The sequence below is a fragment of the Camelus ferus genome, chromosome 8 (assembly GCF_009834535.1).
Source record: "Camelus ferus isolate YT-003-E chromosome 8, BCGSAC_Cfer_1.0, whole genome shotgun sequence".
NCBI lineage: Eukaryota > Metazoa > Chordata > Mammalia > Artiodactyla > Camelidae > Camelus > Camelus ferus.
This window is the reverse complement of record NC_045703.1, coordinates 22,039,364-22,111,452: the sequence shown is the minus strand read 5'-3', so window position 1 is coordinate 22,111,452 and position 72,089 is coordinate 22,039,364. Positions and strand designations below refer to the sequence as shown.

Here is a 72,089-nt window from a genome sequence, read left to right as displayed (position 1 = left end):
GAAGGAGCCTCCCTTCCAAGATGGTCCCTCCATGGTATGCTTCTTGGCCCTAGGGGTCCCTTTGGAGTTCCTTTCTACATCCTTATAGTTACTCCTCTATATGGTTTAATAATTGTTTATATAAAAAAATCTCCTGTTCCTATTACACTGTAGTTTCTGTTTCCTGATTAGACCCAGACTGATACAAGTATTCAGAATGTTTATCAAGCTATCTGGAATATAAGATTAAATGAACAAACATTTATTGGCTTGGGGGCACTTTCTCCAAGCCAATATATTTATATTTGCTATCTTGGTAAAAACCCCAGGTGATGCAGCAAACTCATGGCTAGAGTACCTCTTAGATGCTTCAAAAAAGCTATGGCCAATACTGAGAGAAATGGAAATGCTTGAATTGCCCTGGCTGGTGGTAGAGGAAGAAATAAAGAGGCTAAGGGAAGTTGGCATGCTGAACTGAACCTATTAAAAGGCCAGAAGACCCCCCACAGTGGTCATTTCGTTAGTTCCCTACCTTATATTTGGAATTAACACATTAGGTAGTTAGAATAACCCCTGCATTGGGTCCTCAGCACTTTAAGGAGTAAGAGCTATCAAAGTGGGGAAAACCAAGTGGAACCTTTGAAACTGCTCTTGTGTCATAGACCAAGATAGTAAATCAGTGCCACATACTAGGAGGTATGACAGAGATTAGTGCCATCACTAAAACTCAAAAGATGCAGAGATGGTGTTCCCAGTTATATTCCTATTGAATTTGGCAGTTTGGTCTCTGCAGAAACTAGATGGATCCCACCAAGCCTTAGGCATAAACAGCACGTTATTTTGTTGTAATGATTATTGGGCACTCAAATTTCATAATTTGAATTCTGATTTATTATTCAAGTTATTGATACCTATAGATCACACCAAATTAGAACTTCAGAGAGCAATAGGGCTATGATTTAAGACAAAGAAGATTACCTTCTGGACATATTATAATCATTCTAATTGTGCTCCATCAACAATAAACTATGATGTTCACCTAGAAGGCACGTTTCTGCTTGGTGCTTTACTGCGCCAAGCCCCTCTACATGGACTGCTAGTCTCCCTATATTTTGCCAGGTATACTACAGCGTCCATTCAAAGACTCAACACAAGAGCTACCTTTTCAAGAAGCCTTTCTGAAACCCCATCCACACACCAGGTTAGTTTGGAGGTCCTTTCTTTGTGTCCTTACTAGTAATATTATCTCTTGCAACTTTATACTTGCCTATCATATCTTACCTTTTAAAATAATTGTCCAGTAATATATCTGTCTCCCCATTTGGTTCTGAGATCTTTGGGGGTAGGGATTGTATCTCATTCATCTTTGCACTCAAATTTAGAATAGTGCCTGGCACAGGGTTGGCAGCCCATAAACACTTGTTGAATGAAAGAATAAATTTAAATATTCTGTGTTGATGCTTGGGTTGTGTACTGGTTCCTCAGAATGCAGCTCTCTCTGAGTGATTTCTTCCAGAACACATTAGACTGCTTCATGAATGTGTACGTAGGCGAATTTCCAGTTTATTCTTTTGAACTGAAACAACACCCTGTTCCAGACCACCCAGCAAGGATCAGACTCTGCGGTCACTGCTCTGTAACCAGACTGAAACATCGGCTTTCAGTCTGTTCTGGATGGGATTCTTGGCACAGTCATCTCCACAGAAGGTCAGCTGAGTTATCAACAGCAGAATGACTGACTGTGGGTATAGCTGGAGCCTCACACCTGGCTCAGTCGTCACAGAGGTGCTGAGTCTCCCAAAGTTCCCTTTAGATAACGCAGTTCTTCACTTTCAGCTTAAAGCATCACTTTACCAGGTTCTACAGAATTATGTCTGCCACACGCCAGAGAGAAGGCTCTAATACAGCAGCCCGGTCGGTCACAGCTCAACCTGATCAGAAACTACCTTAGGTCAGATCTTGTACAACTTCCCAAGCCACACAAGCTTGGTCTCACCATCTGGAAGAAGGAGCTGCTGCAAACAAAGCTACAAGCAGGGTTTGAGGGTACCACTCACAGAAAGTCACAGCACAGCACAATTAACAAAGTGAGTGAACCTTCAAGCATCTGTACACAGCAACTAATATGTTGGTTACTCTTTTGTACCTGCTTCCACTGTATAATTTATTCTTCCCAGGTTCGAAGTGTAAAAATACAAGACATCAGTAAATCCAGATATATGTCTTGACCAGTGCAGAAAGGATCCAACTATACATTAGGACCAAACAACACAGTTCCACCCTTTATTGTTGTTCAGGGGTGGTGAGAAAGAAGTGGGAATGTTATAAGCTTTTGAATTGTATTAACTTGTATTCTCATCCAGGCTTTACTACCTCACAGCAGTATGACTGGGGACAAGTTACTTCATCTTATTAATCCTCAGTTTCATTGTCCTTAAAGTAGGACAGTCTGTTTAACTGCAAAACTTGAGTTCCTTTCATCGTATCATGCTGCTTCTTACTATCTGAAACATGATCTTTGCCCTTGAATAGCTAAAAAAGGTGGTGGTGGGACAGAAAAACAAAGAATTAAGTCTAAACACCTTCCAGTTGCTCATGGAAGGCTTGGCCCAGGCTTCCAGGAAAACATCACTGGTATAAGAATTAGAAACAACATAAGCCAATGTCTATCCCGGTGTCTGGTGTAGAATGGGTACTACAGAATAACAATATCATGACCAATTAAGTTCAGCTGGAGCAAAGCTGCCCACTTACTCACCCTTCTGGCCCCAGACGAGTGTCCATATCAGACAGGCTTCTCTATGTACTGTGCCCTTTTATATGTGAATAAAGCCAGTCAAGCCAATGCCATATACCTGAGCCACAACACAGTTGTCCTCCAGTATCCACAGGGAAGTGGTTCCAGGAGCCCATACAGATACCCAAATCCCCAGACGTGCAAGTCCGTTACATAAAATGATCATTCTGCAATGAATACAGTCGGCCTTCCAGACATCTCAGGATAAGGGATGCCAAAATGAATCTTAGTTCTGCTTACTGGCCACTTGACTGCTGCTTCTCATCTGCAAAATTGAGTTTATAATACATATCTCACAGGGTCAGTGTGAGGACAAAATATGAGAGCATATCCACTCAAAAACACTCCGCAAATAATTATCCAGCTCTTACTTGTGTCCTCAGCACTGTGGATGCCGTGATGAATAAGGAACAGTAACCCTTCTTAAGGAGCCCTACGTGAATGTTCACAGCAGAGGCCTGCCACAACCCACTGCTCTATAAATAGAAGTTGATAAAAATACAATTCTGATAGCCAGAAGGATGTTCAGCTGCACAAAATCCTAAGGGAGACACACCCTGAGCCCCTTGTCTACAACAAAATGCTGTGCCTTTGCGCCCCCTTCTAGTCTTTATTACACAATTTTGTGGCCATGGGCACACTCGTAAAGATTATTGCAAAGCATTTTAGTTCTAGAGGACTCCAAGGATAATTTATACCAACTTATAATAAAAAGCTCTCACTGATATATACTTTTATTGCCTCCTATGTATGTATCATTTCTTTAAACTTAATAAAAAGAATAACATTTAGTTCCAAAACACATTCCCCCAAGTTGGATGACACTACTTATTACCTATGCATGGTTTTAGGTAGATCGACCTAAACTGCATTTTATAGAATTTCTTCTAGCTGAGCGTCTGTTTTTCTCATTCCACGTTGAGTAAGTTATCAGGTCTAATTTTGAAATATGAAAGCTATTATCCAAAATGCACCAATATTTCCAGGTGTGCTTTATGGAAGTGTAGAACTATTTCTCAGAGGCATAAAACAGTTGTTGAAAAATGCTTTAAAGTGCCAACAAGTTAGAAGTCTTATGAGTTGAGCAGGGTCAAGCTCAAAGGAGTTGAACCCCGAGGTCCATCGGCCCCAGTCCCACAGTCATTATGGGTCTCATATTCAGACCTCTGAAGGCCTACTGTAAAAAGGAAATATAGTACATTCGGTTTTGAGGGTTAAAAGCTCTATTTTACTTCATGTAAACATTTAAAATATACCACCCTATTTTAGCTCCATTTGGCACTTCTTTATTGTTTAATACACTGCAAGTCTCGAAAACAGTCCAGGCTCTCTCACATTCAGAGACGACTGGAGAAGAAAGACCTTCAGGCAGCCTTTATATTGTAATACATTTGACCTGCAGAGCTTTGAGTGGGAACATCAGTGATCTTCTATAGTGACCAGACTTTTGGAAGACTCATTCATGTAACTGAAAGTCATAAGACTGATTTATGGCGAAAAAAATCCCAATTTAATGACTTACTGTTAGAAGCCACAGCTTATGCACAGGTAATCGGTGTATTTATGTGAGAGACAGGAAAGATTTTAGGAAAGCCTACTTAGGGAACCCATCATGAACAGAAAGCAGGTTTTTTCTTTTCTTTTTTTTTTTTTTTTTTTTTGGTATCTTTTATTTCTTTAACCAGCATTTATTGAATACCTAAATATTCTGGGTTACATCCCAGGTGCTGTTCAGAAAAAAAATAAAATAAAACAATTGTTTCAATGTATGGAGCATTTATACAATGTCAAATATTTTGCAAAAATGAGCTCATCATCTCATTTAACTACTACAAAAGCATGCAACTTTACAAAGCCTACTCTAACACATGAGAAGATTGACACTCAGGGAAATCAACTAGCACAATTCCACAGCAGTAAGCGGTAGGACTAGAAATCAAATTCAGATCTGTTTTTCGGCAAAACTCGAGCTCTTTCCATCACATCATGAGGCTTTTAATTTAACACAGGGGTCAGCAAATTAAGGCTTGTGTTCAAAATCGAGCCTATAGCTTGCTTTTGTAAATAAAGTTTTATTAGACTACAGCCACACTCATTTATGTATGTTTTACTGTGCCTGCTTTCTCTCTACAGCGACAGAGTTGAGCAGTTGCAACAGAGACCGTATGGCGTACAAAGTCAAAAAATATTTTATTATTTTTCACAGAAACCTGATTTAAGACCTGATCTTTACTCATGGAACTATCAGTCTAAAATGGAAGAGAGACAGTAAAACCAATAATTAAAATACAATTTAAAAGCCTTCCTATTACACATGGCTATCTTAGCCTGGTTCCCAGGAAGACAAAAGCTGAGGCCGGTTATGTGCCAAAACTCTGTCAGCAAGTGCAACTCCAGGCACGAAGCGGGAAACAAGGCAGGGAAAAAGAGGAAACAAATACTGAGTAGTGCATTACCCAGGCTGGCCAGTTTCTGAAGAAAACATAGCTGGTTGTCAGCCATATGGGATGTTTCCAAAGAGGCTGTTTGGAACAACTGGAACAGTCCTCCCCCCTCAGGGGAAGCTGAGATGCCGTCAGCGGTATTAGAAGATGAAGTGAATCGCAGACCTGGTGGGAGCCATCAGTATGGCTGCTCAGGCTGGGGAGCCAGGCGACACCTGAGACCTGGGGGATAGAAAATGTCCAGCAAATAGGGACTGGTGCATAAACGGGTCTGGCACAATTCACCACGTGCACCTCTCAGATCTGTTTACCGTACTACCCTTTGCCATAACTAAATCTCATACAAGAACAAGATGTCTTTACTTCTACCCTGAGAGGAAAGGTGTCTGTCTCATCCTTGAAATTAACAGCCAGTTGCAATCTCATAAATGGACTTCAACAGGATTATCAGTCCAAGCTACAGTCACTGATGCTGCAGTGGCTGCTCCTGAAGCCACAGTTAATAGCAATCATCTCCCTCCTCTGCCTCATTCTGGACTTCCTTCATCCTTGGCCAACTTTGTACTAACTTGGTGAAATCAGGCTGACCATCACTCCTAAGGGGTCCAAGCCCTAAACTGTCTTCCCATGGATGATGGGATTGTCCACCCACACTAATCGCTAGCCGCAGAAGTACCAGTAGATAATCAAGTGATTTCCTTCGGTATTAGACATAATTTTTCTATACCCTCAATTTTGCAGTTCTAATACGAGCTCCTCATGTTAATCAGGGTTAATCACCCCAGGCTTTTTTGGTTCATCTTGTTGGTTTATGCTTAACACAAAACGGCCAAGTCGTAATCAGTTTCCAGTTCAGTGGGTCTTACTCTGTCTTCTGGAGAAAGTACTCAACCAATCATGACTAATGAACTATGTGACTCAGAGGAGCCTAAGGAGGCAGGAAGGGGAACCAGAAATTCCATAAAAGGATAACTCGGAATAATGGCAAATAAGATCATTCTTACTTCCACCTTATGTTAGTTTGGATCATTCAAGCAATTTAACAGCCTAAGAGGCATTGAAAAAATTAGCCCCTCTATCACACACTTAAAAGATGCAAAGTGCTCTCTCATCAGGTCTCCACTGATTTACCTACTAGACCTCTGTAAAAACCAGATGGACTGCAGTTGGTGAATAAGGGCTACTGTAAATTTAATGTGCGCGTGTGGTAGCGGTGAGGGCGCTGGGAGACTCGCTCTCAGCTGCCATGGCATCAGTGAAACTCTGACACTTAGTATGCAGCTATAATTTGCAGGGATGCTTTCTTTTGATCTGCAGCAGTAGGACGAATCAAAAGCCTTTTTTTTTTTTCGTTAGTATAACAAGGATAGCATTATGCCTCCTCTATTTCCTTCCACAGATATCAGACCTGCATCGTACTTTCTCACTGCCTAGTCCTTCCTGTTCCTTTTCCTTTTATCCATTACAGACATTTCTCCCAATAAATAACTTGTACAAATAACCCCATTTTGGAGAGGTATATGTCTTGGCTGCTCCATGCTGGAGGACCAGCATAGTATTTCAGGTCTCCCAGTATCAATATCGGCTGAGCCCTCATATTTTACGGTACTAAGAAGTCTGGGTATTCCACAGAGCACAATCACCTAGACCACAGGGCCATTAAGGGAAGGACCTGTTCCACTGGTGTATACGTCTGTTTTTGCCACTACAATACTGTACTTGAAATGGCATTTCTGGTTCTTTTTCAAGAGGACTGATCTCCTTTTTAATATACTCTAGTTTTGTGAACTATCCTATATCTGAAAATGAGGTAAGGTCCCACGATTTTCCCATTGCTATAACTGATGTTCATCTTCTGTTCGCGGAGTACCAACTGCTTTTCTTACGCAAATCAAGACCCAAGTCAACTTCCCCTTTATACTGGCCCCGAGAAATCAGCACTCTACTAGCCATTACCATAGATGTGTGAATCAGGGCTCATTTGTTGCCACTCTTATCTTGCTATTCATTACAGTAATTATGCCCCCTTATCTCTGGTGATTAGTGTTGTCATCAACATCTGTTATTATAAAATCCCACCATCCCCAGTGATACCGGGAGTCCAAGTTCCATAGCCAAGATTCTCAAAGATATTTGGAGTCCCCTTCACCAATGCATCTCTTGTTTTAGAGCAAGGTTTTTCTCTCTGTTGTCTCTCAGGGAATAGTAAGGTGTCCCACCCAGGAAATCCATCTATTCTAAGATTTCCACTACACTGAGCCCTCTGATTATTTTTTTCAATCATCTTCCAAGAAAGTTCCATTTAATCTAGACCATTATTGCTATGTCCAAGTTCCAAGGAGACATCTCAGCAAATTATTAAGACCAGAAACAGACATACTTCCAGAACACTGAATTCTGAGTCATGTGTGAGACCCCCGTGACCATGACTTCTCTCTTACTTACTCATGTACTGTACCTTCCCCTAGTCAGCTCCCTGGGTATCCTAATGTGTCCCCATGCTCCTGCTGACATGTGTGCGCATCCTGGTACTACGATTCTTCTTGTATGTGACTGCTGCTTCTTGAAACAGTCTTGTACTTCCCTGCTCAGGCTGTGCTGAAACCTGACCCAGGTTATTGTTTGGAGGCAATTAAATATGGTGAGGGGCAGATCATGATGACAACAAGCATCATCTTCTGAGGCTCCTGCTAAAGGTGAGGTAATTGAATACTCTCCAGGTAAGGGGAAGCTCCTGGCCTCCGAATGAAGTAAGGACTTGATTTGATGGCCAGGGAATTCAGAGAAATTGTGGGTTAATGGTTCTCAGGCTCATTCACATAAATGTTCTTATCCAAATTTTCAGGATTCCAACTCTTTCCCTATGAGTTTAGACACAGAAGAACTACTGAAGCCCCATATTTAGTTTTCTTTGCAGACTTATCACCCTAACACTCAGATCAAAGATTTAAATTTCAACCTAGTCAGTCTTGCAGCTGCAGGAGATGAAAGTTTTTCTAAAGATGCCATAAGGCCCTCTGCCTCTTACAGCATGACACAGGCTAACAATTGTCTAGAGCCTATAAATTTTTTTTTGGCAAGGCTTTGGATGATGTCAAAAGCAGTTACCCAACAACACAATCCTTATAATTATCATTGTTCCAACAATGCTCAAGTATAGAAGACACAAAGTTCTAAAACCATGTCATTCACCAGCACCTTAGCCTAAGTAAGAGGTGGAAGCTTTAACAACTGTAGTGCCACAGCATACCAGGGGTGGTTACTACAACCCTTCTCATGCCAGTTACCTTATTGTATATATTCTACAGCAATGTGACTCAAGGAGTCCGTGTACCAGCAGCACTGGCATTACCTGGGAGCTGGTTAGAAATGCATCATCTGAAGTCCAACCCAAGAGTATTGAAATTAAAATTGCATTTTACTGAACCCCCCAGGTAATTCTTATGATCATCAACATATGAGGAGTTTTTCTCTGCACTAAAACAGATCCTGAAGCAAAGGTAACATGCTGCTACTTTTTTTGGAGAGTACAATTCCAGTGAAACAAGAGAAGGGGGAGATGGAAACAGGCAGAGAGAAAAAAGGAAAGCAAATGCAAGAAGGTGCATCACCAATCCATAACTTCTCAAAAAAGCACAGGTTGGAAATTGGTTCACACAGTTATTTCTCCAGAGAAGTCCACATGGAACCATAACAATTTGGAACAATCTGTTGTTTGGAGGTTGGAAAGACAAAAGCGAGCAATTTATTTGCTGGTTCATTTCTATTTCCTGTCTTCCACTGGTTGAAGACTGCACCAAGAGGCATTAACTTCCCAGCACTTCTGGATATATTACCAGGCCCTTCCTATTAGACCATATCTGGGTGGAGCAGGCAAGAATTTTAAAGATGCGGCTCTTTTGTCTTCTGTTTTTCATAGTTTCTGGTAAGAAATCTGCTGTTATTCTTAGATTCTTAGACAATTTTTTTTTTCTGTTTCTCTGGTTGCCTACAAGATTTCTTCTTTGTCCTTGGCTTCCTGTAATTTGAATATAAATAGTTTATAATTCAATATTTTGTGTGTTTGTTTTTATCCTGCTTGATATCTGTGAGCTTCTTGGATCTGTTGATTGGAAACTGGTTAATTTGGGAAAATTCTTGACCATTATTTCTTTGAATACTTTTTCTGTCCCATTCACTCTCTCTTCTTCTGGTATTCCAATTAAACATCTGTTAGATTTCTGATATTGTCCCATAGATCTTGGATGCTCTGTTCTGTTTCTCTCTCCCCTCTTCTTTCTCCTTTTTCAGTTTGGGTAATTTATTTTTTATCAACTTATCTTCAGATACACTGATTCCTCCCTTGGCTGTATTGGTTCTACGGATACCTCAAGTAGGCATTGTAGTAGGCATTCTTCATCTCTCTAAAAGTGATTTTTCTCTAGAATTTGATTCTTTCCTGCAGTTTTTATCTCTCTCCGGATATTACTCATCTAATCATATATACTGTCCACCTTTTCCATTAGACCCTTTGATGTATTAGTAATAGATGTTTTAAATTTTCTGGCTGACAGTTCCAACACATGTGCTATATCTGAGTCTAGTCTATTAATTGCTTTGTCTCTTGACATTGTGTTATTTTTTTTCTTGTTTCCGTGTATGCCTTGTAAATTTTGTTGAAAGTTGGATGTCTTGTGCAGGACAGTAGAGACCAAGGTAAACAGATTTTATGTATGAAAATAGGTATACTGTTCCTTCTGCTACTATGCCTTTGGTATGGGGGGGGGTGGCTCAGTCTAGTCAGAAATTTAAATGGGTCTGGGGGGGTGTTGATGCTACGGTTATTCTCAGTGCACCATGTTTCACATTCCCATAGAATTACTTTGGTTTATTGTTGTGGTTGGTTTGTCAGAGGGTTTTCCTCAGTATCTGCTCCTGTTGTTACTGTCTAGAAATGCAACTGATTTTTGTATGGCTTTTTTCACTTAGCATAATGTTGTTAAGGTTCATTCATGTTGGAGCATGTATCAGTACTTCATTCCTTTTTATGACCCAATAACATTTCATTGTATGGATATACCACATTCTATTCATCAGTTGATGAATGTTTGGGTTGTTTCCACATTTTGGCTGTTATCAATAATGCTGCTATAAACATTCATATACAAGTTTCTGGATGGGCAAACATTTTCATTTCTCTTGGGTATATATCTAGGAGTGGATATGCTGAGTCATGTGTTAACGCTACATTTACTCACTTAAGGAACTGTCAGGCTGTTTTCCAAAGTGGCTGCACACTATTTTTCATTCCAGCAGTGTATGAGTGTTCCAGTTTCTCCACATCCTCACCATCACTTGTTACTACCTGACTTTTTAAATTCTAGCCATCCTAGTAGGTGTGAAATGGTATCTGTGTTTTTGATTTGCATTTTCCTGATGGCTAATGATATCAAGCATCTTTTCTTGTGCTTACTGGCCATTTATATACCTTCTCTGATGAAATGTCTATTCTGATTCTTTGTCCAGTTATTAATTGGGTTATCTATCTTTTTAGTATTGAGTTGAAGGAGTTCTTTATTCTAGATTCAAGCCCCTTATCAGATACATGATTTGCTAAATGTGCACAGAATTTTATTTGGCATGTTTGGTAACACTCTGCATGATCACAGTCTCCTTTTGGACATATTTCCTGTATTCAGGTTAACTTTAAGCATGCTTTATAATTAAATCCTTCAAATTAAAAGCATCGGATATACATTCAGTATGATGCATTGCCTAATCAATATTTCTATTAGGTTTATAATACAGTACACAAGAGCACGTGGAGTTGTTATATTGCAGTGGTTTGTGTGTGGATGTTGGGGAGGAGAGCTGTGGAACTAGAGAGCCTGGGTCCTAACACTGGATCCACTATTTACTAGCTACAGTACTTAGGCTGTTACCTCACCTCACTAAGGCTTAATTTCCTTACCTGTAAAATGGGGCTCATGATAATATATACTACGTAATGATGCAATAATGATTAAACTAGGCTTATGTAGTAACAGCTTGACCATAATTTCAGGCAATAACAGTGATAGCTATTATATATATTATTGTTATTATTATGTTTACTCTGTTCCAAATAATCAAAAGATTTTATGCTTATTATTTAATTTAATCCTCAGAAAGTTATATAAAGTTAATGTTATCATAAAAATATCTTCCCTTTCCTAATATGCAGACACAATCTTAAAATATTATTATATAATCATAAAATACCACATTCAATAACTACTGCCTACATAAGTATAATTACTGGATTAGAATATTTGTAAGACATTTGAATTTTATTTCTCAAAACCCTGGTTTGTTTATCTAGTCTTTTGGATTCACTGTTTAAACATAGTGTGACTTAAAGGAATACTTCATTTATTAAATACTTATTAAATTCTTTAGCAAACATTCACATTTTTATTTGAATAGATTTTTGTAGTCTTTCCTCAAACATGTTTTAGTGATTTATATTCACTCATCACATTAATGAAAGAAATGTTGAATGATTAATTTAAATGTTTATTTTTAAAAGTGACCAGAGGAAAACATTTCAGGAGATGGAAATTTTGGAACAGTACATATTTAAACAGAAAGAAGAAAAAGGCTTTGTGTGTATGGTATTAAAATCTACTGTCCCTGAAAACAGTCATCAAGTCTTTATATTTGCTCAATTTATAATTTATAGATGGCACTGGAGTGCCAATTATGAAAACATATTTGGGGGTGAGGCTGCTAGAATTTTGCATAGGCAGTTTTACTGTTGCCAGAAACATTAATTTACGTACAGGCTATTTTGCCTTTGATAAATAGTGTATATGCTCAGATTCAACATGATTTATCTGAGCACTAAACACAGAGGTGAATGCTATCACGTCATCAGTACATTATTTATTCCTGAGAACAATGCACAGAGGCAGGTTTTATTACTGCTCCTACTTACACAGAATAGGAAACAGAAGTTCAAAGAGACTGCATGTCTTGACAAAAATTCTTCAGCTTCAAATATTAAAGAAAAATCTATCCTATTGATTCTCCACCAGGGGTTGATGAAGTCTTAATTAGTGAGTAGAGTGGAAGTTTGGGTTTTTTGTTTTGTTTTGTTTTTGTTTTTGTCTTTCCAGATAGGAAACTCTCTCTCTTTCATCCACAAATAAATCTGATTATTTTCTCTTTCTGAAGTACTATGGTAGTAGTTCTGCAAGATTGGTCCTGGACCAGCAGTAGTACAGAATTACCTAGGAAGCTGTTAAGGATGCAAATGTCCCAGACCTACTGAATAAGCCCTGCAGATGACCCTGATGCGCACTGAGTTCTGAGAATCATCACTCTATAGAAACTGCTAAAAGGCCTCTGTCACTCTTAATCCCAAATCCACCACTGACCTGAGTCCTCATGAAACTTTCCTCTGTGGTGACATTTAATAGAATTCACCACTATTTCAATCTTAAAACCGTCTTATGTTGTTTTCTAGAACTTGTTTTTATCTGCTCACCCATTCTGAGACATCCTCACTACCTCTCCTCTTTATTCCTAAGTGAGAGGTCCTAAGTTCCTAAATTCTCTTTTCACCTCTGTTCATGCCTTTGATGGTTCATTTCATCATCTCCCAGAGACCCAAGCATCACGCATATACTGCTGACTATCAAAGTCCTATCTTCTCCTTGATCTTTCTATTAGTTGAATTATTTAGTCCCTTATGCAACATATATATTTGTCACTATGCAGTGGGCAAATGCAAGCACCATCTGTTGGGATACCACAGGAAAAAAAAAAGATAAACATGGTCCCAAGATAATTAAAATTTGTAAATGACTGTAGAACATTAAACCTTGATGTTCTACAGGCCTTATCTCAATATGACCTGATTTATTAAAATCACCTTTCTCTGTAAACTTAATTTTCCTTTTGAATCAGATATCAGTTAAAAATATCATCAGTCTCATTGAAACTATCTAACTCCCTTTCCTTCCTCCTACATATACAACAAACCCTCCCTCCTCCTGTCTTCTCATTTCTTTAAAACCATGTCTCACAAGCATCACCCTCCCTCATGGCCAATGTCGTGGGTCCTATTCTGATCTATAATGTAGTAGATTGTAGTATATATTATGCTCCAGTACATTACTACCTTTTTTCTAGTATTTTTCCCATTCAATTTTTTTTCATAATGTTGTCTGACTTATTTCTCTAATATTAGAGCTTTTTGTCACATCCTTGTTCTCCTTAAAAACACACAAACTAAAGTGGCTCCCAATTGCCCACAAAGGCCAAACTCTTAAATAAAATATTCAAATCCCTTCTAAATGTGCCTTCAGTTTCCCTTTCCAGCTACATGTTCCCAGCCTCCCTAGGCTACTTCCCCAACATGCCATCCACTGTCACTCTGCCATGGCTCTCCTGAGCTATGTCCCTATGCAGAGTGATTTTATCAACACTTCTTCTGGTAGTATTCCACATCAGGACCCAGCTCCAGTGTCATCTTTTCTATGAACCTTTCCTGCCATTCCTAACAATCTTGCTCTAAAACCAGACAAAATTAATAGCGCCCTTCTTTAAAACTCCTAAAATATTTTGTTGATGACACTAACATTGCCCTACTGGATTTTAAACAACTTGAGATCAAGGATTGTATTAGTTCATCTCTGGATGCTTGACATCCAGCTCAGTGCTTGGTACATTAGTAGGTGTTTAATAAACAGAGATGGAATTGAGCTAACCTAATTTTAATACTTTTGGCTTCCATGTTGCAGCCATCTGGAAGCAGAAAAATTTGAAGGAAAATTGTCCTACCTTCTAGATGCAGGCACACTGAATGCAGGAACAGGCAGAGCTGACAAGGAAAACAATCTTACAAGCACAGCCCTCATAAGCAGGGGGTTGTGGTCTCCTGGACGATGGCACACACAATCACAGCGCTTTGTGGTGATGCTTGCTCATCACAGAAGATTAAACCACATTTTAAACTCTCCACTTAAGGACTAGGGAAATAAGTGTTTTGTTAAATGTTTTAATAAAACTTATACTGCTAACTTTGGAGCCCAGCAAACAAATAAAACACCATTTAAAATGATGGAAACTTCCTTCCTTCCCCCATGTGCGTCTGGTACTGCAGCTGGGGCTGATGTGGCCCGCTGAGCCCGTGAGAGAGAGGGACCGAGGCTCCGTCTGCCCTGCTGCTGTGCCTTACGGGGCCTGCCCTCCCAAGGCAGCCGACACACCAGCACCTAGCAATTATGTCCACATGCCAGGTCTTTTCCTTTCAGTCTTCCCAGAAGTGGTCACACCACCTCTGCTTATATTTCATTGTCCAGAACTTAGCAAATGACCACACCTTGCTGCAAGGAGGCTGAGAAGTGTAGTTTCTATTCCAAGGATCATGAGTCCAGCCAAAGACTGTGGGTTCTAATACTAAGGAACAATGAGAAACGGAGGTTGCAAGACAATCAGTATCCTCTTAAACAGTATTTTAGGCTTCTATTTTCTGAAGGATTCTCATATATGCGGTTTTACATTTTCATTCTCCAACAATGACCCATAAAGGAAGTCATCACTCTATGTGGAAGATTAGTGCCCCTCCCACATCTGTATGGCATTTACAAAGTGTCAAAGTAGAAAACAACTTTGAGACCATCCACTCCATTGAAAGTCTGTCCATTGTTTTCAGGTCATAAAGAGAGAAGATCAAAAATTGAGAATAAACACTTAAAAACTTGCAGTCACTTGGTATTTCTGTAACATACAAGCCCATGATCAGCAGCATACTCATCTCATTGAACAGAGTGTAAACCAGTTCGGGTGTCACCTAATTCACTTGGTAAGTCACATGTGGCACAAGCTGAGTGTCTGCCATGAACAGGACCATGTGTTAATCCAAAATGGGCTGACATTTAAAAAATAACCCTTCACAGAGAGTTTGAAGCACTGGTCTGTATCAGTTTAAGGTAAATGCTGGGGCCAGAACTTGGGATTCCTGACTTCTGGTTCAGCATTGGCTGCCTTGGTCCTTCACTGCTTTCAGAAGCTAACACTGATGTCCTCAGCCCACATCTCTGAGCACCTGAAGGACTCCAGGGCCATTCCCTAACCAGAGCTCCAAACCCACTGCGGGTGCTTCTAAAATCTGATTGGGTTCTCTGTGTCTGAACTCTGGTGTTCACAAGATGGGTTCTAAAGGTTGTTTCACCCCCAGCACTCGCCTCCACTGCCACCTTACCCACAACACCATTCGGGATCCTGCTCCAAACTGAATGAACTACAGAAAACCATGAGCCTAACTCTCATCCAGCTCTGAAAATCTCCACTGGCTAAGTGCCACGGCTGCCATGCTCCCCCCTTCCTTCACAAACACCACACACACACACACACACGGATGGCAAAAGCAATTTCGATGCAACCCACTCTCATTTGAATCAATGGTCACCCTTTACTGATCTGACTAGGTTGCTGAATGACTGATTCACTGAGTTATTGTTGAAGTTTTTCAAAAGATTAGTTATGGTGATTGTTCATACCAACAGTTTTCACAGATGATTGGATAGGGCAGTTCACTTATCAATTTCCCATGTGATTCACATTTCAGATGCTGAAGCATCTGGGACTGAGCATTTAAGATGTGGCTGGATGAGCTTTCCTTTAAACACACTTCACAGCCTTCTCTATTTCTGCAGGGGTATGCCCTGCCCCTGCCCCTGCCCCTGCCCCTACTTCTGCTGGTGAAAAGGCTCTTTACAAACCTTCTCCACCTAGTAAAAGATATATACCTGATGGCTTCCTGCTATTGGTAATTTGGCAAATTGATGTTCAGAGAACTCACCTGGAGCCTCCACCAAGTGTCACATCCTACTGTACTTAAATTATCTTTCCATTCACATAGTAGATGATTTTAGCAGCTGGAAGTGAACTTTTCGGGGAAAAATGGTCGTCACCAAAATTACTGTTTTTACATATACTTATGGTGCCAAATAGCATGCCAAGAAACAATCACCGCCACGCCACCTCCACAAGTGCTGTTTCCTGTGGGATTCTTTCCTTGTGCTGCAGCGAAGAGTCACAACAGTTTGTGCCTGGATGTGGGGCTGGGAAGATACCTGTATGTGGCCTTTTACTATTTTTAAGCACTTTCAAATACACTGTCTCATCTAATCCACACAATCCGTTAATGTGTTTGCCAGGGTCCACATTAACTTTATTTTTTGGTTGAGGAAACGGAGGCTCATAAAAGTTAAAGAACTTCCCTCAAAGTCGTACAGGCAGTAAGTTAAAGGGTCTGCACCAGAAACAACCTCTCAACCCTTATTCCTTCACTTACCCTTGACTCCTATGGACATTTTGAAATATTTATGTGTAAAAGAATATCAGCCAGATATTTTCACCTTCATTTCTTTTAGGTATTATCATTGGTTTGCCTCTGACTATGCTTTCCTGGCCCTACTAATATAATTAACTTACTTTTGATTTTTCACACAGTTCGTTAAGCTATAAACTCTTGAAGGTGCAGGCCAGGTCTTCCCCATGGTCAGTATAGTTCATGGCGTATGTCCCCTGGCACTCCATGGGTCCTCATTTAGTTCCTCTCTTTGGCCAGAGCCTTTCTTGGGAGCTTCGAATATGGCCAGGGAACATTAACCAATCAAGCAGTTTCTAAGGTTCTCGCAGGACTTCTAAGACCTCCTCACAAACCAACTCGGGAGTGAGAATAATAAGTCAGGCTATTTTAAATAATAAATGCAACTATATTTCTGAGAACAGACTATGCAAAGGTTTCTCTGGTCTCTTTGAGAACTAGAACTGCAGATCAATGTGCAATGTCCATCATCTCTCCTAAAAACAGGAGATTTTGCATTTTCTTCTCTTAGCTATTTGTCTCATCTGGAAAATGTGAGCATACTGGTGTTGAACCAACAATCCTAAATGGTATTACAATATACTGTTCAGTGAGAAAGTAAAATGCAAGAGTGCGTTGGGAAAAGAACTTAACAAGAAGGCTGCAGCCACTCTAGAAGTGTAAAACTCCATCCACGGGGGAGTTGGGACACTAAAACTTCCATCAAAGCACATGAAAATGACATCAGTGGTCTCTTATCCCCCCATAAACAAACCAGATCTGCGCAAGGATGTTCGAGCAGCATCGGCCCTTGTCAAACCCATAACAAAGTTTGACATCTGTTAAATCATTAAAGGTACAAATAAAATGCTCACCAAGACAGAGGAGGAAGGGAGAGTGCTGATAGCATGTATTAAGACTGCAAGTAAAAGGCCAGAAAAGACATGATTAATTCCTGGATTTTGGAATATCACTATAGCTTATTGGCTAAACCGTCCCAGGTTCCAAGTCACTGGAAACTACTCTGGCAATAAAAACACTATGGAGATCTGTAATAGATGGATTTAGGGCTTTTAACACTGATACAGCTGTTTCCACAATATATGGAGATCCTTTGGCTCTTCACATCCTCATCTTCCTCCAGACACCTTGTTTCAATTCCATGGAATGTGATTCTCCCTGACCTCAAAGGGAACTTTGTCCTTGAATCAGCTCTGTAAGAGCAAAAACCAATTATTGGCTTATAGTACTCATCTTAATTTCCATAGCTGATTAAACAGTGCGTTCTATTTTCTCTGTCCTTTGAGTCTGGGGCATACTAGCTTTGCAAGTTCCCTTGAACAGAGAAGAGTGGAGCTTCCCTTCAAAACTTGTGAAAGAGAAAAAGCTAGGTAATCATCAAATTGTTCTATTTCCATCTTCCTGGGAAAAAAAGAAATATTATATGCCCTAGATTCCTTTGTAGGTATGTGAGGCTTTGGGATTGATTTCTCATCAACAGAACGTGAACAGAAGTCATCAGCGTCACTTCCATGCTGAGTTATTTAAGAACAGGTGTGCTTTCCCCATACACTCTCTCTTCCTTTTCCACAGCAGACTTGGAAGTCAAGTTCCAAAGGGCATAGCTACAAGGAGGAGTCATCCTGGGTCCTTGAGTCACCAACTGGAGAAAAGATGCCACCTGACCCACATGGGGTTCTTAAGTGAGAAGCAAATTAGTACTGGGTGATTCCACTGTTATTCAATGATTGTTTGATACTGCAGCTAGCATTAATTTTCATGACAAATGAATAACTTAGAAAGTTGAAACTTTCTAAAACAAATAAACTTGAGACTTAGAAATGCACCATAAATGGACAGGGGTGAATGTGCATCCAACTCAAGGAAACCCAACTGGCCTGAAGGGGACAGTGACCAGCCTACCTATGTGGGCACATGGGGAAGTCCTGCAGCTGCCAGGAGAGGTACATAGGAAGTACCATTCCACACCCTTGGATCGGCCAGAAGAGGGGGCCTTTAGGAGGAATGGCCAGAGTGCATAAGCTCACGTTTATGGCTGTGTGGGGTGAAACTGGGGAAGGAAGAAGCAGGAGAACCCACAGCAGGAGGAAAGGCAAGCAATCTGGACCATCCCAGCCCAACTCCACACACGCAAGAAGGAAGCACTTTAGCAGGGCCTCCAACGCATAAGACCCACGCGTGTATGCAGGCCCAGCAATGGGAAGCTGGGGAGACACTGGAGATAGTATCCATAACCAAGGCAACAGGCAAGTTCAGCAAATTGGTGGCAGCCAGCAACAGCGGCCAAAGCTCCAGAAGCACGAGTCTTCCCGGGAGGAAGCGCAGGAAAGCTGCAGCAGCCGGCCCTGGCTGAGGTTCTGGCTGGGCCACAGCGTGAAGGGCTGCTTGGAGGAGCTCCAGGTTGAGGTGAGCACACAGGACTGCGGGAAGGGCAGGGCTGCAGACCCTATGAGTCAACTGATAGAGGAAGCAAGGGAATGCCTTTTTGTGAGAATTCACTATATCCTTCTCCCACCAGGACTATTCTAGAAAAGTCTACTGGTTCTGCCTGCAGCTTTATTCTGGAATCCATTAAAACCAGGAGAGGAATTCAGACGCATACACTACAACAGAGTACAGCTGTCCTCTCATTCCTTCTTTCCTTTCCTCTGAGAGAGTCTCAGGGAGCTGGCAAATGTGGCCATGAAAACCATGCAGGTAGGCCTCTCTGAACCCATCTCAGGACCAGATGGACCCCACTGCTGGCTGCACACCACATGGCTCCATAGCCACCATCTACCTTATCAGGTGGAAAAATTCCATCACAAAAAGCCATCATAAAGCGTGCTTCCCTTCCGCCATATTCCCTAAGTGCATTCACTAAGGAAAGGAACCGGATGTTTATTCTGGATAGCTTGGCCTGTACTCCACAGACAAGCACAAGCCTGCCTGGGTGCACCCTGGATGACTTGGAGACAAGACAGCAGGACTTGAGAGAGAAAGAGGCCTACATGTGCCAGTTCCCTCAAAGCTTAGTGGCCTCCACCACACACGGAAGAGTGCTAGCCTGCCCTCTTTTACACCAAAATTAGTGGAGGTTATGAATGAAAGGTCAGATTTTATTCACTCGAAATTATACGTTGAGTACAGCTGTGCGAAAACACTCGGTGAGCCCCTCTGGGGCCACATTGCAGATACTGTTCCTGCACTCATGAGGCTAGTGCTCTAACAGAGAAGAAAAGAAATGGCTTCCCATCATTTTAATGTAAGGTAGGATGTTACATGCCTAAAAGAGGGAGAAATAAAATGAAATGCGGGATAATTCAAAGGAGGATGTGGCTATTCTCAGCTGGAAAGTGCATGTGGGACCATAAAATGTTGGTGCTGCATGGCACCACGGAGCTCACCTCATCTGAACACTTCAGGTGGGAGCCAAAGGGGCTAGATGGTTACATGCAGCCAGTGACAGAGCCAACAGGGCCGGCATCGGCTCTCTTCTGACCGCGGGCCTTTGCCCGTCCTGCTGCGTCATGCTGCTTCTTGGCATCTTAGTCATGGGGCTACTTCAACCTGAAACAAATTCTCTGCCATTCTAAGTCCAGGCAATCAGTGCATAAACACCATGATGTTTATGACCTTGGGATGCTTATAATCTAGGAGAATAGGTCAAACATGCATATATACATCTCTATTCTTTTCTAAGATACAACTAACCTTGGAAAATACAATACAGATATTTAAGACACACTAGGTTTGTATTTAACCCATTACTAACCTGCAGGCTTTAGCAGGAGAAAGGTGAGAGTGTAGTGAGTACTGAGCAGGTGAGAGAGGGAAGAAGGAAGAGGGACAAAAAGAGAGGACCTCTTGGAGGCCAACTGCCTGGACAGTCTTAAGTGGTGGGTCCAGACCAGAGAACCTGTCTCCATAAAACCTAGAACCACTGATGGATTCTTAGCAAGTGCTCAGTTTAGAAGCTCTACACAGTAAGAGGCAGGAGGAGGGAAGATGAGGGAAAGAAGAATGTCACCTTGTATTTAGCTCCTGCCCCAACCCTCAATACTTGAGTTTACTGACTTTCTCTAGTGACCTGTAAAACCACTGTTCTCCCGTCCCCTCCAAAATAATACTCAGAGATATATCTACCTTCTCTTGGAACTCACTCATGCCATGACTTACCTCATCATCAGGGTGATCCAGACAGCTGCTACCCTTGCTAGTGACTAGGAGTGGACCTGCAACCTCAGGGATTGACCCACTTTTAAATATCTGCTGGTTTAAGACAAGGTTCATCTTACCAATACTATCTTCTCTCTCCAGAAACGTAACTACCTCGGGCTAGGAGGGAGGGCAAAGGAGCTCAAAGACCTTACCCATCTAACTGCACTGACAGGTCTTCCTGTCCAGACTTTGGCACTCTCACTTGGTCTAAGGCCCAAAAGTAGAAGTGCCATTGAATGCTGTGTAGCTGTGGAAAAGGAGAAAGGAAACTAACATTTATGTTATGCTAATGACAATTAAAAACAGCAATTACAGCCTAACACTTACAAAAAGTCCCTTAGAGTGAGGCTCTGGAATATCCTCTCTATAAGCCTATGGGATAGATGGTGTCTGCCTTGTAAAGAAAACTGAGTCTCAGAGAGAGAGATTAAGTGCCTTGTGAAGGGTTAGAACAGAACCCTAAGTCAGAAACTAGCACTGAATTGAGATCTCTCTGATTCCAAAGTTCTTTTCAGACAGAAAACTGCCTCTGTGAAGAGAAACAACTTTAGCCTAACTGTAATAAAGTAAAAATAACCCAAGAAGAGTATCTGAGTGTTTTGGGCTGTTGGGGGTGGGGAGGGCAGTTAATCTCCCAAATCGAGCAGCACATAAAACACACCATTGCTGCTGCTAATAACATCCCCATCACCATCATCATCACCACTTTAGGTAATGTGTTGCTTACTATACGGAACTGATTAATTTTCTTCTTGTGCACCATGAGGATCTTGCTTTGCTTTTTACTCTTGTTGCTAGGAAGCTCAGAGACAAATTTAAAGTTCCTCTTTAATAACTGTCTAGTACTCCACATGCATGTCAGAGTTCTTATTTTCTTCTCATCTTGACCCTGGATTGTGATTTCTATTTTACCTGGTTCAAATTTTTGCTCACCATTTATATATTTATTCATTATAAATAATCTCATGAGACTCCTCGAAACTTTAGTGGAATAAGATAAGGTATGCATGCCATTAATTACAAAAATAATTTACCTGGGTAAAGCTTTCATCTGTAGCATCACACAGATTCTTTAGTCCTTTGAATTCTATTGCTAAAATATCTTAAAAAAAAAATCAAGACACCATCTGGTGCCTTTGGAAAGACAGAAGTAATCAGGTCTTTGATCTGCTCTGCACATGTACTGAGGGAGAGAGGACCAAATCTCCCTGACACAGACAATCATTTGCTTTATTAAACAAGTGTCTTGTATTACACACAGAGAGCAGTGCATCATGTGGATGCACAAGGAGAAATTATGATGAAAAGTAGATACTGAGCATACTGAGTACTCTGGGTTTTGAAACATTAACATCACAGCTGTTTCTAATAATTTTTCTCTAACTGCAAGCTTTTTTTCCATAACATGTACTAATGTAACTGTAACTGCCCCAAAATGTTTTTCATTTTTTCAAATGAAGTCTTCTTAGAAATAACCATGCAACTGAGCGCCCATGACCACGTTAGTTCACTACCCCCTACACAGGTTATTTTGTATTCATTTTTTGGGTCTGCTGTGATTGAGGACGGGACAGTTTGCAACAGCTGACCTACTTATAAACTTGTGAAACGCGCCTTCCTAAACAACAAAACAGAACAAACAACAGAAACCAAAGAGAACCTCACTAACGAGAAGTCACGAAAGCTGATCGGACGAGTGCCCTGTGGTTTTAAGTGGAAATGACAACGGGGAAGAAACTCATTCCTTGGCCATTATCTGGGGCATTGATAATGGCAGCGGCTCACGGGAACTGGCTAGGAACTATTCGCCAGCAGGCCCAGGGCTTGGGTAAATTTAAGTCTGTTTTTGTTTTTGTTTTTTAAGTTTTGTTTGTTTTTGAGGGTTCTTTGGTTTATACCATGAAAACTCAGGTTAACCTGAACTCAAGTGCAAAAAACAAACAAAAAAACACAAAAAACCAAAACCAAACCAAACAAAAAACCCAAACCATGTATCAGTATTTCTTTCAGGATCCTCCTTTTAATTACCTTTTAATTTTCGATTGTTTCCCTCTCTCCACGTGCATGCTTCCTTTTCTAGGTGGTTTTATAGTTTTGTAAAGATTGAGAGACTTCTTCCTTTGAGACTCTTCGCGGAGTTTGACCGTCAGAGGTCAATGCCTTCTCTGGGGTGGGTTTTCCTGCGAGACTCAAGGTCGCCTCCACCGCATCTGCAGATCAGGACAACCTACAGGACTTTCCTTTCAGCCTGGGTTCTGTCGGTGCTCAGCTCCTGCTGGGGCCTGGGGTTCCGGAATCTCCCAAGGCTGCTGTCCTCGGGGAGGTGGAGGGGTTGGCGTGGAGCTGAGGGCAGGGGGACAAGTACAGGCCTACCTCTGGGCCGTGCAGCCGACAGTCACAAGGGCACCACGTGCCCCCGCCTGAAGGGTAGCGGCTCCGCGGAGACTAAAGGACCACGAGACCCCTTCTTCTGGGAGGTCGCAAGCCGGGGCCTGAACTACTCAAACCCACCACCCCGAATCGGGGCGCGCTGTGAACAGCCACCCAGCGGGATAGCTGACAGTCTCTGCCAACTCCCATCACTTCACCACCTCCCGGCGGGAGATCCTGGCAACGATGATGATCTCCCTTGTAACACCAAAGAGGTTTAAGGCAAGGCCGTGGCCAGGTTCCCGAAACAAATACGTGCGGAATCGCGACAGAAGCGGAGCTCAGCCTACTTCTCCCATCTCCGAATATGGGCGAAGGCTGAGGCCAGAGGCCGGGGTGGATTCGGGTTTACGCCCTCGAGGGAGGAAGCGGTGGGCGGCAGGGATGCCGAGGTCAGCGAGGGCCCCTGGACCAATGGGCCAAACGCGAGAGGGCCTGCGCCACGGGGCATCGGAGCCACAAGGAGACCGGGCTCTCCGGGATGCGGCCGCCGGACCTCAGCAGCGGACGCGGTGGGCGCCCAACTCCCGGGCAGAGAAGCGGGCCCGCGCCACCCAGGAAGTAGAGCTCCCCGCGGGAGTCCTTAGGTTTTCACTCACTTTGCTTTTTAAGACATTTTTACAAGGACAGTCTTCATTCGGAGTTACAGAAAACAAATATTGCTCCCCCTGGCCACTCCAGGCCCGCCCCATCTCCCGCGGCTACCGGGACCGCCGGGCCGCGGCGCTCCCGCAGGCTCACGCACGCCCACGCACGCACACATGCGCACGCTCCGCGCACGCTGTGTCCGGGCTGTGTCGCCGCTCCGGCGGTCCTGGCAGGGTTGTGCGATCCCAGGGGCCTGGGGATGTTTCCTGAGGGTTTTGATGATCCTTATTATTAGTTCCCCTTGGAGGAGGCAGGCGCCGCGCCAAGCGAGTGGCGCGCGTGGGCCAGGACAGCGCTGCTAGCGGAGGCGCAGGCGCGGCGCGGGCGCCCACGCTGATCAATAACCCTCAGCGGGCTCTGAACTGCAGGGGGCTGAGAGGCCTTTTCGAGCGAGCGGCCCCGGGAGATGATGTATTTATTCTTAGCACTTACTGTGCACTTAGCACCGAGAGGGCTGCTCCTTGCCCTTAGCAACCAAAACCCGCGGCTCCGCAGCCCTGACTCCCTGTAGCCGCAGAGCGCGAGTCCGCCCGGCGGGGCGAGATCTTAGTCTTGCTCTTTCCAACAGGTGGCGGGAGCCGGCGGCGACCTACCGGGACACCTTTTGCCCTGCCTGACCCACGTCTTCTGGGTGTTGCGGCCGTCCACCTGGCTACGGAGGAGGAGGCGAGGAGGAGGCTTGGGCACTGGGGAGTGAATATGCAGGCGGGCTCTGGACTTAAAGCAGTTCAGCGCCGACGCAGAGAGCTTTCCAGGGCGCCTTTTTTTGATTTTCCGTAAAAAAAGGAGTTTAATTAATAACTGAAACGAATCTTCCTTTCAAGTGATTTGAGCAATCAGAGAAACTCCTCCGGGATCCAGGGATGGTAAGGGGTTGTTACCCGTTGCCTTCTCCCCCCCCCCCCCCCCCCCCGTTTGCCTTCCTAGTCCTCTTGATTTCATTCACACACAACCCACTGGAGAAGTCTCAGTGATAAATTAGGGAGTCGCTTAGGCGTGGCCATGCCTTTCTTCCCAAACATGCCCTTTCCTCGGATGACTCTGAACTCGGATTCGAATCCGATTCCTGCTCGGATTCCCGTGGCCAAGCCCCACTCACTCCAGCCAGGCGAGCCCAGAGGCGGCTGGAAAATCGCGGCTGCAGCGGGCGCGGGGTTTCGGAGCGCGATGCTTCTTGAAGCCCGCCGTGATGCTGATTTATGCTCCAGCGGCTCACGAGAACCCCAACGCTTTGGCTGGGTTAATTTTTGTCAATTGTTCCTCATCGCAACGAGATACTTTGCAGCTTGAGGCGAGTTTTATTTATCACCCTGCGCATTTGAAATACAGTCAGACATAAAAATAACTGACTCTGGGACTCTGGCGCAATATTGGAGCCGTCGGGGAATAATTTGGCTAACTGACTTGGACATTTCACCTTCTAAACAGAAATGCAACTCTCAGTCAAACTGTAAATCAGATTGTCTTCGGCAATGGAAAAAAAAAAAAAACAACATTAAACCCAGAAGGGAACGGAAACAAAATGAAAGAAAACGCAGATATTGACAAAAGCAAAACGAGCTCAGAAAACCCAGACTGGATTTTAATTTTAGATGTGGAACCTAATCGAGAATGTGAATTCCTAAATGTTTTACCAGTCGGATCCGCCTTAAGGATTCTTGGGTGCTCCTGGAAACTGGACTGATTTCTTTCTTTTTACTGTCACTACTTTGGCGGGGAGGTGGGGCTGTGTCCTTTGAAACCTAATTGTAAATGTTAACGAGAATGGTCTGGGCAGCACAGTGTGGGAGCACTGGGAGCGACCTAAAACTTGGAAAAGAAGGAAATAAGAAATTTCCCTGGCACTTTTCTTGTTCCCAAATTTCTGAGAATAAGTAGAAAAGAATCTGATAGTCTTTTCTGTGCCTCAGGCATTCCTCTCCCCCAGCGTTCTGGAATCCCCCAATAATAGAAGTTCAGTTTCTTATCGCCCCATATAGATCGAGTGGTCAAAAGTCTGGCCAGCACTGGCCTTTAGTAAGGCCGGAACTGGAAAACAGAAAACCCACACAGGCGACCACTCAACAATTGATCACTTAGGGGAACTCAAAATGCAGCTAAACAGAAGTTCTGACTGGGGAGGGAGCATCTGCTGTTGTTTTTGCATTATTTCACACAACCCTCCCCCCCACTTCCCACCCCTAAAGTAAATTTCTAGCACCACAAAGCAGAGATCAGCCTTGCCCGTTTCCCTCCGTTTCCAGCACGGAAATCTGAAGGCAGTTTTCTTAACGTGAACCCATAGCGACCTTAAATGTAGGCACCTGACCCACTCTTAGGGTATTAAACAAGTATATATTTGTTTAAACTCCTTTTTTGACCAAGACCATTTACTAACTTGCTTCTAACATTTCTCCAAATAAACTGAAACAGGAGAGCTGTGACTCTTAAAATCCACAAATTAAAATTAAGTTTAAAGATACCACAGAGAATTTCAGGTAGAAAATTGGAGGAATTATTTTAAAATAGCTTTGAAAGTTTAAGAGGAGATAGCTTGGTAGTTGATAGTGCTTGGTGTCTATACCAAACACATAATATTAAATTACGATTGCAATCAAAACATGGTTTCAAAGGCGTTAAATGAAATAAAATTAAATCTAATGTTTTATGGGGGAAAGATTGGCAAGTAGTTGGAAATTTTTCTCAAAAGCAAATTAAATAAGTGCGGTTTTGACATTTGCATGATCCAGTTCTTAATCTGCTAGTTTTTGTATCCATCCCAAGCTAGTTTTGCTCAAATTGATCTCTGCTTCTTCGGAGCGGGATCTCAGTCAATGTAGCATGCTCTGCGGACAGGTAACTCCTGTGTTGTGAATAATCCTTTGCCAATAGATGGTCTGATGTTCTTTTCAGTATAACCAGCTGGGAAATTTAAAGAAAAAAATTTGTCTCTCTACATATTTATTTTTATTTGTTGTTTTTTCTTTATTTCTAACACATCAAGATGAGTTCTTTCTCTTAGAAACACAAACCACAGGTATCCCCTAAAAAAGTATATTTCAAAAATTAAATCTACGGATGTAATACATACTGTGAACCCTATAAAATGCGTTTACAATGCTGACTTAAAGAAAGAAATTTATAACTTTCATATGTACCTTCCTTTTGCAATAGGCAACTGCCATATGTTTCCGACTTCCATAATTCAGTTTTTCCTGGACATCTGTAGCAGGTAGTGAGTGCTTCTTAAAGTACATTTTATGTAATTTGAGAAGGAACCCGCACCAAAGACTAAAGGTTAACATAAAAAAGCACAAGTTTTTCTAGAAATGCTAGTTATTCAAAATTTACATCACATATTGTGAATGGCCTGAGATAGATTTTCCCCTCCTCCCTCTTTCTTCTTGAGACCAATTTTGGAAATGCAGTATTGTGTTTGCTGAGGATTCTTTACAAGCAGCATTTTCAAAATGTCTAAATGTTTTGGTAGAGTTCCTATTGCTATTTCTATTCTTCAGCATTTTGCCTGAAGCTTCTCATTTGGTGTTTCCTGAAAACTCAGCCTGGAAGTGTATTCCAGTAAGATTCTTTTATTTGAGACAAATTTTACTGTTTTTATATCAAAAAAGGGGAACATTAAACTCTTCCATTTTTTTTTTTACCCATCTTGATGGTTCATGATACACTCATTAGATGGAATAGTTCACACAATTAAAAGTGAAAACAAAACAAAACCAAAAGTAATGTAGAGAAGTCAGAACTTGTTCTTAATTTTTTTCCCCCATGTGTTTAAATTCTGGGTTCATTCTCAATGCTAACACTATTTTTCAATATCTCACTTCTTTTTGTGCTGTTTCAGTGCTAGCTTTAAATTAATCTGTTGAAAGTCCTTTCATTCAGCTGGACCTGAAATGCCTCATCCAGTACAAAAATGTGAATAAATAGCAGCCACATTCTTTATTGTTTGTACTTTCAGCAGATTATATAAATGTGTGCACAATTTCTACCGTTTAACAACTGTGGGTATCTAAAGATGTGAAACGGGAGAAAAGGGTCCACTTTACCATAATAATTTGTAAAAAAGCTAAATAGTATACCCAGTGATTCTTAAATGGATCCTAAACAGAGACTCACTTTCCTTTTCAACTCATTTTATTAAGCCAGCAGACTCCAGATAATCTTTGTTTATGGGAAAAATAGCATTAAATATTTAATTCAAAGAATGTGAAGCCGTATTTTTAAATATCAATTCAAACATCATTTTATAAAACATAAGTTATTAAAATGCCCCTTAGCTATTTAGAAAATATTTTTTATTTCCTCACTCACTGCCTCAGTTTTATTTATGTCCAGGTCGACCTGTTGCAGTATTGGCATCATCAATGTCCAGTAACTATCCATCTTTGGGTATTTAGTTACATCTGGGCGTTAATTTCACGACCTCCTTCAAGCCGTTTTCTATTTGGATCAGGCATTAGTGATAGAGACAAGTGTGGCCTTCTTGGAACTTTCTGTTATTAACCCCTTACTGTAGTAGGGTCGTCGGAGGAGTGTGGGTCAATGAATGAGGAAGTGAAGGGGGCGGTTTTTCACGCATCTGGTGAAAAATAATTCCAGCATCGTCTGGAGGTAGAGGACTCTGCTGGAAATCAGACGTGAGTGAGGAAGCTCGTTCACCCAGTCGAGTGAGTTTTCTTCCGAATATATCACTGGTTCATTACGTCCTCACTGCCCCTTGACTTGGTGGATCAGAAGCCCCAGTGCTCCCTTCTTTCCCTTCCCCAAATTGGAGAACTTGGAGGTGGGAGAGAGGGAGTAGTAATGACAAGCTTACCTTAAGAGTATACTCCGTCTGCTCTCCCCAAATCTTGCACCTTTCCAAGCCCTATGAGAAATGAGCATTGAAAAATCAACACTAGAAGGAATCTCTCTGGGCCCCAAGCTGAGTTTGGGTGCTCGGGAGCCACACAAAGTGCACTTTGGTAGGCTGCGCGATTTCTTTCCTAGCAAGACGGGTCTCAGCTGATCAGAATACGTAAGAGACTGGTGGTTGGAAGAAGAGAATGGTAAACAATCGCTAACACATGGGGTGGTGCTATCTGTGCGTGCAAAACGCGACAGAAGCTAGCCGCCGAGGAATTTCAGTTCTGGATCGCTTTCTCCACCGGGCCTGGAGAAAGGGTTTGCAGATGCAGCGGGAGCCCCGGAAGGAAGGAGGCCTGCTAGAGCACGGCCATCCAGCCCCCGGCCGCCTGAATTTACTCCCGTAGCCTTTGTAAATGTATACAGGTTTTAACTTACTATTTTCACTAACCCAGATCAAAAGGAGAGGCGATAAGAGCTAGTGCAGAGAAGAAAGAGTGGGAAAAGGGAAGGGAAGGAAGCGAGGAGAGAGGGAGCCGCAGCACGCGAGTAAGGTGCTGCCGGGTAACCCCAGGGGGCTCTGATGTCTACGCCCTCAATTAGGTTGCGGCTTCTTTCCAAATTAAGTTACAAATTAAGGCAGCCAATTAGTAGACCCCGCCTTGGTGCTAGTATTGGGCCCTTGCTCGCCCCTACTCTCCCGTCTATTTCTGTATTTCTTGTTAGGTTAATCTTTTAGCTAATAATAAACTTTTTTTTTTCAATCCATGGGAAAGAAGTCCAGATCCTGACTGTTTGGGAATTCAGGGACCACCTGATGAGCCTCGAGTTCAAGGGCCAACAACAGACTCTCTTGTGTGCCAGGGCTCACCTCCTGTGTCAGGTCTTGAGTGTGGGAAAATAAACGTAAGGGTTAGACACTCTTCTGGCGATTGTCAAGTGCAAAAGGAAACCAAACAAAAACAAAAACAAACAAAAAACAAAAAACAAAAACAAAACAACAACAACAAAAGGGGGTGGGGAGTCTAATCTAGAAAATGATATCCTGATACATAGAATTTTAAAATTTAGATTTAAATTGTTTATAAATATAATACAAGTAGCTATGTCAGGTAAGCGGAAATAGCAAGCTCTCTCCAAACACACACACACACAGACACACATTACACTATATAGCATAAACAGACTCTAGGCTGAGAAAGCACAGCGGGAACCGACAAAGAAAATGCGCTTAAAAAACTTTCAAGAACTGCCCAATTTTAAACTACACCACAAAAAAAAAAAAAAAAAAAAGAAAATGAGGAGGAACCGACTGTGCTTTCCAACGCCCACCTCCCTTCTCCGTTAGCTTTGCTATCTGGCTGGATACGGATTCCAGCATACCATTCGCAAGGTTCTTGTGTCCTTCCCTCTCCCCTCACCTCCACCCCTCTAAGTTCCTGAGGCAGACCAACTTTGATAATGCTCTCTGGATAACTTTCATTTGAAATAGAGCTAGGCTATTCTTGCTAGAGACCTGACAGCTTGATTCCATTTTAATCGTTTTCTTAACATAGCTCATATTCGGAACAGATATTTTTCTCTCTTAAAGTGACAAGACGCAAAGGCTTCCGCGGTACACATGCCCCGCAACTCGTGTTTACACACACGCAGGTGCACACACGCGTATCCACGCACAGATGCACCTACAGACACGTGCACATACACACCGCCAGTTCTTCTCCCGCCAGTTCGCACCCTGTCCCCGCTTCCTTTGCTTTCCTGACTCGTAAAGTACAAGGCCCTGGCTGGGCTCCGGCACGCGCATGCCACGCTTTTGATAAAGCGCCTTATTAGGGTGATGGCTTCGCCAGCACTCCGAAGGCCGAGACTCTGCCAGTACGCCAATCCCGCCTTCCTTCCCGCCCGCGCCGGGAGACGCTCGGGGCACCCCTCTCGGGATGAAAGGTCAGGCTACGCTGAGGTCTGCGCCCTTCTTCTTTGCGGGGTCAGGAGCAGCTGGTCCCGCTGGGTCCTGAGTCTGAGCCGGATTCAACGCGAACCCAACGTGGAGAGCGGCGGTGCGGCTCTCTCTCTGTGGTCACAAAGTCCAGCCTGGACCTGGACTAAAGAGACCAGCGCCTTGGCCCTGTCCCGGGCATCCTGGATCATTTCTAAGGGCCACGTTCTATTTGACATCCTGATGTCTGTAAGGCCCGGCTTTCCAGCTTGTCTATGTGGACACAAGTCCCAGTTGTCCGCCGTCCTGCGGTCTGCGCCCCTCGGTGTTCAGAGTAAAGGAGAAAGAAGTGGTGGAGGGATATAGGAAGCCTTGTGGGCTGTCTGACTGTCAAGAGCGCCTTGCAGGCCCCTGTCGTCCCTTCTAAATCAGTTTGAGCTCCGGGGCATAGTTCGACAAGAACCCGTCTACAAAGCAGGCTTCGCGTCTGGAAAACTGCTACCGTCCCTGGCGGCCTCGGGTTTCTCCGGAGGAACCTCTCCTTCTTCCCCTTCGGCAGGACCCGAAAAGGCCTGAGGGTCTCAGCAAGTCCACCCCTGGGCCTCAGGGCCTCCAAGTCTCCAAGGCAGCTCGGAAGAACATCGGGTCTCTCCTTCTTGGGGTCACCGAGAGCCTGGGCCTGGAGCGGGGCTCTCGGTTCCCGCGAGTTGCGGGTGCTGGCTTCAGACGCCCTAGCCGCGCGGAGCTCCGCGCGCAGCCTCCTGCCACGTCTGCAGCCCTCCCTCCACGGTATCCCCCTCCCCATTCCCAGCCCAAGCCCTCTAGGCGGCCTCTTCGCTCTCCTAGGCTCGCTCCCGTCTTCGAGCAGGCTTCAGAAACCCGGTTTGCTCTTACGTTTAAGGTTACTCTAACCGCCTAGGGCGCCGCCGAGTTTGGAGGCCCTCCGGGGTCCGTTCAGCTCCAGACCTTTAGCCTAGCCTTCTTTTACAAATGGAAAACAACTCTTCCAGGTTGAGTTTCCCAAGCGTTTGAAAGAGGCCTCCTGTGAAGGTTGTTAGGGAGTTGTTTTTTGACGCTGAGGCTCCCGAACCCGCCCGGCGGCGAGTACGTGGATGCCTCTGAGCACCGCCAGCTCAGGTTCCCGGTCTTCTGCTTGCCTATGAGGAACCGCGAGTTCCCCTGGAGCTGCGGCAGAAAGATCGCAGTGTGAAGCTATTGTCTGAATCACTGTACTGAAAGCTTAGAGAGAATTCAGAGATAATGGGGCAGCCCAACAGTGTGGAGGCCGAACTGAGCGAGGGAGAGAAATAAAGCAATCCTTTGTCGTGAATTTTATACCAAAGACTTAAGACTAATAAGTACTATGAATTTTATTCTAAAAGAGACTACATACACCACATCCATTTTTTTGGATTCCTGAAACAAAGTTGAGTTGAAACTACAAAACAAACTACAGATAGATGTTTAGTGTTATTCAATGAAAAGGCATTAAAATGGTTTTAAAGAAACATGTTGGCTCTTTAAAAGCGTGAGAACAGAAGTAGCAAATTGTCAAAAACAGGACAAATATAAAGTTACGCTGAATCACAGAGACATTTTTAAAAACTGCAGTGGAAATTTTATTGTATCTTAAGACTTATTTCACTTTGCGAAGTTTTTAGGGGTCTTAAAGCTAAGTTCTTACCATTCAAGACCTGAACATTAAAATCCCAGTTTTAAATTAGCTATCATGGTTTGAAAGAAATGGGAGGCTCGAGAAAGAGCTTACTTTTCCTGACTAGCTCGTATTAAGGACTGAACAATAATGTAGAAATTGTGCTCTCCTAAATATAAAGGATTTAAATATATCTCGAATTCCCTCTCCTTCCCCCAGAAAAATCCACAGGGTAAAACTTAAGTAAATAAGTCTAGTGCCACGCCCGGCACAGAGTGGGCGCTACTAAATGCAGGAATGTGTAAATGAGAAAAGCCGGGCCTGGTGGCTATGAATTCTCCCTATGCCTCAAAATGTTCTGAGTTGTAGCGATATTAAGTGATAAGGAAATTTAAAGTTTCTTGAAAGATTCTTGATATTCTAACGTGATGATCATTTAAGTTTAAAGCCAGGAGCCTCAGCCTTTCCAGGTCCCAGTGAGGAAAGCTGGAGACTCCCGGGCTGGACTGGGCTGTGGGAGGCAGGGAGACTGACCGGGTTCATCGCGGGGGCTGGCACTTCCAAGCCAGACGGCGGCGCTTTCCACTCTAGATTTTTTGCGACCTTGTAAGGAAGTGGGCGCGGGCTGAGCGGTGTCGGCGCCTCCTGATTGGCCGACCGTCTTGGTGATGGACGGGGCCCCAGACTCCGCCCCGGCCCCTTTATTGACACTAATGAGCAAGTTCTTCCCACCGCTCTCCTGCCTGGAAGTGCTGACAGATCAAGGCAACAAATTTCAATTACAATCCCTAATTTGTGTCCGCAGAGTGTTTTTTACCCATGTTAGTCCTCTCTGGCGCATCAGTCGAGGCAGATCTTGGAGCAGCAGGAGGAGGTGGAGGGGGTGGGAGCGAAGAAGTCCATCAGTGAGAGCGCGCGCAAGAGACCGAGGGAAGGAAACTTGGCGGGCGCGTCGCTGGTTCCTCGGATCCCAACACAGCTCGAGAGAGGAAACGCCAAATTTGTTTTTGCTCTCGGCGGGGAAGGGGGCAGATCTCGGCCTAAGGGAGGCCCCGAGAGTCGTTCATATTTTGGTGGGACAAGGAGAGCGAGTGTGTGCGTGTGCCCGCTTGTGTGTATATGAGCGAGGAGCGGGCGCCGGGCGGCGGGGATGGCCGAGAAGCGGAGGGGCTCGCCGTGCAGCATGCTAAGCCTTAAGGCGCACGCCTTTTCCGTGGAGGCACTGATCGGCGCCGAGAAGCAGCAACAGCTTCAGAAGAAGCGGCGAAAGCTGGGCGCGGAAGAGGTGGCGGGGGCCTTAGATGACGGAGGCTGCAGCCGCGGCGGCGGCGCTGGCGAAAAGGGCTCCTCTGCGGGAGACCAAGGCACTGCGCTCCCGCCACCGGCTGGGACGGCATCCGGGCCCACCCGGAGCTGCGCAGACCTGGAGCGGAGCTGCGGCTCCCGGGGAGCCGCGGGTGAGTCGGCCCCTTCCCGCCTAACTACTTCCCGGCGCGTCCCCTCCGTGTCCTGCCGGCCCGCACCGCCGCGGGGAATCTGAACTTAGGCGAATTGTGGGCGTGCGCGCTCGCGCGGTGCCCCTACGTGCCCGAGACAACTCAGCCACAAGCCGGCTTGCCGTGGGTGTCAGGGCGCAAAGCTCGCCACTGCCCCAGCCGCTCTCGCCACGCAACTCGGCTCACCCTCCAGACGGTTAAAATGCCGCTTCCAGCCTCGCTCCTCAGGCTGCAGCCGCCCACTCGGCGACCCGCGCCCTCAGCAGCTGCAGTTTGTGGCGCTGGGCGGTGCAAGATCTGTGCTTTCCGCATCTGCCTCCCTTGGGGTTCCAGACCAAGGGCGCTCTTTTTCCTTTCCTAACTTTTAAAAGCACGGAAGTGGGGGGAGCGACGGCATACCCCCCTCCTTGAAACTGAAACGAATGCCTAAACCGTTTGGGCACCAGGAAGAGGGCGGCGTATTTGCAAACGTGGTTTCCCGAGGGGTAACTGAGCGGTTCCCTTCCCTTCCCCTCTTGATTCCCATTGCCAAGGCCGACGGCGATCGTGGGCCTATGTTTCTCGCTCTTCTCTATCCTTCGCTGCTTTGCTAAGAAGCTCTGGGCTGCTGGGGAGTTTGGCGGGAGCGCAATGCGAAGAGCATTCTAGAGGATGCCTCCAGCCGGGCCCAAAGCAAGGCTCCTCGGACGCCTATTGCGAAGGGAGGCCCAGGCGCTTGGGACCAGGGGCCTGGGCTCCAAGCGCTTTTGCTCCGTGCTCTCCGTGGCGCAGGGTGTGTAGGAACCTGCGCTGGGGATCTGGACTCGGGAACCCAGTTTTTGCTCCTTTGGGCTAGCATCCCAGACTCTGGCTGTGGCACAAAACTTATTCTGGGGCCTTGACTGGGCGGAAGCGGCGAGGGTGGGGTGGACGTGTCCCGTGCACCTCTGCAAGAATTGGAACTTGAGGGGAAGAGGGAGCATCAAGCGTCTGGCCCTTCGGCTGGCGGAGTGGGTGTTTATCCACGGGCCTGTTTGCTATAAGGACCCGATGGCAAGAAAGCTTCTTCTTTCCTCCTGGTCCTTTTCCTCTCTTTTGCCGCCCTCGGAGGGGAATCCGTCTCCCCACCGGCTTCCCATCTCTAGCCCTCACCGATTTATCCTCCTCTGCCCTTTGCTGCCCAGGCGGCTGTGAGGACGGCTTCCTGCAGGGAGCTTCCCCGCTGGCGTCCCCGGGAGTCTCCCCGAAGGGATCCCCGGCGCCCGCCCTGGCCCGGTCCGGGACCCCGCTGCCCTCGCCGCAGGCCCCGCGGGTGGATCTGCAGGGAGCTGAGCTCTGGAAGCGCTTTCACGAGATTGGCACGGAGATGATCATCACCAAGGCGGGCAGGTAAAGGGCAAGCTGGCGCGAACGACCCGGCTCTGGCCTCACCCCACCCCTTGGTGGGTTAGAAAGAAGAGCCTACAGCGCAGTGGGGTCTCTGGTTAGCTGTTTCTACTGACAGAACAAGGCCCGGGGTAATAGTTCACTTGTGAGGCTTGCTTTGTCTTCCTAGCCCGGAGTGCAGTCAGTGAGGGACACAGCCCGGCTGTCCTCTCGTCGGATGCTGGGGAGAAAATGAATGTCGCCGCGGAGGCCGTCCTGGTTATTTTCGGTGTCTTCGTGCAGGGTAGTTATAGATTCTTGATCACACTTTACGGCCGTTCAGGCATTTATCTAGGCTTTAGTTATTTTTCTGGAACTGTGGAACAGATTAGCCACCCTTCCCCCCCTTTTTGTAAACGCAATTTACTCTTCAGCAAACTATCATTTTCTTTTTTTAGATTCGAAACTTCCAGTTGGTTCTTTATCAAAAGATTTGCTGGCAGTATGAGAACGTGATGTGTTATGCTATTTTGATATTAGAATAGGATGAAAATTACTGGAATCACCGGTAATAGATGCTTAATCTCTGCAAAAATGATTGCCCTGATTTTAAAAAACCGTTCTGTCAGGAGATCCACAGTTACGTGGTTACATTTTTTTCCTAAATGAAATCCAACAAAGTAACCTAAATTTGCTGAAGAATACTAAAAAAATGTACGTTGTATCTGCTTTTTGAAAGTGTGAAATTTGCACATCCATCAGCTAATAAAATAAAGTGATTTGTTGCACAAATCCTGTTAATTTGGGGGAGACACAGAAATATTTGGGTTTTAAAGTTTTCAGTTCTTTTAGTGAAGTGAAATCTATGAATAATATCCTCCTTAAAAGAAACTTTAAAAAGCACACACAACTCTTTGAGGGAGTACACATGGCAAAAACCTGGATAGCATAAAAGTATCCAAACTTATTAGAAATTACAAAAACATATTTTATTAAATCCATATGCTACCTTCTACATTTTCACAGAGCTTTTATTAATGATCCAAATTCAGTCTTCAACAACACAAAGCAACAGTTGTCTTATAAAGGATGTAGTTAAAGACCTTTACTCTTTATCTTACAGGTGCACTGAAATAACACTGAAACAGCTAGCGTGTTAAACTGTTCTCATGGCTAGTTAGGAATAATAGACTTTCTTTTCTCTGGAAGTGGTCTTTAATGGCATTATTGTAGGAAACATTTCTGGTAAATAACAGTACTAAAATTTGTGTTATACGGTTAAATTAGCAAAAATTAGATTAACTGGAAAGGTCCTAGGCATAAATCATTAGACGAAAGTTTAAAAAAAGAACTGCTCTATTTTTTTTTTAAAATATATACAATAATTTGCTGTTGTATTTCTTGCTACTGTGCCCTTTTAAAAAGATAGGTGCATTTACTTTAGCATCTCCTTTGATATGCATCTCTGGGAAGCCAAGAGAAATGTGAATTTTCATTTGTTTTCATTAGCAAAGTTTTCGAGTTAGCGTGGTTAAATAAGAAAGTATTTTCAGGGTATGGTGGGGGAAGGAATGATTTGGTAAATATACATTGTGTTTAGTTTCTGCTTTCAATAAAGAAGTTTTACTATACCTTTCAAATTTAGAGCAACTTTTGCACTTCACCTTTACCATGCTGCAGACAGGAAGTCCTGTCTCAATAAAGAACATATTGTTTGGTTATGGCATGGCACATTGGCTCCTTGTGGTTTTTTATAACCCTTTTAAAATTTCACATTATAATATATTTTATCACTTTTAGAAATTCAAATTTTCTATTTCTACCATTTGAAACACTTTATTATTTGTAGTATTAAAGTCAATATGCTTACTGATTTTTGTTTAAAAAATTAAGTGCTTTCTGTGCCATTATTTCTTCAGTGTACAATTTTTTTCTTTTTTCTTTTAGCTATACTGACGTTTCAGTAAACATGAAATGCAAGTATAGGGTACAACAAATTAAATTTATGTAGCTCGGTTCTGATATGTCCTGTATTCTGATTCTTTGAAATACATTACAAAAGTGAACGCTATAAATTTGTCCATATGAAAAACACAGATTTGAGAGTTTTCTCTGCTTGTTCATTCTCCAAGCATAATCATAAACAAACACAAAACCCAAACCCTCTCTCCTCCCCTCCCTTATACCTAGGCGCATGTTTCCAGCAATGAGAGTGAAGATTTCTGGATTAGATCCTCACCAACAATATTACATTGCCATGGATATTGTGCCAGTGGACAACAAAAGATACAGGTACAATGATCGGATGGGTACAGAAAGATAAGAAAACACTGGGGGTTTACAGGCTATGCCTGTTTGATCTGTGATGACTCTGATATTTGTTTCCTGAAGCCTATAGAATTCACACATCCATAATCCAACCCCGGTCAGTTTCAGTAGCCCAGACAGTTCCTTCTCTTGCAATAAATGTGAAAACTTATTTTTTATTTTGCTTTTAATAGATACAGAAATGTCTTCAAGTGCTGAGGAATTTTAATAAGTGGCCAACTTAATGTTGCTAAACGAAATGTGTCTTTTATATTGATTCACACTTCGATTAGGATTTTGAGATGAAATATTAAATAATGCTTGTAGATATAACATTTAACAAATTGTTTCATTTTCTTCGTGATTTTTTCATCTTTAAATAAATTCCCTTTACTTGTTTACGTACAGAATCATAACTGTTTGCAGTCTTTTTTCCTTAAATTTGAGAAAATTATTCAAGATTTTTTTAGACTTAAAAAAACAAAGTCTCATAATTCATTATAATATAAAGACATCTTCAAAGGGGTAATAAATTTGTTACCTTGTTTTTTGGTTGGTAGTTAACAGTAATTTTTTGAAAACTTTGTAATGTTTGGATTTTGAGAGACTATATTTATCTAGATATCAAGTAAAGTTGGAAAAGATACATTCTTTAGTATAAAACCAATGTTTGATTTTCTTCCTGCAAGCTATCAAATTGACAATTCTTTTTATTTTCCCGAGGAGTTAAAAATGCTAATATTCAAAAAAAGGACATTTTGAGGGGGAGGATCAGACAATGCTGCTTTAAATTTTGGTCTTCTTTCTTTCTGTTTTGTTTTGTTTTTTAAATAAACAGCTAAGGCATTTAGTAAGTTTTTAATGAAATCAGATTTGGTTTTTATCACTTTTTAAAATTTAGGGAGTTGCTTTTTTGAAAAAGGTTTATGGTGTCAAACCTATACAGATTTAATTAGTACAGGAACACAAAAAAAGGTAATAAAAGGACAGTTTTATTATTTGTGTTCTGTGTATAAGTTGCATCACTTATTTTAATTAAATAACTCATTAAGGAGTTTTGCTAAAATTATCTACTACATGACAGAAGGTAGAAAGCATTGAAATTTATTCTTTAAATATACTTGGTTTAAAATCCATATTCTAATTTGAGTTTTGTGCTGAGGAAGATAGTGTAATTCTAATGAGCTTAGAAATTATTCTTTTCTTTTCTAAATTGCTTCCATATATTTTGGATGATTTATTTTACTTAACTGATTCTTATTATTCTCACACAAAGCCAGAAAAATTTCAAGTATTAGTATGAAGATGCCAGATTTTAAAAGATCAAACTTTAAAACAAATTTGCTTTCACTTATATTTCTTCTCAAGAAAAATTTTGTTTTTAGCGTTTGTATTTAGAATATTTCACAAAGTGTATGTAACATGTAGCATTTATTCTGTTAATGGATGTGTGTAGATTTTTGAACTATTCAATATGCATACTTTCCCAAGGTTTTGACAGCATATTACTCTATTTATTTTGGTGATAACTCTGTATCTATAGTGCCACTTTTTTTTTGCATTTCTAAGATTGCATTTTATTTTCCAACTAAGAGTGATATTTGGTCAAATGAAAAGTGATTGTGATTCATTAGAACGTACGATTAATGATCACAAAAGCTGCACTTAGGAGCTTGTTTTTTTGAATTATACTGTATAGATTAAAGGAAGTTGTTTTATTATTATTCTTAATTTTGTGACTATGTATTTTTTCCCAAGAAGAGGAATTAAAGAATAGAAGGCATATTTAAACTCAAAAGGAGATGAAATATGTGACTATAGTTGAAACCGTGGGCCTCACCAGAGATATTATGAAAATGTTTCATGCTATTTTAAAAAGGACCTTGCCTATTATATTGGTAGAATTCTCTGAGACTATTCATAAATTGTTGCTTTAAATTGTATGGCATATTTTAAAACAAATGAAAGAAAAACATTCAAGTATATAATTTCGTTTTCTACCCTTTTCTAAGTCAATCAACAATACACTAGTTTCTAGTTTTTGAATTAGTGTATTTTAAATTAACATTAATAAGTAATAATCTGAATATAAGATTAAACATTATGGTCTTATATATTACTTGAAACATTGTTACTTAAGTGTATTATTCTTACAGAGTCAATATATTTACATACATAAACAAATAGAATAGGATGTTTTGTCTCTTATTTAGAAAATTAATGCTAATTAGATAGACCATATTTTTTAAAGTTTGATATGTATTATAATTAGTGGTATTAAAAAAATTAAAAGAATATTCTTACAACTGTCAAGAAAGAGAAATATAAGAGGTAAAGGGCTATATTTTATGATTATACAATCTTTTAAAATTAAACTGAATATCCTGTTTATAGTGTAATAGGGTTAGAAAAAATAATTCTAAATGATAATAGAGGAAACTTTTTTCCTATGAAAATAAACGTGCTGAAACTTCTGACAACTTCCCCTTGCCTTCCTACCGTCTGTCTTGTTAGTCTGTACATAAGCCTAAAATTGGAATTGATACAGGAAGTGGGACACTTATATCTCTCAAGTGTTTCTGAGATTTACTTAAAGGTGGGCTTGACAACTTAGTGGTTTCTTCATGTCAACTGAGTATCCAGATGAAAAATGGAAAATATCAAAATATAGACAGAATGTCTAACATGAATTAGTGTGATTCAGAAGAATTAAAATACTTGCATTTATTGTGGGGGTAATGTGCATATTTTTCACTCAGTCCTTAAAACACCACTTGGAGCAGTCAGTAGACCATCACTACCTCAGAGAGTTTTTTCAAAGTGTTTGAAATCTTATTTTATATGCATTGAATGTAAAGAGTAATTGTTGTATTTTAGACTTAAAAAAGGGTGCACATTATTTCTCAGTCTACTCAGTTGGAAATTTCAAGAAAGCAGTTGTCCACATACTGAGCCTTGTCATTGCCTTGTAGGTATGTTTACCACAGCTCTAAATGGATGGTGGCAGGTAACGCGGACTCCCCTGTGCCACCCCGGGTGTACATTCATCCAGACTCGCCTGCCTCGGGGGAGACATGGATGAGACAAGTGATCAGTTTTGACAAGCTGAAACTTACCAACAACGAGTTGGACGACCAAGGCCATGTGAGTAGATGGCCTCCCCAACTCACTGCCATTGGACGGTGGGGCCATGCCTATACTGTGCCTGCCTGAAGGAAATGAACTTTTCTTAGACTGTGATTTCCTCTCCTGGTTGATCAGCCTGTGCATGCATAATCTGTGCAAGATCAAGGCTGCATTTGCATCAGCGACTGCCTGTGGCCAGAGTATTCTATGAAGCATTCATAGGTAAAACTAGATATTGCATTTGTAGTGGAGTGCAAGAACCTTAGACAGACATTTTTAACCAAAAATTTTGTTTGAAATCCCATGAGGTGCTAATTATTACACTCAGAATATGAATTCTTGGCAAATGGGTGAACAGGGATAATGACATTGTGTCCTGCCCGCAATCCAGGTCTTTTCCCAGCCGAGGTTCATTGCTTCTCAACAGTGACCTGGCTTATGTTGTTTGTGTGTCCATCCTCAAGTTCCCAATTGTTTTGTAATGACATCTAGTGTGTCAAAATATGTTATAATAATAATTCTTTTTAATCTTAAAACTGTTGAAATATGATATATATGTTAAAGTCAGTCATTTCAATAATATAGTCCTTTTAACACCTTATTAATTTTTATGCAAGTTCCTAGGCAAGATTTTGATGTTATTATTTTAATAAATAAGGAACTCTGAATGCATGCTGATTTCTACTCAAAGCTAGCATTTCTATTAGATTTCTGTTATTTGAGAGAGTTTTGACTGAGGCAGGATTGAAATGCCTTTTGAAGAGTATATTATACATAAAAGGAATACCAACTAGTTCATTTCTCAAAGATAGCATATTTATGGGCAAATCTTTTAAAACAAACATGCAAACTGTCACAAGCTAGTAAGTAAAACAGTGTGGACACGGTGTGATTTGAAAGTTGCTAGACAATATGTTAAGCAATTAATGAAGACATTCAAGTACAAACTGTGTTGTGGTACAAATGCAATATCTGGATTTTTTTGACTCATCTCACTCAAACTGCCAGTGCTTTTGTTTATTTGTTGCCTTATTTGATTGCTTTTGTTTATTTGGTGCTTTATTTCATTTAAAACAAAATCGGAAAAGTAACAGTACATTTCATTTTTGAATCCAACTTCATACCCTATATTTTAGTACATTACTTTGCTTTCTCTTCTTTTTTTCTTCATATACACAGTCAAATTATAACAATTGGCTTTCACTTGACATCAGTGAAAGAATGCTAGTTTTTTCTGTCTCACTGAGGGAGCTGACTGTGAAATTTTGCCAGTGTGCCCATTGAAGTCTTTATTTTTTTTAGAATAAAAAATTAAAAATAAATGGCACAAAGTGTTACTGGTTTTCAAAAGCTTAAATATACTCTACTCATAGTTTGAGAATGTATCTTATAAAGAGATAATTGGGCCTAAAAACTATACACTGTCATATATAAGGTACAAACTCCTTTAGGTAACTTCAGTAAATACAGTCATTTTCTAATTCTGATTCTTTCAGTTCATATTACTGGCTTTGTATCTAATATCTAACATATCTACAATACTAGGTATGGATCTAGTAAATGATCAATCTGCATGAATTTTTAATTTCATAATTTCACTAGAATTCATTTAAAACAATGTTTTCTAGAGAAAGAGAAGCAATAGAATATATATTACATGACTAGAATTCATTTAAAACAATGTTTTCTAGAGAAAGAGAAGCAATAGAATATATATTATATGTATATAATATATATTATATGTATATAATATATATGGAGAGAAAGAGAGTGATTTATTTTAAAGAATTGGCTTGCACAGTTGTGGGGGCTGGTGGGTCCGAAATCTGCAGGATAGGTTGGCAAGTTGAAGACCCAGGGAAGAGATGATGTTGCAGCTTGAGTCTGAAGGCAGTCTGGAAGCAGAATTTCCTCTTCCTCAGGGAATCTCAGTCTTTATCTCTTAAGTCTTTCAACTGATTGGACAAGGCCCACTCATGTTACAGAGGATACTCAAAGTCTACTGACTTCAATGTTAATCTCAACTGAAAAATACCTACACAGCAACATCAAAACTGGTGTTTGGCCAAGTATCTGGGTACCATGGCCTAGCCAAGTTGACACATAAAATTAACTATTATGTAGCAGTTGTTTAGAACACAAAAGAATAGATTGCAAATTGAAACACAATTGTTTATACCTATGTAATTATAATCTTTCACTATGAGGAAATACAAAAACAAAACATAACAGAAAACAGGCAAAGTCTATAGAAATGTGTCATCTTCCAGTAAAATTTTTCTTTTAAGGTTGTGGCAGGATGTAATACTTTAATGAAGGAAAGTAATTAATGTGTGTGGGGAACAGGGGGAGAAAGATATGTATCTGTGCATTATGGAAGCAAGGAAATTGCCATTGCAAATGGTAAAAATGTAGGTATTGCTTGATACTAGAAAAGAATGCAGGAGGGAAAAATGCTCTTTCCATTATTTATTTAAACAAAGTTTTGAAGACTTTGTAAAATGCAGTATGAGATGAAAAGCCATGGGCTCTGCCTTCAGTGATCTGGCAGCCTAGATGCGGAGAGAAGACACGCACACAGATGACCGTGCAGTCAGCACAGAGCAGTGTGGCTGCCCTGCTGTCCCAGCCAGGAGAGGCTGGGAGGGCTTGTGAAAGTGTCTGTTGTGTTTATTTGCTCACTTTGACGACCCCAAATGAGGTTAGATTCTAGATGAGGGATTCGTTTCTTATTTTATTATTGATGGGATTCAGGGTCTAAGAAGACAGCAGGACAGCAGGACTGTTGTGCTGGGACTGACTCAGCAGTCAGTTTCCTGGCACGGAGACCTCTCTGGGTCTCTTGCCTTCTGCCTTCATACGTTTGAGCCCCACTCCCTGCCCCTCATGCCAAATCTAAAGGAAGTGACGCTAATCCCTAACTCATCAAGCTGTAGACTCAAACGAGAGGTAATTTTCTAATTTGCTTTCTAAATTACTTTCTTATTTTTTTTTCCTCTCAGTTCCCAATTTCACTCTGCTAAAGATGTACAAGTGTTCAACATAGCGACTTGAGAACTCCATGTGGACCTGGGGCTTTTATTAAATGCAGAGAGACTGCAGGAATCAAATTGTCACAGGGCTGTGAGTGGACCTAGGATTGCATCAGACATGAGATTCTGTGCCATTGTGATTTCCCCCAAAGTGATTTTTCATCTTTCAAATTCCAGGGATTGTTTAGAGAAGAATATTGGTGAGAATCTAGATACAGAGAAATGTCCCACCACTTGAATGTTTCAAAGACTTTATAATCCCTACTTTCTCCTTGGGGAACCCATAGCCAGCTTTATCTTGGATTGTATGCAGACCAAGACTGGTCCTTGGGCTGCCTCTGTGTGGATGATCACCATGTTTGGGTGGGGTATTTCCTTGTCATCATTGCATATTTCACTTAGAATTTGCTGTCTGGAGGGAAGCATTTGGATGAACATTTCCTTGCAGAATTAAAAGACATTTCACAGGCAATGGTGCATTGTAGATTTCAGCAGGACTCATACTTGCACTGCTGGGATGCTTTGGAAGGATGCATGAGCAGGCAGCCACTGCCAGGGGACCTGTGGGAGGGTCTGTTCTTCCAGCTGCTGAGGATTCAGTGATGTAGAGTCCCCCAGGCTCTGAGTTTGTCCTCATCCTTTTCCCATTTCTTCTTGAGAATCAAGTTGGGAAGCAAGGGGTCACCGGGGAGATTACTGAGATCTCCCGGATGAAAGGAGCTTGCAATGGCTTACAGATCTAACACATTCAGGTTCATGAGCATATCACTTTGGCTCTCTGAGCCTTGGTTTTCTCAAGGGTTATAGTGGAACCAGAGAATTCTGAGTGAATCAAATGAGGTGATGAATTTGAAAGTCCATATTTGTAAGAAGTGGTTTATATGTCGCGTCACGCCAGAAACAAAACAAGGCCACTTGGCTATGGAGCTTGTGACCTGATGTAACTGCCTTGACTCCTACCAATTAAAGCAAGTCAGCCCCTGGTATCACCAAAAATGCACAGAGCCAGGGTTTTGTTATCCTCTCCTTCTTGGTCCTTTGCTTGACTTGTTCCAACACTGGCATTTAGGTTGCCTAGAAAATTTCCAGAGTCAGCAGGCAGTGTTTCCCTATTGAGCTGTTTTGTAAGGCACAGCTGGTGTGTCTGTCAAACCACAGGCACTTTATGCCCAACAGATCAGAAATAAGTAATATCATGCTTCTTTTGAATTTTGAGTCACCTAGTGTCTTTAATGTGGAAAAAAACTTGTACTAACCTGTGCATGGGAAAGCACCCAGTGTTTACGGGCATAGGGCTATATGACTATCTGTGCTACTAGGTAATGCCCAAAAGGGGAAAAAAAAAATCCTCCATCTAAACAGAACAGAAAGCATGGAACATACAGATCAGATATAATCATATGAATTTTGGTATTGAGCATTATCATTGTGGTTTCCTCGTTTATAAGGCAAGTGGTTCTCCTGGTTCTCCTAGATTTATTCAATAAGCAAAATATTGTTGACCATCTGTCATTATAGCTTTGATAGCTCATTACAAAGCAAATAATGCTATTTTATAAAGAAGAACTGAGGCTTGTTCAGCATTCCCTAAAAATTTCCAGGAATATGATAAATTCCTCTAGATAATATTGAAAATATATTATTCTGCTCAAATAATTTTTAGATTACTGTTGGCAGCTGCTCTTAAACATACAAACATAGTCATGCATCAGCTATTTCTGTACCCTACCCCAATATACCCACCACAGGTCATTTTGGAAAATCTGTAAGGATATAAACAAATAAATAATATTAAAATATTTATTAAACAAATAAATAATAGAAATCTGCTTGAGACTTCATAAAACAAAAACTTACTTTTCATTGACCAGTAAACAGAAACCTGAATCAATTTCTGTTTCCTTCATTCCAAGTCAGTTCATTCTAGTCTCTGAAATTGACTATGTACTTTATTTTTTGTTTGTTTAATGTACAGTGGCTTTCTCCAATTTTTCTTCTGTTCTGGAATTTGCTGATCATTAGAATCATTAGAATTAAATCTTGCCTTTTCAGATTTTTTACCTAAGATAACATTATTTTTTTCTAACATAACATTTTTTGTTAGACTTAGTATACACACACGTGTGCATGTGTGCACACACACACAAAGAGAACAATGTTTTGCAAAACAGTACTTATCCTTACTGTAAGCAGCACACTCTATTTTTCTACTTTATCTTTTTTAATTTAAAAAAACTTTGAAGTGAACAATTCAGCAGCATCCAGTAATTCACAATGCTGTGCAGGCACCACTTCCAACTAGTTCCAAGCTATTTCCACCATTCCCTGTCTGTAAATGTCCAGATCTGCAAATATTTTCTTTAGTAGGTACCTCGCCAAAAGTAAAGGTCCATCAACAAACAAATGGGAAGACAAATTATGTTATATACATAAGATGGAATATTTTTCTACTTTATTTTCTAATTTTATTTATTAAAAAAATTTCTGGTTGCAACCCTTTAAATTGATTTTGTGAGCCACGAATGAGTTACTGAAGTTCTGTCCTTTTTAAGAGCTGGAAAGAGACTTCTCCAGAGGTTGCGGATTCATATTGTGTGTCCCAGGTGATGATGAGGGCTACTGTCCCCACTTCTGCTTTCCTCATACTCATGCTGTCCCGCCATCAAGCGTGTCTGGTGGGCACCACCAGCAGATCTGCTATCCAGGCATTTTCTCTAATGATAGAAAGAAAATGTTAGGGTAAACAAAACAAAACCAAGCCATTGGTTAATACCAGAGGGTGAAGACATCCTCTTGTGACAGCAAACACACTCTACAGGTAGAGGGCAATTTGTGTTTGGGCTGACCAACAACTGATTCTGGATTCTGACTTTGGCTTAGTGAACTGTGCACATCCTGAAAAACATGAGGAAGGTCAACCACTGTGTTTTCCCCAGACTTTTGTTTAAGCATTTCTGCAAACTCCTAACACCTCAAAACCTGAGTTCAAATTGATATAGGTTTGTTAACTGAACTCATTAGTTAAAACCTGAATATGGATTCTTGACAGCAAATAAAAAATCCCATTGGATGGGGCTATTTCTTTACCCCCTTTCTCAGCCTTGAAAGTGTAAAACATATAAAGAAGAAGAAAACATTCACCCACAATTTCATCATCCAGAGATGATGACTGTTCATATCTTGGTAGGGGTCCTTTTTACTGTCTGTTTTTATGTAGTTATGGTAAGTTTAAAAACAACTTGGATTCTTTATTCTAATTTAAGATTTAAAAAGAAGCATTTAATTATAAGATTAAAAATGTCCTAAAAGCATTAGTAATGGCTCAATAATGTTGTATCCCATTGTGTGGACTTTCATTCACCTACCCAATCTACTCATGGAAGTGGTTTATAGTTTTTCCACTGTTATAATGGTGCCCTGAACATCTTTGTACATGAAACGCTTTTCTGGATTTGGAATATTCCCTTAGGATAAATTCCCAGAAGTGGAATCATTGGGCAGAAGGCAGTTGAACCATATCATCAGAGTCCTCTAGCAGAGTCTGCAAGCTTTTTCATCCCTAGGCGTCTGGGTCTTGGAAGCCTTGTTGTGATGGAAGCATGGACACTGGGCTCTCCAGGCAAACCGGAGACTTTGTGAGCTGCATATAAAGCAGACCCTGGGGTATCTTTAAAATCCCTTTGCTCTTGAGTTGACATGTTATAGTCAGCAACAGAGGAAAAATATTCTCTGAGAAAATGTTGGTTTGCAAATACTTATTGTAGGAACTGGGTGTGGTGGAGTTCAAATAATCATTTCAATATCATTTTTAGTTTTATTGTTTTGGACTCTTGTGTTCCATTTGGCTCATTATAAATAAAATGCTTATGAGTTTATTCTTGCATTTTAAGAAACAGAAAATTTAATGTTACATTCATATGGCTGTACACAGGGTTCCACCAAAATAATGATTTCTTTTTGTTTTTACTTTTGTATTTTTTTATGCACACTTTACAAATAACTTCCTAGCCACCCCACTCCAATTTTGGTATACTTTATTAATTGGCACCTTCACATCCTTGGCGATTTTTATTTCCAACTAGGGTTTGTTTTACACATTAAATATTTACTCATGGTGTTGAGATTGGGTATAAGTTGCTGACAAATTTGGCTGTTCTTTCCTTGACATAGATTATTCTTCATTCTATGCACAAATACCAACCGCGAGTCCATGTCATCCGTAAAGATTGCGGCGATGACCTTTCTCCCATCAAGCCTGTTCCATCTGGGGAGGGAGTGAAGGCGTTCTCCTTTCCAGAAACTGTTTTCACCACTGTCACCGCCTATCAGAATCAGCAGGTACTGTTCTCAGGTATTGGTATCTTTCTAGCCTTTTCATTTCAAGTGCAGATAGAATGCTAGCTCTCCTTTTCACTGTATCTGAACATTATGAATTGTCACAACGGGCATTTACATCCAGAGTAGATATGTATTGTGACAACAATTATTTATCCATGATTCCCCAGGTAAAGCTACCCTAGTGGGAATTTCTTTAGACCAGAATGTGTCTCATGACTGGCAGTGTAGGTTAACTTTCCATTTGGAGACATTGAATCATGATGTCATAATTAAAATGAAAATATTTTTAATTTTATTTTATTTTGAATGAAGGTATTGGGGATTGAACACAGGACCTCATGAATGCTAAGCACTTAGCTATATCCTTCCCCCCATAATACTGATTAACTACTGTTTCACAATTGCTTTAGTTTTGCTAAAGATCCTACTCTTCTTCTTCTTCTTCTTTTTTGTTAATGAAGGTAGTGGGGATTGAACCCAGGACCACCTTGTGCATGCTAAGCATACACTCTGCCACTGAGCTATAACCCCCACCCCTGGAGTTAGAAAGCATGTGTATTGACCAGGAAATAGACATGTGGAATATGAAAAGTGAATTGTGTCATAGACGTGGGGTTTGGCAGCTCACTCTATTTTAAAATGATAATCCATGTTTTATGGGAAATATTTCAGAAGTATTTATCCCACATAGCCATTTTGGTATACATACAAAAGGGCTGTTTCTTTCAAGATATGCTTTAATTTTGATAGAGGGATGATGCATGCTTGCAGTCAGAGATGAGCGATTATGGAGTAATCCTTTCATAAAATTAGAAGTAAATTGAGAACTGAAATATTTCTTTTCTATATGAGTAAGTGTATGTACTTTTTAAGGTTATGTCAAGTAGGTGGAGAGCTGAAACGAGGCAATTATTTGGTCCATGAAATTCTGGCCAGTTTTCATAAGAAATAGTGATGTAGTTGATGCGGTCTGGGGTAGATTTTTGAAAAATTTCAACAGTCAGCAGAATTATTTTAGGTCTCTACTTCTCTTTACATACATATATATATATGTTTAAAATGTGGCTTTATAGTCTCTCTGTTGTGTTTTCTGTTGTTTAGAAGCTTCTTGTGGGGAGGGTATAGCTCAGTGGCAGAGCACGTGCTTAGCATGCATGAGGTCATGGGTTCAATTCCCAGTACCTCTGTTAAATTAAAATAAATAAATAAGTAAGTAAGTAAATAAATAAATAAACAAACCTAATTACCCCCCACCACCACCACCAAAAAAAGCCAAACTAAAAAATTTTTAAAAAAAAGCTTCTTCAGAGATTTGGACCTTGTCCTGTGCGTCCCCCTTCAGGGCCGAGAGGCTCACCTGCTTCTTCTGTGTGGTGACACCAGTCCCACAGCCGAAGCTGTCCCGTCCTCTCACACTAATATTGTCACACTTTTATATAGGCTTTTGTGAGGGAACATGAAATTAACCTTTAAGTGGGCTGATGACAATTAGGAAGATATTCTTAAAATATATTAGGGGCAGAAAATAAATTTTTTTAAGGAAAAATATAATGCATGAGGAGAAAAGAGCAGAGGCACTTAGCACCTTTGAAACAATCCCGTTCCTCTTTTTTCCCTGTCTCTGTCTCTGTCTCTCTAACACACCCAGTTAGCTGTGTTCAGTGTGTATTTTCTCGCAGCCCCTGTGGTACTGTAAGTGAAATGCAGGGGGCTTTTAGTGCATGTTGATGACTAACACCAATGAACAAACGTTGACAAACCAATCAAGAGGATGGCAAAATTAGAAGGAAGGAAATTGATAATGAGGAAATGCAATCATGTTCTTTTTTTTTTTTTTTTTCTAACTTCCCAGCTACTATTTTGAAGAACTTCTGGAAAGCTGGAAGGCAGCCATGCCTGGTGGTTACCAGCATGGGCTGAAAAGCCCGGGTCCCGGCCTAGTTCCATGGCCAAGTAAACTTATGATCATAGGAAACTTAAACCAGTACAAAAGAAAACATAACATTGGGATATTAACTACATAGAAGATGCTATGAGAATTAAATGAAGTAATATGCATAAAACTCATATTTCTGCATACATAGTATGCACTCAATAGATGTGATGTCAGTAATAAAAATAATGATAATAATAATTGTGATATAGCTCTGTTTAGACAAAGCACCACTATATAAATCTGTAGTCTTTTAAAAAAATACTATTTTAAATGAACATTTAAATTATTAAATGCTTTTTAAGCATTATTTAAATGAACAGAAAATTGAGCTATGTTGAATTGTAAAGAATTCTTTCAACAGCAGAGTGGCAGATATAGCGAATTAATTAGTGGACCCTTACATCTTCTCATTTATAATGGAGTGTAATCCACAAACTAAGACACTTGCATACACCTACCTCGTGTGTTGAGTGACTGGCAAATGGCTGTAAGCACACACAGCATGATATGGGGGACCGCAGATGACTTTCCAAAGATGCCTCTCTGTGCCTTAGTGCCATCCAACAGTGTTCATTTGTCTTTAGCCCAAATGGCACAATCAGAAGGATGTTCATTAACTGTGGATTTTACCAAACCAAGGAACACAGAAAACAAAGCATGATGTGCTTCTTAGAAAATAAGCTGTAAATTCCTCTGGGCAAAGAGGAGATCTGGTAAGAAATAGATGGGATTTGTTTATTAGTGTCAATTTCAAGCTGATAACTGGAAAAAAATGTTTTTAATGAGATGATTAGACCATTTGTAAAAAATTTTCTCTCAATCGTGGGGTCTTACTGTGCAAAAGAATCTGGTTATAAGTCAGCAAATTAGAGCTGTAGTTAAAATGAAGTCATTATTCATTTCTCCTACATGTATAAGATTAAATCCCATTGGAACCTCCAAGTTCTGGTCACCTCTGGTTAGACATTCACTGAAGTGCTCTGACCAGGGCACGACGCCATAGATAAAAGAGATGAGAGCCGTAAAGATGATTCAAGGAGAGACAAAGAAAAACAGGGAGGCAGAATTGTTAACGGAGTGTATATTACCTATTTCTGAAGAAGAGAGGGATACATAGAAGGTTAACAACATTCAGAGTATAAATGTCTCTTAAATAGAAGGTGGGTATTAGCTGTTCCCTGTCACCACTATTGCAGGAGAAATAGACACGTCACAGCATTAAAGGGAAGAACCGTAGCTCTGAGAGATTGTCAGACAAAAGGCAAATTACCAACAGATGATTTAGAATCTCCTTCTTAGAGATATTAAAAACAAAGCAAACTTTATCTATTGCAGAATGAAATAGGGGAGAGGGAGTGTATTTTTCACAGCAAACGGATGTCTAAATTGTTACTGAAATTTTCTTGTAGCTTTGCTACTAAGACAATAAAATACATGAGAAATAGGGAAGAGGAACACAGTAGAATCCTCTAACAGTTGATTTTGGACTGACTTACAGTTCTTCCATCATTTCCATTTTTAATAACCTTCCTTGGCATTCACAATAAGATGATGTGATTTTCCCCCCCACTCTGCAGATTACTCGCCTGAAGATAGATAGGAATCCCTTTGCCAAAGGCTTCCGAGACTCAGGGCGTAACAGGTGAGTCTTAGTGAAGAACGTTCTGACTGAGATAAATATATTTGATTTTTTTAATGGTGAATTTCCCACTACAAAGTAAACAGCTACATCTACTGAAATGGTTTTGAAATCGTTTCTGATGAGGATTTAAATTTGTTAATGCCATTGGGCCTTGGGTGTACCTTATTTTGGGTGCGGCATTGTGGCTTGCCCAGTTCTAAGTTGAACTTTGACGTGTGATGCTGGGGTGAAAACGGAAGTTCTCAGGGTGTGCAGTGCATGCTGCGTCTGGGTCTTGCGGAAACCTGCCCCTCCAGAGCCAGGGGCTTCAATATCCCACGTCAAAATCTGCTCTACATCTGGTCTTGGTTTAGAATTTGCTTAGTGATGTTACACCTATCTACTGATCTGCCTTCGAAATATGACAGAGTTCCTTGTTCCCTCAGATTTCCAATTAGAATAAAAAACTACTCCCCACTGCCAAGACAGCTGATCCTTTCTGGTTTCCAAATTTGTCTTGGCTCTACTGACAGCCGCACACTTGTTTATTTTTTTCTGTGTCGTGTTTTATGGTGTTTGTCCTAAGTGGGAGAGCTACAGTAATGAATTCCACCTAATACTTTTATCAAAAAGCAGATCATCCTAGTTCTGTGCGCCAAGAGTTTTTGAATTTATTGATATGATTCTATTCCAATACAGTTCAGGGGCAACATTTTCTAAAATAACAGTTGAGAGTAATAATAGAATAACGTTCTCCAGATGCCCTTTCAGGGTAAGGCTTTGATTTAAATGGTTTTTTTTTTAAAATGGTTTTTTTAAAATGGTTTTTTAAAAAAAGTACTTGAGACATTTTTATCACTTTACTCCAGAAATTATTCTCATACTCCTTGAAAGCTTGGTATTGATGGGCTGTGTCTACATGAGGTCAAAATTGTCAATAATCTAATTTTCGGGACAGTTTCTCTTAAAACTGTAGAGAGAAAATGGTCAGGTAGTAGTCCACACTTCTAGTTCTTTCTGCTGACTAATTGGGCAAGGTGGGTGTAGACAGAGCGCTTTTCTCAGAACAAACTCAAGTGCTTGCACAAAGACTTGATTTCATCTTCACATGCAAGGGTTCTCTTAAATACCATGCAGTGTGGGGACTAAAGTGTACCGAGAACAGGGTAGAGTAACCTTTTAACTCAGCGCAGGCAGATCAACAAGACTGACTAGTACCAGGGCTTCCCTCTGAAATCCATCACCCTGTGGGGAGATTGGCAGGTATTCCTACTATGCTGTGTTGAAATCATTCTCTTTGTAGATGTCTGTCTCAGGGTGGAGACAAGCTTTGCTTGGCTTTTGTTATGTTACAATAAGCTGCTGGTTAACGTTGGCTTTTTGGAGGAGTTTCTGAAAGTTGAACCATTTGGCAACTGAGATGGTCACTGGTGAGGTGACTGAAGGGAGTCTCTGGAATGACTGCTTTTCTACCTTGAGAAATAGTTTGATGAAATCTTTTATGGTTTTGGTTAGAGCAGAAGAGTATTTATCTATTTCAGAGCCTTCCTGCATTAATTTCAGTTCACTTTTTTTTAAAGCGGAGAATAAATTTATTAAAACTCAGCTGAAACTCCAGGAGGGCAGTACTGAGGCTTGAGAATATACGGCCAGGAACTATGCCCAAGCTCTTCTGTAGGATCGCTTTAGAAAAGACCTCGCTGCCGTTGACACTGGGGCATCACACTGCTTACACACTGTCGTTTTTTTTTGTTTTTTTGTTTTTTCCAGTTTTATTGAGATATTCTTGACATATAGCATTGTATAAGTTTAAGGTGTACAGCATAATGATTTGACTTACATCATAAAATCATTACTACAACAAGTTTAGCAAACATCCGTCATCTCCTATAGATACAAAATTAAAGAACTAGATAAAAATTTTTGTCCTCGTGATGAGAACTTTAAAGATTTACTCTCTTAACAACTTCCCTATACAACATAAACCAGTGCTAATTATATTTGTCATGCTGTACATTACTGTTGGTTCATTTTAGAAGCAATAGCTTAAAAAATATTTTTAAAGGTGTATTTTGGGTGGTAGTCACAGCGACTAAGCCTAACAAGCAAAAGTGAGAGGACAAGATCCATATTACAAGTTTTTAGGGAGAATTCTAGATAAGTCAGCGCAATGAAAAGGCATTAAAAAAAAACTGATCAGTGAAAAAAATCAGAAGCATTGGTGAAAATAAACCACTATGTTTCTTGTTTGGTGTCATGGGTCAAAATGTTAAGTTCAATAGGAATTTTTTCTTCCCTGTGGCTGTTTCATGAGTACACAGGCATGGCATCCATGGTGCATGCTACTGTTTATTTCCTGATTCCAAACCTTTCAAAGGTTTTAATACACATGCAAAAAATAATGAATTATATTTAACACTTTTTAAAATGCTGTTAAAATTTAAAATTTTTATTTTGCTCCAAACGTTTAAATAACATTTTAGGATAGGAAAAACATGGTGAGCCCATACGTAGCTTCCTTCTTAGTGGAATGTACAGTTTCACTTTTTTCCTCATGAAAATGACCTTTCCTGCTTATCATAGATAAACTCTTCAATGCTCGTTTTGGAATGCTGAATATCTATGAATTGATATTCCCAGTTTTTTAAAAAATCTGATTTTAACATTTTCCACTGGTAAATACAAAAGACACTTATATGGAGAAGAGAGAATTTGGTCACTTTTAAAGATTTCTAACCTACGAGTTATTTTCCCTGAAAAAAAAAAAAAAAAAGCCCAAATTATCTGTGACGCTAAGAGGGTGGTGCTGAGGGTTTGGGGGAAGGGTGAATATGGTTAACTAAATTAATAGAGAAGAAAGCCAGTGAGAAGTTTAAAATATTTCTTTAATATCCCTGGTTTTGTCACACTATTGTTACTGCTTTTTAATAAAATGCTATTTTAATTTTTCCTATACATGAACTAAACAAATTATGCAGGACAAAAAATAAACTCGGACTTGTGATTTTTTTTAAACTTTATAAAACAATTTGCTTTAATTAAAAATTATACCTTCCTGGCTATTTATGGTTCCACAGCCTATTTTATAGGAATCAGTAGCTTCAGCCCTTAAAAGCTCTCCTGCAGGACATTTGCTACGTGAAGGAGAATTTATGTGCTGAGAATAGTTTCATTCTTCAGTTAGGCCTTAGGGTTGACCCTATAAAATGTTTTACTCAGGAAGGTACAAAAATTTCTTCTCTTTAAATACTTCAGGAAAAACATAACCATTTTACTAAATAAACGCGGCCATTTGATAGCATAAATTAGGAGGGCGATAAATGTGGAAATTGTTCAAAGGCATCTTGTATAAATTATCGCCTTGGCTACACTCCTGCAGGAGGTGCCTTTTATCTTTTCTTTAACTAGATGGGAAAAGTCTCCATTACTGAAGAAAATGAAGGCTTTTTTTAAAAAGTCCAGATTCAGCTAATAAATATTTTATAACTGTTTCCTGCAAAATATCTGAAATCCTTTCTGGAACTTGTTGTGTTAAACAGCAGCCTCAAAAAAAAAAAAAAAAATCAATAGCTCCAAAGCAGATCACTTGTAGATACGCCACCTTCACAGCATCTCTTTAAAGCTTTGGGTTATATGTTTCTGAGGATCAATAACTTCTCCCTAAGAATTTGGTCTATGGGTTTTATTTGAAGCATAATAAAGTTTACACTGCTAAAGCAAATAACGCAGTGATGTGCGTCTCCATAGTGAATATATTTAGAAATCCTGTAGATGCTCATTAATTACTTCTTAGTAAATTCCCCCTTGAGACCACTTTGGTATCCTGAATATTTAAAACTACAGTTATGAAAACTCATCAATGTAGTTTGACAAAGCAGTCTGTACCAAACTGTGTCCTAACTTCTTTGGCTTAAAAAAGCTTGTTTCTAGAAAGTCATAAAAATCAAATATTACTACAAGTTAAATATAGAGCAATCAGCTAAATAGCACCCAGGATTCATTAGTCAAGTATTCAATGCAGCCTGCAGGCCATGTGGGGTTTGGGGACTGACCAGGCTGCCAAACTGCCCCCCAAATCAATACTTTAACCGACATAAAATATTGCCAAGCAGAGTGATCTTGGATCTGGTTTGTAGTCAGTCACAGGGCCATGTCTGGTTTGGGAAAAATCACTTAGTGGGAAACAATTTTGGAACTAGGAGAGGATTCATAGCTTTGTATTCCAACACTCACTTTGTGGGAAACTATAGTCCAGGAGGTCCAAACATTTACTCAAGGTCACATAGTGAGTTGCAGTCACAGCCCAGTTCTCCCGACCCACGATCCAGTCTCCTTACCACTAAATAGTCCTCCTCTCTGTGGCACGCTGATTCCTTTGAAGCCGAACTCTGCCCTGCACGCTCAGTGCAGCCCGGGTGAGGTGCGTACAAGTGCACTCTGTGCCCTGTTCCCCCTTTGGCAGCCTAGTACCAGCACCTGTGTGGGTTGGTGACAGCTCTTTGCTGTGCTCCCGGACCAGTGCTCCCTGAACCTGTGATTTAAGAGATGAGTCAGGTCCACGTGTGGACTCATGTGACGATGGCTCGTGCACACAAGTCTGTGCACACACACACACCACCCCCCATACACGGCTGTCTCCTTCTATCACTAAGATGGGGTAGTCTTGCCCTCGTGGAGTCATGACAAAAATCAACAAATTAATGGAATCTGCACTGTGAACCTGCTAAGGAAGCAAATTCAATGTGTGAAAACTTGAACCAGAAAGGCAAGTCATGAGAGATGGTTTTATCTGCACACACAGGTCACTTATCATGGGTGTTCAGAGAGCTTTCGCCATGTTATGCAGGGTGCTGTGACTCTGTAAGGGGGTTTCCCCTGGTCTTAGTTCACAGCTCATGACTCGGGGCTGCCGGGAATCCGAAGGAAGTAGCACGTGGAATCTAAGGTATTAAAAATAAGCCCTATCTTTCATATCTACATTAAATACAGATTATCTGTATTCACTAAAACTGTACCTATCAATCACAGAGACATCCAAATATTGTTGGACACTCTGGATGCAGGCATTTCCTATAGTTATGTTTCATGAAAAGCACAACATTACCTAGATTAGCAAATTGCTAGAGGGTGTGGCTCAGTGGTAGAGTGCATGCCTAGCATGCATGAGGTCCTGGGTTCAAGCCCCATGCCTCCATTAAGTAAATAGATGAATAAACCTAATTACTTCACCCCAGGAATTTTATTAAAAAATAAATAAGTAAAAATATGTTTTTTAATGAAAAAAATCAAATTGCTTAGGGCTTAGGTGGTCGTGGGAAGAGTGGTGAGGGCTTGAGAATGTGTTAGCTGAGAACCTAGAGGACTCAGTTATCTGATGTAAAGAAGAGAAGACTCTGAGTCACTTATGGGAGAAGATACATACACTTATATATGTATTTAGAGTAGTCACCCTTGTTTTAAAATATACATATGTCATGTAAATAGCCCATAATTAAGTTATCTTGTCTCTTTAAGTGTCCATTCATCAAGTGTGTGCGTAGGCTTTAAAGTAACGTTGATGCTAATCCTAGCTCCATGTACCCTACCATCCTGTGAGATTGCCTTCCTGCAATGCTCCTGTGTGCTGGGCTGGGACACCAGGGCTGTGCGCCGGAGCCCATCCTGGGTGTAGTAGACATCACACCTCTGAGCTTTTTCTTTGGATGAGTCCTCTTCTTAACTGGCTGCCGAGGCACCCGATGGTGGGCAGAAATGCCTCTTTACAGGGGGGTGCAGGGGTGCTTTCATGGCAGAGGCTTCCTCACTGGAGGGGGAAGTAGTACAACAGGGAGAGAGGCTGTCCAGCCCACAGCAGAGCTTTGGGCTCCCATCAGCTAGGATGGACGCTCTTCACTTCATCTTCTTAGCTCAAGGGGACAGTTCTTTTATCCTCCGAGGTCAGCTTAGTTTTCTGAGAATGTTAACAGGACTTCCTGGGTCATTTCCATCCTCTTGTGCTCCTGGTGACGAATGGTAGCTCATCTCTGAAGAATTTTTCCTGCCTGTGCCGAGGTCCTAACCTGCCAATGTAGGGACACTGTCAACACCAGCGGTGTTTCCTGAGCTGCTTATTACTGGTGAAAACTCCCACTGCTCCTAACTTGCCTCCTTTTGTTCACTCCCACCCTGACTCTTCCATTTAGAATGGGTTTGGAAGCCCTTGTGGAGTCATATGCTTTCTGGAGACCTTCACTACGGACCCTCACCTTTGAAGATATTCCTGGAATTCCCAAGCAAGGTAAATCACAAAGTCGTACATACAGCCACTTCCTGCCTAGACTCGGGCGCTGAAAAATGCACAAGTCACCACTTCCCTCTATAACGGCAGCCTCATCACCAACATCCTCCTATTACACAATCCTTCTTTTCTGTGTGGTATAGGGATGGGCCAGGAAAATGGCTGTTGTGGTCATAGGTTAAGTACTGGAGGTTTTAGGCTGTTTATATATTTCATGACCTTTACTTGACCCTTAAATCCCTTATTAAAATTAGAGGTAGACTAGTTGGCCCTGGTACCAGGGGCACTTTACAAGAAATTAATGATGCTGGTTCCTAATTCACCCTTTCTTGCCAGTTCTTTTCTTCTCTTCCTTCAACAGAACTTTCCCTAGGCAGGGCTCTTCTGTTGGACTGATGATGAGGTGGTCAAGGCACACTGAGGCAGACTTCCCTGAGCTCGCCTCTGAATATTTCCACAAGCCTGGGGCTGGTGTGTCCTCAGAGGGAGCTGCAGGGAAAGGGGTGACACGTCCTTCCCTGCTCCGCAGGTAGGACTTGCAGCCCACTCCTGCACTCGGGCTTTTTACCTCTGATCCTGCCCAGCACCCTGGTGAGAATTTAGCACGCTGGGTTTTAGATAATTATCACCGGGCAGTTCGGGCTTGTAGATTATTTTGAGAAGCTATATAAAACACTGTCGCTAAAGCCATGAAGGTTTTACAGCCTGTCCAGCCCATTGGAATTCTCTTCTCTCCCTAAGTTCTGTCAAGTTGCGAACATCAATCTGCCAGCAAATCTAGAGTGGGAAGTCGGCCGCCACCACCATTATTGATTGAATGCAGGGTTAAACACCCTCTCTGTTTCACAGGACTGTTTATTTGCTGGACCTCTGCTCTTGTGTTAGCATGTGATTCACCAACCTGTTTATTGGTTGGAAAGGAGATTTTTGAAGTTCTAGAAGTTATCTTATTGCAGTAGCCCTGAGTGGTACAATCTGACACACACGGATTTCAGTGGGAAATGCCAAGTACGTTTGAGGCAGGATGTGCCTTGGACCAGTTCAACTTTTTCCTTTGAATTCCTTCTTTTTTCTTGCAGGAAAATATATTGACCCAAAGCAAGCACTGCTGAAAGAAAGAGTAAAAGGGGTGGGGTGGGGGGCTGGTAGAAGTGAGGTGATGGTCATACATTTGGAACAAGATACAGAGAAAGATGCAATTTATATTTTACAAAGTTGCTGGGAAAGTCAGTATTTGTGGTGTTTATTATAATAAATGAGAACGTTTTGACAAAGCTCAATGAGGGAGAGGATGTGAAAATTCTGTGACAGTCCTAATATCTCCCCTCCCCCCCAAATCATTCCCTGGGAGATAATTTTCCTTGAAAATACTGAGAGGATCTGTGTTTAAAATATTTCAGTCTGAATACAGTGAACTTACAATTCCTTGAGATTGAAAACCATATCCTTTTCATCTTTGTACCCAACCTTTGTAACAAGCCACGTCTAACTCACGCTGACAAAACTGAAAGGAAAAGATGCTCCTTACATTTCAACTTCTTTTGTAGGAAATACAAGTTCCTCCACCTTACTCCAAGGTTCTGGGAACGGTGTTCCGGCCACCCACCCTCATCTTTTGTCCGGCTCCCCTTGCTCCTCTCCTGCCTTCCACCTGGGACCCAACACCAGCCAGCTGTGCAGCCTGGCCCCGGCCGACTACTCCGCCTGTGCGCGTTCCAGCCTCACCCTCAACCGATACAGCACGTCCTTGGCGGAGACCTACAACAGGCTCACCAATCAGACCGGCGAGACCTTCGCGCCGCCCAGGACTCCCTCCTACGTGGGCGTGAGCAGCAGCGCCTCGGTGAACATGTCCATGGGCGGCGCAGACGGGGACACCTTCAGCTGCCCCCCGACGAGCTTGTCCATGCAGATTTCGGGGATGTCCCCCCAGCTCCAGTACATCATGCCTTCACCTTCCAGCAACGCCTTTGCTGCTAACCAGACCCACCAGGGTTCCTATAACACGTTCAGGTTACACAGCCCCTGTGCCTTGTACGGATATAACTTCTCCACATCCCCCAAACTGGCTGCCAGTCCTGAGAAAATTGTTTCTTCCCAAGGAAGTTTCTTGGGGTCCTCGCCGAGTGGGACCATGACGGATCGGCAGATGCTGCCCCCCGTGGAAGGAGTGCACCTGCTTAGCAGTGGGGGTCAGCAGAGTTTCTTTGACTCTAGGACCCTGGGAAGCTTAACTCTGTCATCATCTCAAGTGTCTGCACATATGGTCTGATGAAGCCTTGAAGTTAAACTACATTCGAATCTGGCTAACGTATTTTCTTTCCTCGTTTTCTTTTTCTTTTTGGAAAGCAATATGAATAGAAAATTATCAGTAGCTTGTAAAGAGTACATATAATGGAAAATGAAGGCTCACTGAGTTTTTGACTTTCTCGTGGTGAGATTGTAACGATCTATGGTATATATCTACACTGTGTATGGCATGTGGAGTTTTGCAGCCTACAAAACCACATCCTCCCTCTCTTTTTCCCCTAGTTCCTCCAGTTGCACAGAGTATTGGCGTAAATGGTGTATGTTTAACCAAAGTTCTCAAGCTTAAAAAAAAAAAAAACAAACAGCAAACTTAAAACTTGGCCATGATACTAACCAGACTAAGACTTGTAACTTAATTGATCAGGAAAATGCTCTACCCAGTTTCCGACTTGAAGGTTGATATCCAGCAGTACTGAGCACACAAGAGCCTTGTGATTTCTGTTATTCTTGGGCACAGTGTGAGAACCTAAAATGCAGAAGCCGGTTGAAAGTCTTAGTGTTAGTTCTGAGGTATTTGTAGTCATGAAGGATTAGCTTTCGTGTTCCTGTTTGTTCTTACTTATCACAGATATTATGGGACTTGGTTCTGTAAAAATTTATAACCCATTATAATTATTTTCTAAAGGAAGATGGAGAGGCTTGTGATTTTTTTTCACTTTCCTTTGGGCTTAGAAGAGATATTTATTCATCTGCAGAGAACAGATTTCCAGTATTTTGGATTTTTTGCTCATTTTATTTAGTTATCAAGTAGACTGTTAAAGAATGTTCTATAAACATTTTAAAATTCTGATCTTCACCAGGGTAAGAATATGTGATAGGAGTGGAATGGCAAAAAGAAAATAAATGCACCTCAAATTCTTTGATTCCTTCAAGAAATGTCTGTCTTTCTAAATCAAGAGGAGTAATATTGTCAGCTGTCTCTTAGGTTTTTATAGTGCAGTTTTTCATTCAGGATTTTTTTTTTCCATATTGCTTTGAGATTCCTGACCCTTGGTCTACAAGTAAAGAAAGGCATTCACGCTACTTATTTATGTCTCATAACTCCTACAAATTGAAACCTTCCCCGCCTCCTGAACCTTGTTCCTCTGTCTGAGTCTTTCCCCAAACAGACAGATTCTAGGCTTTCGTGGTGTTAAATAACACTGTAAGGAATTTCAGGGGGTTATCTCCGGCAATCTGTCTTTCGGGGGTTGCTCTGCAAAGGCCAAAGCCCATTACTATAAAAGCCCTCTTAGAGGATGAAGGAGGAAGATACTAATTATGATAAAGGAGCTATACAACTTTTAACCTCAACATCGTTTGTAACCTTGAAACTGAGAGAAAAAATGGAAACAGCAATATTTTAAAAAATTAGTTTTTGAAATAAGGTATACACAATTTCAAAACAAGTGGTAACTTTGATCATATGTCATGGGATGAGCAGGAAAGGCTATGAAAGCATGGTGAAGAGCATTACCATATTGACTGGTGAGAAACTAAAATTATGTGTCTGTCCATGGACTCATTACGTTTCATGTATTTGCCAAGTGAAGGCAGTGTGGTTTCCTTTTAGTGCTAAACAGAATTCCTTTAACCCATCCCTCAGTTACATGGGGAAAGGGCATAGCTCCTGATTCACTTCTTTATTTTAAGACCGCATGGCTGTTACATATTTAGGGGGATTGCTATTTGAACAGTATTTGCCCAGGATGTGACTCTGCATATAAACACTGATGGACTCCTCATGGATTCTGTAACAGTTCATCAAATTAGTATTGATATTTAAATTTAAAATTAGCATGAAGGGATATGACATATTTCCAATAGGTAGGTCTATATAAGATGTTTGTGTATAGGATTAATAGCTTACAAAGATTTGGCAGAAGTCCTCATGAGTACATCTCAGCCTTAGTGCTTAGTACCGTTTGAAGAGAACAAGCAAGTTTTCCATCTTGAGAAAACATGGAAAGTAATGATCTCTACCTATATGTATGAATAAGATGAGAATTTTTCTTTTTGCTCTTTGTGATTTGAGATGGCACCACAATACGAGTAGAATTTTTAATTAATCTCTTCTTTTTGATTTAGCAGTATTGTACAAATGCTGTTTCCTTTAGTTTTTACTGTAAATATTAATCATCATGTCACTTCAAAGACTAGCCTTCTATTGTTATATTAAATGACATACATGCATTGATAATTATAATTATATATCTGTATTTTATTAAAAATGCTTAAGAAATTATATATTAAAGTGTGTTACTAAACCTTTTTATGCCTTTGAAGGGTAATCATTTAAAGTGTCTATAAATGTTCCAAGAATAAGCACACCCATGCATACCCCAAGTACAAATTGTGTAGCTTACAATTACAAGGCATTGGGAGATGGGCCTGGTATTCATTTTTCGTGTGTTAAATATAATTTCTTGGTGCCTTGACCATGTCATTGAAGGTGAAGCCCTGACAAATGTTGAACACATGAAAATTCAAATGTGAGAAGAGGAGGGCAGAGTGGTATGTTTTGTTTTGGGTCCTGAATCGGGGGAAGGGCAAGGACATAAGAATGAGCTGCTTGTACCACTGACCAGCGATGACAGATCACTTCTAGACTCCTTGCCCAGAAAACATTCCAGGGGACATTGTGATGAGGTGAGGTTGCTGCTATCACTACCAGTCACATTTTGAAAATTAACATTTGCTTCCATACAAGCTCCCCCCTAGAGGTCAACAGCTTTTCACAAGCAGGGCACCCAGTTGCTGACCCCTGATTTCTGGAATGTAGGGGGTCAGGAGACTTTGGTGGCCCCCAGAGGAGGCTGGGGCACAGTGTTGCTGATATAGCAAAGGATCACACTCACTCCTTACATTAGTGAAATTTTGAGCCAAGGCACCTCACTTCTAAAATGTGAGTTCTTCTTGAGACCTCACTCCCTAGATTTAAACCTATTAGCAACTTACATCTTAGTATGAAATAGATAAACAGAAGTTTTGAAGATAGCTGGAGGTTTGATTAAAAGAAAAGAATACTTTTTGGAGTAGGGCAGTTTAGTGAAGATTTAGATGCCAAGGAGAAGAGGGCTCTCTAACCAAACCTGGTGTAAAGCCACTACAAATAATCATTTCATGAATCTTCTTTCAGGAGTCATGATAGAGTTGGTGGATTCTATGCCGATGCTGTCTTTTTTTTTTTTTTTTTAACATTTTTTTGTTGAGTTATGGTTATTTTACAATGTTGTGTCAAATTCCAGTGTAGAGCACAATTTTTCTGGTTTGTAAGGAATCCTTTATTTCAAAGTATAACTCTGCTAGGTTTCCTCATGGGGAGTTTACTGACTCACCTACATGGAGGTTTTCTTAAGGCTTCCAGTGGAAATTAAGTAATTTTATTAAGTTATTACCAGATTGTATTTTTATCTCATTGATCATCATTCCTTAAAATAGATGCTTGGATATGTTGTGGATGAAGTTGAATATGTGAACAGTTAAGCAGACATATATGATTACAGCTGTCTAGGAGCTCCAAACTTAAAAACATTATCAGTGATGGAAATGAACAAATATATATATTTTCAAGTATAGAAACATCCAACAGATGTTTATAAACTTAGTATCCATGTACATGTTGATAGATTTTTGAATGATAAATTTTCTTTTTTGAAATTTTGGTATGGTGAGAACATCACTTCTTTAAGTATTAGGGAACTTGGTTTCACATTATGGGTTTCCCAATCACGATTTTGGACAGAACTTAACCACTTTAGGTCTCAGTTTTTTCATGTGTGAAAGGAATGTCTGGGATGAGAATCTTTACTATTCCTTTCAAGTTCATATGACCTTAGTGTATAAATAATATTCAGCTTTATAGGAGGAAAATAATTTTATTAAAATATATCTTTTGGAGATGTATACATATATCTGGGTATATATATATATATATATATTTCCCAAAGACATATTTTTATAAAACTATTTTGGATATATATATATATCCATCTTTACAAAGAACTTTACAACACCAGGATTATTTTAAATTTATTGGATTACTTAGAATTTTTCTTTTAAATGGAACTGTGCTTTATTTAGACATAATATGTAGGACTTACTTTTGCATATTATTATTTGAAGGAAGCTGAACTCAATAATATATTTGCTACTTTACAGTGAACAGAAAAAGATGTTAATAAAAGCTCCTTTTCATGACGCTCTTAATTGCATGGCATAAAATAACTTTGAAATAAGTATGGCATCTAGTAAGATATTTAGAAATTCCAAGCCATTCAAAATGCATTTAAATCCTCATTGAGAAAGCACTTGAATTTGTCTTTTGAGGGTTTTTTTCATGCTGAGACTCAGATACAATATGAAACAGTTGATAACTTGGCAACTCACTGAGTTTACACAAGATTGGGTCAACATACCCATCCTTTGTTCATTTATAAAATTATATTAATTTTTAAATTAAATTTCAAAATATTTTAAAAGTATATTAATTTTTAATATATATTTATTTTAAATTTTAAAAATTATATTAATCAGGTCACTAGAATAACTTACTAATAAGGCCAAGACATTTTTCTAAATAACAGCTTTATTGAGATGTAATTCACAAGCCATGCAATTCACCTGTTTAAAGTGAACAATTCTGTGATTTTTAGTATAATCGGAGTTGCACAACCATCACCACAATCTTAGAACATTTTCATCACCCTGCAAAAAACACCATGCCCATTTATAGTCATCCCCCTTTTTCCTTCACTCTTTTTTTAACCCCAAAGTCCTAGGTAACTACTAATCTACTTTCTGTCTATGTATTTGCCTATTCTGGACTTCTCATGTAAATGGAATCATGCAATAAGTGGTCCTTTGCAGCTGGCTTCTTTCACTTAGCACAATGCTGTCCAAGTTCGTTCACATTGTAGCATGTATTGGTATTTAATTCCTTTTTTTTGCTGAATAAGATTTCATTGTAAGCTTATATTACATTTTATTTAGCCATTCATTGATGGACATTTGGGTTGTTGCTCATTTTTTGGCTGTTATGAATAATGCCGGTAGAAACAGAGGTGTACACGGTTTTTGTGTTGAGATATGTTTTCATTTCTCTTGAGTTTATGCCCAGGAATGAAATTGCTGGATCCTGTCGTCCTATTTTGGGGAACTTCCAGACTGTCTTCCCGAGTGCTGGCACCATGACACAGCCTTACCAGCAATGTGTGAGGGTTCTGATTTCTCCATTTCCTTACTAACAGGCATGAGAAAGAATCATATTCACTAATAAATGGTTCTCTGGGCTTTAGTCTGGTTTGACGAGGGAAGAAGGTGACAACATTTTATCCTGCCACTCACCAGCGGACACTGCATGGAGAGAGTGAGGGGCAGAGCAAGGGTACAGGGGCCAGGGCAGCCAGGCCTCCTTGGCTGGGACGATGGAAAGAAGGGATAATGGGAAAGGCTTCACTAGCGAAAGATTTGAGTTAGTCCTTGAAAAATGAGAATGTAGGCTAGAAGGACATTCAGAGGGAATGAGGGAAAACCATGAAGACAGACCAGGAAGCTGAAAGTGTTTAATGTCATTGGTGGAGGCTATTACTGAATTTTCTGAATACATTTTCAGAAGCTCGTTGGTGGGTCAAAATTGTTATCTCTGCTGGTCACTTGCTTCTCCACACACAACTCTCCTACTTGATCCTTCGGGAACTTTCAGCTCTAAATTTTTATATTTCTATCTCCGCATCCTACCTTCCCAAGGTAAAACTGAAGAGACAGCAAACATTTAAATAGATACAAGTTCTGTTTTCTCTCTTCTCCATACACCAATGTCATCAGATTCAGAAAAACAAAATGAGCAGAAGCTACAATAGACCCACCATGGTGTCCATTCATTCTTAGCCAATCTCTCCTAAGGCAAGGGACTACTGAAGCTTTGTAACATTCCCTGATAGAAGTGACTTTTAAAATTATCTTTTATTGATATTGAGTAAGAGTTTCTATTTTGTTTGAAAAACATATGGTTCAACTAATTTTCCCTTGAAATTCATTTAGGCAAATTAAGAAAAAGAAATCTGCAAATCTCTGTAATCCATGTCACCAAATACATTAAAGAAAAATGTGCAAGAGTTTTCCAAAACCCTAAACAAGCAAGGTTTCCCCTTCCTGTTATTAATAGAGAAATATCTTATTACAGTTCTGTAAACAGAGCCGAATTGAAAAAATTGCATTTAAATGATGTGAGGGTTTCCAAAGAAAACCACAAAACAAACTCAGAGTTAAGGTGCTAATGCATCCCTGTTGTACCTTGGCACAGGAGCAAGCATTCTGCAGTGACCATCTGGGACATGTAATATCATAATAAGGGCCAGGGCACAAACTCACAGAGGAGTCAAGAGGCAGCACTTTTTTTTCCTGCCAACTGTGATATGTTGTGGTATGAAGGGTTCCAGGAAACCAGCATTTCAACTTTTTCAGGGCATTTAAAGACGCCAAACCCTTTTTCACTGCAATACTCCAAATGTTTAAAATAATACCAATGTAGATGCTCAATAAATATTTATTGATTAAATAAATATTGGAAGTGCCAAGCTTTTTCTATGGTAATAAAAATCTCATGATGCTTTGGGTACCTTTTACTTTCCTTGTAAGTTACTAAAGGATGTATAATTATTTACACAAGGACAAGGTGTCAGGTATGTTGGGACGATGGGTAATTTATCAAATACCCCATTAACTGAATTAAGAAGATAATTCCTCTGAAGGGAAGATGGGGAAAATTAATGCAAAATTTCCTCATAAGATATTGAAAAAACGGCGAGAGTTTTCACAACATTTTACAGAACATACTGCACTGTCACATCAAGTATTCCATTTAGTCTTCACAACATTTTTGTGAGATGCTTTGATCCTCACTTTGTAAGTGAGGAAACTTAGGCTCACGAAAGTTAAGGACTTGCCCACAATCACCAGGCCATCAAGTAGACAAGCTGGGGCTCAACCTGCTTTCTGGTGCCTAAATGGTGTCTGACAACAGGGGAGGAAGGGGATAGGGGCCAATAATGGTGACTGAGGGGGAAATCTTGACTGGGAGGGGAGGGGAGAGAAAAAAGTGCTCCTTGCTGATTCTGTGTAGTGAAAACACGAAGCTCCTTTCAGGGAAAGCAATCTGTCGGTGGGAACAATCCCCAGAACCTGCCCTTCACCACAACACCACTTCCTCCTGCCACCTGTCTCCTGGGAACAGCCCCTACATTGGATGGGTAGGGATTCAGAGCCAGCTCGAGGCCAGTGGGAAAGCCTTGGTTATACTGAGAGTTCTTAAAAGGTAAGCTAAGGCATACTAAGTGTTTTAAAAGTTGGCTCTAATCTGGCAGTCCTAAGCCAGAAGCTCGGGGTCACGCTTCTATAGAGAAAAATCCAAAGCAAGGGAGGAAATTGCTCATTGACTCCAGCTTACAGCCTAGCTTAGATGGCTATTTGTGATGGATTGTCCTCAGATTTTTGATTTCAGAACCTTGAAGCATTTACAGAACTAGATTTGGGTCTGCTCACATAGGTGGCCCTCAAGGCTGCCTTAGAGCCACCTCTAATGGCTTCCTTGTGTAATTAATTTAATGGAGTTCCCTGTTAGGGATTGAAAAGAGGAGAAATGAAACGATCAGGTTTCCGTCTTATGATCTGCCTGGAAATTGTGTGCAAAATTTCAAAATGCTATGGGATCTTGTTTCTGAAGTCAGGTCTTCATTTGAGAAAATTAATTTTTTTCTATGCCTCTTAAAAATGGAGCAAGTATGTGGAGACAGTGAAGATTGAGAGGAGAAGAATATCAACCTGTTTCTTGAAGGAAAATTTGACCTCGTGCCAAAGTTCACTGACCCCACAGCTGCCTTGGCCCAAGGAAAACTGCACCAACTTCAAATTTAAACCTTACGATTGTTGGTGTTGTTGCCTAATATTCTTTTCATGTGAATTGTGATCCCAAAGCTACTCTACATGTTTTAATTTCCAAAATCCTCACAAGTATTTTTTTAGTACAATTTTATAAATAAGCAAACTGAAGCAAAACAAGGGACTGACCTGCCCAGGGCCATCTAGCTGGAAAGGAGCAAAATCAGGGTTGGAACTCAAGTCCAGATTTGCTTTTGCAGCAATCCCTTTGTTACAAAATGTAAGCTACAAAAGATAAAATAGATAAATTGGAATTCATCAAAATTGAAATTTTTGTGCATAACAGGACACTATCAACAGAGTAAAAAGGCAACCCATGGAATGGGAAAAAAATTTGTAAATTGTATATCTGAGAAAGGATTAATATCCAGAATATATAAGGAACTCCTACAGCTCAACAGCAACAACAAAAAATTTAAAAAGTACCTTATTTAAAAATGAGCAAAAGACCTGAATAGGCATTTCCCCAAAGAAGACGTACAAATGCCCAGTAACCACATCACTAAGATGCTCAACATCGCTAATCATTAGAGAAATGCAAATCAAAATCACAATGAGATACCACTTTATACCCATTAGGATGGGTATCATTTTTTTAAAAATAATACTGTGTTGGAGAGGATGTGAAGAAATTCACCATTATGCATTGCAGGTGGCAATGGTGCAGCCACTGTGGGAAGAGGTATGGTAACTCCTTAAAAAATTAAAAATAGAGCTACCATATGATCCAGATGTCTTGCTTCTGGCCATGTATCCAAGAGAATTGAAAGCAGGTACTTGAACGGATATTTGTACACCCACTTTCATAACAGCATTATTCATAGCAGCCGAAGGGTGGAAATGATCCCAGTGTCCATCAGTGAATGAGCAGATTAAGTGTGGTCTCTACATACAATGGAATATTTTTCAGCCTTAGAAGAAATGAAATTCTGGTACCTAACCTACAACATGGATGAATCTTGAAAACATTACACTAAGTGAAATAAGCCAGATACAAAAGGACAAATCTTGTATGATTCCATTTTTATGATATTCTTAGGGTAGTCAAATGCAACGAGACATAGAGTGGTGGTTGCCAGGGACTAGGGGAGAAAGGAAGAGGGAGTAAGTGTTTAATGATACAGTTTCAGTTTAAGAAGGTGAAGTAGTTCTGGAGATGGATGGTGGTGTTAGTTGCATAATAATGTGAATATATTTAATTCTACAGAACTGTAATCTTTAAAATGGTTAAAATGATATATTTTATGTTACGTATATTTTTCTAAAATTAAAAATATTTAAAGTATTATGTTAATAGATTCATAACACTGTATTAATTCTACTAAGAAAGAGTAAAAATAATCCTCATAGCTTTTAGAAAGCAATCTCACAATCATTTGTCCGTTAATTCTTTGAATCTTTAACAATTATCTATTGAACATCATGTATGAACCAGGCCTCATTCTAGATGTTGGAATACTATCTAAGTATTGGAATAAGACACAGAGCTTCCCTGCAGACATGGAGTGTATGATCTAGCAGAAGAAACAGACATAACCAAATAACTCAAATAAATATAGAATCACTGTGGTGTAAGTGTTCTCCATGAAAAGGTTGTCCATAGACTAGAAGGAATGTGACTGAAGAAAGGAACACTTGATCTTGATTTCAAGTTTTACTTTTAACACTTAAACACTTACATTTGTGTACTGGACACACTATCTTGTGGCCCCTCATATAACATGAGCTGCACCGGTTTCCCAAGTCCCTCATGTCTGTGAGCCAAGTGATTTGTGATATTGCTTTGCTAAGGAAGGATGGGGAATGTTTCTTGTGCAACAGCCAGAGTATGACATTAAAAACATAAGCCTGATACACAAATGCAAATGGCATGTGTTTAGTTCTCATCTGTCATCTAACTAACAAGCATTTAATTCTCCTGGCAACCAAAACAGCCTATCGATATTACTCACATATCTATGGTTGTTCCTATTAGACCTTAAGTAAAGAAGGGAAGATTTATTTTATTTTATTTTATTTACAGGCAGGAAGGCACAGGGAAATTTATCATTTCTGTAACTGAATGTTTCTCACCTATGAAAAAAACAAGTGATTCATATTTTAAAACAATCATTTGAAAAAAATAAATACATAAATTTTATCCAAGCAGGGCCTATGTTAGAAGGAAGAGCAGGAGACAACTTATTTACCAAAGACAAGGATATCTCTTAGGAATGTAGCACTGGGGCCCCAAATAGACTGAGGACGCAGCTCTTTAATTCTGTCTGTCTATATTTTTACTTATGCATTGAAATTTTTTGGAATCTAAGATGTGTCATTTTTTTCGAACCACTAAGGAGGAAAACATGATGCCAGTTAAATTTGATCCAAGGCCTCATCCATGTCCTGTGCTACACATGAATCGATCACACCAGTCTCTTGTTTCTTTGCGATTTCTTCTGCCTTCCGTTGCATTGTTTGGCATACAATAGGATATCTTGCACATGCCTTCAACAAACTGTAAGGTGGCTTCTTCTACTGGTTTAGTCCTATACTTGATTGTTGCTTTTAAGAAAAGGTGGCATTGACTTCATTCCTCCAACGATGACTTCACTAGTGTCAATTTATGCCCCACCTTTCTCTCTATGCCTTTTTTGAGCACAATAGCCTTTTGTTTCAATGGTGTATCATTATGTAATCTTCTTAAAGACATTTTATTTTGTAGTTAAACCAACCCTTGCTGTACCAACAGTGCAAAGAACTCAAAGAAAGTGATTAAAATCGGACCAGTATGACTGAAGGGCACACCGTGTGCAGGCGACAAGGACCTCATCATCGCTGCTGTCTGGCTGCAGAGACTTAAAAGACACCATCAACTCTAAGAAACATTTCCGTTTGGAAGATGTTAAAAATGTGGAAAAAAAAGTTACATATCCTCAGATCTTTGAAATGTGGTATATTATGAATTACTTAAAATATTTTATAGAACCTTTATGGGAAGTCTTGTATCCGACTGAAAGTTTGATGGGAGTGAAATTACATCTGTTTACTTGTCCCTCGATGTCCCACCTCAGCTTCGCCTCTCAGTCTCTTCAAGACTCTGCTCCCCTTCAAAGAAAGCAGAGACTTTGCAGATACCTTTGAGTGTTGTCATAAACTTAAACTTGTTGCCCAGATTTTGGACTAATCTCAGAGGCACCTACAGCAAAGGCTGAACAGCTTTTCTTCCTGCTCTGTGAACACTTGGCAGACGCGTTGATGACAGTTACAAGAACGTGATGCACAGCGGTATTCTTTACAGCAGTTTAATCTGTGTCATCGGATCCCCAGAAACCATGATTAATAGCAGCACTTGAGTTTGTTCTCAAGTTGTATGTTTGGCAGTGGTGAACTTTGATCTATGGTTTCACTTTAAAGAATCGTTACGACACAAACTTTTCCTGTAACCCTTCCATCTCAGCAAGCTCCACACAGACACCGTGTAGGCGCACATTCACTGCTGTTGCTGTAAACTGTGTTTCTTACACCATTTGAAGCACTGTGGTAAGAGGAGGGGGACATGTCATGTCCAGGCACTGAGTGGTCAGCATCACACAGAGCAATCTCAGCATTCAGAATTGGCCAGTGCAGAGTTTTTTGGGTTTTTTTTTTTTTTTTTTGCTTCTTTTCTCATATCCATTGTAGTAGCCAAGTGATACTTAATCAGTAGAAGGATAAAAACTAGCCTATTTATCCTTACGGGCGGCTAATGGTTGTAACTGAGGGTAGATTCTCATAGAGACAACCATTAGATGATTGTTGTAGAAAAGAGGAATTTCTTTCATAGTCCCTGAAGATGATTATTGGCTTACAATAAGTGTTAGGTGTACCCGGCATGCTAGAGCTGAATGTATTTTGGAAGGAAGACATAGTTGTGATTGGGTCTTGGAGTTATTTGTCACTATAATAGCAGTGGAAGGGGGTCGGGATGGGGCAAGTGGTGTGGAAGCAAGTAAAATTGCTCAGAGAAACGTGGAACCTTGTAAGCCGGCCAGTGGGGCAGTTCTGAGTGTGGCTGATTCCCTATTGTTTGGACAGTAGAGCTTTCCTCACAGCCTGGATCTTCCCAGGATAG

The 72,089-nt window shown here is 40.8% G+C and overlaps 1 protein-coding gene and 1 long non-coding RNA gene across 3 annotated transcripts; one reads left to right on the top strand and one right to left on the bottom strand.

The window, feature by feature from the left end:
- Positions 1–27,408: 27,408 nt before the first annotated feature.
- LOC116665291 lies at positions 27,409–34,265 on the bottom strand. The gene is made up of 2 exons (XR_004321827.1): positions 33,975–34,265; positions 27,409–33,271 (listed from the first exon to the last, which is right to left on the bottom strand). It is a non-coding gene; the product is annotated as an uncharacterized LOC116665291 (long non-coding RNA).
- On the top strand, positions 33,261–62,329 carry TBX18 (T-box transcription factor 18). 2 transcript variants are annotated; one of them, XM_006178602.3, is made up of 8 exons: positions 33,261–33,749; positions 34,952–35,156; positions 37,323–37,424; positions 40,412–40,583; positions 47,768–47,935; positions 51,449–51,513; positions 57,675–57,769; positions 59,317–62,329. In XM_006178602.3, exons 1-8 carry the CDS (start codon positions 33,443–33,445, stop codon positions 60,039–60,041), a joined length of 1,839 nt encoding a protein of 612 aa, XP_006178664.1. In that variant the 5' UTR covers positions 33,261–33,442; the 3' UTR covers positions 60,042–62,329. The 2 variants fall into 2 exon arrangements, with proteins under 2 accessions (XP_006178664.1, XP_032340436.1); XM_032484545.1 differs by lacking the exon at positions 33,261–33,749 and adding an exon at positions 34,304–34,560.
- Positions 62,330–72,089: the final 9,760 nt, after the last annotated feature.

Bases quoted from the DNA above. Each gene is read 5' to 3' on its own strand.
- TBX18 (XM_006178602.3), top strand. From the start codon at position 33,443: ATGGCCGAGAAGCGGAGGGGCTCGCCGTGCAGCATGCTAAGCCTTAAG. The intron at 33,750-34,951 runs GTGAGTCGGCCC...TTTGCTGCCCAG, and splicing joins CGGCTCCCGGGGAGCCGCGG to GCGGCTGTGAGGACGGCTTC. The intron at 37,425-40,411 runs GTACAATGATCG...ATTGCCTTGTAG, and splicing joins GTGGACAACAAAAGATACAG to GTATGTTTACCACAGCTCTA.